Source organism: Carassius carassius, chromosome 28, assembly GCF_963082965.1.
Source record: "Carassius carassius chromosome 28, fCarCar2.1, whole genome shotgun sequence".
In the NCBI taxonomy this organism is placed as follows: Eukaryota; Metazoa; Chordata; class Actinopteri; order Cypriniformes; family Cyprinidae; genus Carassius; species Carassius carassius.
Window position 1 is genome coordinate 6,735,059 of NC_081782.1, and position 59,305 is coordinate 6,794,363.

Here is a 59,305-nt window from a genome sequence, read left to right on the forward strand (position 1 = left end):
GTGCCTCCCATCCGCTGATCAAAGCTGGTGTACAGTATCACGGCCACCCAGACCGTACTGAATGGATGGGCTACGGTGGTCTGTTTGACTAGACTCAGGTGTGTGTGTGGATGGATGGCCTCTAGAGCCCTGTTTGACTGGAAACAGTTGTGTGTCATCCATTGCTGGAGGCTCGGGCTGATAAACATTATTGGAGAACATCTGTAGGCTGTCACAACACGGTGCAGCCAGCAAAGCCCCCTCCCATCCATCAGACCCAAGGGCTCTGTCCACCGACAGCCCCCAAGCTTCATCACTCATGGTGGGCAGCGTGTGTCAGGGCGCAGGGGTCCCAGCCTGGCTCTCCCACCTGCAGTGACGGTCCACTGCACTTGAGAAATGCTACAGCGATAGTGACAGAGACAAACACTTACACACACATAGAGGGCCTGTTCCACTCAGGTGCGCTGACAGGTGTAGGCAGGTGACCTCTGGTATGTTTGACCCTTCCATCTGAGAGGTGCAGAGGAACGTGCTATCCACAATGTCCCACTACCCTCTACCTACATATCCGTGTCCTACAAACAACACATTTCACTCGGGTGATCAAAAATAATATCATGTGTGTGCTGTACACTGTTTAGATCTTTAAATAAAAAATCTGCCAAAAATGATTTTTAATAAATAACTTTTATATTTGTCTTGTCTACCAGTACAAATATCTATACAAGATAATTACTTGAAAAGCAAAAAAAAAAAAATTGCTTAAGATATTTAATTTTTTGAAAAAACTAAATTTTCTGTCAATGAGTAAGACAATTATTTTCCCTTTCAATTAAATTTATAACTTCAAATTATTGTTTTACATTTTTTCAAAAGTGAAAGATAATTTTTCTCACCCCACTGGCAGATATTTTTTCTTAAAAAAAAAAAAATCATAAAAACAGTAAATAAAAACATAAAAAAACATTCATTATAATTAATTCAAAGGGAAAATAAGATTACTTGTTTTAAGCAAAATCTTTTGAATTATTTTACATAAAAAAAAACATTAATTTGAATGAATAAAAAATGCAAAGGGAAACAGCCCCCCCCCCCCATTGGCAGTTTTTTTAAGCTAAAACTTTCCTAATTTTTAAACATTTTCAGAAACATTACAAAACGTTTTTTTTTTTTTTTTTCACCGAACAAGACAAATACAAGAATACAATATATCTTAGTCATTTTACTTCTCAAGTATGTCTTCATTTAAGAATGTTTAGATATTTTTAGAAATAAACACACTAAAAATAATCAGCTGTGTAAAGATTTACAGTACAGTTAAAACAAACAAAAAAACTAAATGTTTTCCGTACAAACATATTTAATTAAAAGTTTACGCACCAATACATATTTTCACTGTACAGTGAAATTCAACTTTACTTTGACAACATCCTGAGAGAAACAAGAGAAGAACAGAGGAACATACACTTTTTACAGCATTTTTTTTACAGTAAAAGACCGTTGAGTGAGTGCTAAGCACTGTCATTTATAAAGATTAGGATTGTTTGGCACGTAAGACGTCTTTTGGAGGAACTGTCTGTTCAGTTTACAATCATCAGATTGTTTCTAAATCCTGTCAGACAGCTCCACTTTAACAATTTACCTCAGATGGCACGATGATGGGTAACAATACTGTGAATATTTACAGTCAGACTGTCACAGGAATCGCATGGCAGAACATACATCACACTCACACGAGCCAACCAGATGGATTTAAATAGGATATATATAGCACAAACGCTCCAGATTCAAGCTACATATTACTTAAAAAAAACATAAAAGTACCATAAAAGAGGACTTTATAGACAATGTCATAAAAAAAAATTTAAATTTAGTGTTGGTGTACGTTTACAAGGTAAATTTTAGACTGTGTATGGCATGTATGGAAGGCAGAAACTCCACTGAGTGTTGCTGTATTCTGGTGTGCCTCTTTCGTGGTGTGTATTATAGAAATGAGCGGTTGAGGCTTCACTCTGATCCTGTAATAGAGTAGGCTTTGTGGCTCGGTGGGCGGTTGCCCGATCGGATGGTTTGGTTTGTCTGTCTGATGTGGGACTTATAAGAAACAGCGAGTTTATGCACAAACATGCACACAAAACAAGCATTTTTAAGTCATATTGAACTGCTCCACCATGTTGTGTGTTATATTCACATGAATCACTCGGTGATAGCCACAATGTGTCCCTCCACCAAAGATGCACATGTACTCACACTCTCAATGACAGCCTATCAGTGGTCTTGTGTGCATCCAGAGGGGATGTTTGTGTGTGTCTGTGTTTTTCGGCATTGCTTCCTCGTACTAATTCTCCTGTGGCTTGCTCGTCTGGGGGAAAAACCCATAATAACAAGTCAGAAACATCCTCACACACACAGTAACCCTTGCCACTCGTCTTCTGCTGGTATGTCAGGAGTGTGTGTGTGTGTGTGTGTGTATTTGGGGTCTCTGTATCAGGACTAGGAGTGAGAAATACGCCGTCGCCTCTTCTGTAATTTGGAAGACACATGATTTACAGAAACACCTAAGAAAAAGACAGAGATAGAGAGATTATTGTAACGTATTGACTGGCTTTGATTTATTTCTCATCAAAATCTTTCTTTATAAGTAATAAGTTACAAGAGCATATACTATATTGTGATTATTGTCACGGCTAAAGGCACTGAATGCAGTAAAGTCTCTGCAACCCTTTCAGCCATAATTATTTTTGCACAATACAATTATTGTTGATAATAGAAAATAATAATAAATTAATATATACGGCACAAATATTTAAAAACATTTAGGGCCATAAAAATTTTAATTGAATAAAAGTCTTGTTAAACTTTAAATAAATTGTATAATATTAATGATTTAAAATAATTCTATATGTTATTTGATTAATACAGTTTAATTTGACAATTGAAACAGCGTGCAGAAAAATTTCAAATGGACAGAAACAGAATAAAAATAAATAAAACATTTTTGGAGAACATAAAATGGATTTCATAATGCCCAAAACATTCTTCTGTCTGTACTCCTTTTTAAAATGTATACACTTTAAAACCCTCATTCTTACATCAGTTGAAATGAGAAATGTGAATGATTAATTAGTATTAGAAATTAATTAGTATTAGAAATTAATAAGTCTCTCTTTGCTCTCAAGGGAACCAGGGAGAGAGAGCTGGGACTGGAGCTTGACGAGGTGCTGTGGAATAAGGCTCTAGCTAAAATTAACTCTGAATAAGATTCAAGCTAGCACAAATGCAGACAGTTTAAAGTTGTTCACAGAATTCACTTCACCAAAGCTAAATTGAAGAAACTTTCTTTAATAGAAGATGATAGGTGCAATAGATGTTCGCTCTCCCCAGCAGATCACACTCATACATTTTATACCTGTCCTAAATTGTATTCATTCTGGTCCTCTTTTTTTGATACACTGTCAAAGGCTCTCAATGTCTCTGTGAAACCCTGCCCAATAATTGCAATTTTTGGAATAACACCTGTTGATGGCTTGTACAACAAACGTCATGCTGATATTATTGCTTTTGCCTCATTGGTAGCCAGAAGACGAATACTGTTGCATTGGAAATCCTCATGCCCCCCTTCTAATTTTTCTTGGCTGAAAGACTTAATGTCCTTTCTACACCTGGAAAAAATTAAACACTCCATCAGGGACTCTGTTAACTCATTTTATAAAGTGTGGAATCCTATTATCTCCTTTGTTGAGACAATACCTTCACTGGAGATTTGAAAAAAAAAATTTCTTTCTTTTTTTTTTGTGTGTATGGGATGTTTTGGGTTGGGTAGTGTTAAGAGTGTTCTGTATATTTGTATAATTTTTCTTTATTCATTTCTATTGAAGTTAAAAAAGCAGGTTGTGGTGTTTTTCATATATGTCATGCACATTGTCATTTAAAAATCTGCTTAATAAAAAATCTATAAAAAAAAGAAAGAAAAAAAGAAATAAGTATATTTCACAAAATAAATAAAAGTGAATAATAATTATGTTATGGATATGTTAATGATAAATAAATATGTTTGTTGTACATGAATGAATGAATATATGAATAAATAAATGACAATAAATAAGTGATTCAATAAAGAACTATTTTAAATTCCACAGAATTCAATCATAAATGTATTCATTAATTAAATTAGTAATATGAATAATACATGTAATATATTTATATTTATTTATTTCAGTAGTCATACATATATTAATGTACCTTTTTCATTCCATATTTATTTATTTCTGTATTTTTCACTGATATTTCATCCTTCAATAAGTGAGTATGGCTGACTGATCACATATTGTGCAGTTCAACTTAAGTCCTACAGAAAATATGTTTTATAGTATAAAATAAGTGCAATAAAAAAAGAAAAGTAATAAGAGGAAGTTAAGATGAGCTATTTGTATTTTTAGGGGATGTACAGGTTTAGAGATTGCGTGAATGAATGAATGAATTAATGAATGATGCATTTATATAGCACTTTGTGTATTGTTGTACACCCAAAGCACTTTACAATCATGTGGGGGGGGGGGGGGGCTCTCTCCTCATCCATCACCAGTGTGCAGCATCCACTTGTGTGGATGGGCCTTGTACAGTAAGTCCACTGTGACACACTCACACACACTGTCATACACTCATTCACAAAGCTCACACACACACATTGTGAAGCGTCCTGCTGTGGTTCACTTAGAATAACTGTCAGAGAGAGGCGCCGTTATACAGACGGACAGGAGGCCCTTGACAGCTCGGGCACACTGAGGCTGTCACACACACACTCACTAACGCTTTGAGCTCAAACGCTGACTGGCTCGAATAAAGAGAGAAGTAGTATTTGGGAAGAGAAAGATTTTGAGATGGTGAGAGATTAAAGAAAGCGAAAGAAACCATACAGCTGACTCACACACACTTTTACTTAGCTTAATAAAGACATACCATACACTTGTTCTGTCTTTATTTACAGTTTATTAGTATACATTAGCTCTACAGATTAATCCAAACCATAACACTAAGTTTTAAGCATTTTAGTAAAAAAAATTAATAAATATTATGTACTTTATTTAAATATTTTAAATGCATGATGAGAAATTATTAAATTTATTTAAATATGGGCATGATTATCTGCATTAATTAATTATATACTAATGAATAATAATATGTATGTATTACTATTATTATTGTTTGTATGTTTAATCTGTTTATTGAATTAACATGTTAAATGAACAGCACTCATTTTTATTTTGGAGGATGTTTTATCAGATTAAACTAACTTCTGGAGACATTTTTGAGAAAAGAAATATTTAATTTTCATTTTAATTTGTGTGATTATTATAATTATACTACTACTAATAATAATAATCATTAATGTTATTATTAAAATCTTAATATTATTTATATACACACCTTATTTATTTTATTTATTTATATTAATTAATTACATATTAAATTAAAAGCCCTATCAGATTAAACTTTTAGAATACAAATATTTTTGTTTTATATCAATATTTCTATTAATAGCATGATGAGAAATTATGAATTTATATGTGGACTAAGGGACATGATTAATTGCGTTAATTAAATGATATAATAATACAGCATGTATGTATGTAATTCATTGTAATGTAATTCATTCATATAATAATATGTATGAATTATTATTATTATTTTTATGCTACTTTAATTTAATATGTCAATTCAACAACTGTAATTTTTAGAGTAAATTATATTTCATCACATTTAGCTAACTTCAGGGGACAATTTTCGTAAGCCCACACACATCCACACCCTCACCTTCCTCACAGGTGGGTCCCATCCAGGTGAGGGGACATGAGCAGTGACCTGTGCGCTGGTCACACTGGCCTCCGTGTGCACACTGACACTGGAAAGAACAGTCTGGACCATAAAACCTGCTGTCACAAACTGAGAGAGAGGATCAAGGTTTGAAAGTTTGAATGAAAGTTTATGAGATTTTGCGCAAGATGTGTAAGGTGTGTTTGTGTGCACCTTTCTCGCAGCGTTCTCCCGTCTTTCCAGATGGACAGAGACACTGTCCAGTGGTGGGATCACAGGGTGCATCATCACACTCACAGAGTTCTGCACAATCACGTCCGAAACGTCCATCATCGCAACCTGTTACACACACACACACACACACACACACAGTCAAAGATGCCATCAAACTGACATATTCATACTCTCACTGCAGTCCAGTGAACTTTCAAGCTTTTAAGCTTTTCACTTTTGTTTTGACACAAATGTAAAGAAGTCCATCATATATTATCTTAAGTTACAGTAGCTCTGCATGATAAACAGAGCTTATATAACTCATGACATATCAAAGTAATATGGAATATCAATTCAATGAAATATCAGTGACTTAAGTGAACCAGTAAGTCAATTTGTGAATGAATCATTCAGGCTGGTTTTGTGAACTTGTGATCAACTGATTCATTGAAAAGATTTGATTCAAAAGAATGATTTGTTCACAAAAGAGACCCATGAACATGCAAGAATAAGAATAAGAAAGAATGTTAAGATTTTCACTGAATAATGACAACTGCAGTCTGTCATCTACAGCATGTTGTATAACTTCAGACAACTTGGAATATAGTTGTACTGTATGATACTTTCATTGTGGTTTTCAGTTCCATTATATTGAGAAAAGTAATCAGAACAAAAATTCACCTTTGTGTTCCGCTTATGTCAGCACTGTTTTAATTCTCAGTTAAAATATACATTATCATTTCATGCTGATGACGTTTAAGATTACTTACGTTTTTCACACTTGTCACCTTGATAACCTGGAGGACACAGGCACTGTCCGGTCACATGATCACACAGGTGCCCGTGTTTACAGTCACATGATTGGGCACAGAGCTCACCAAAAAAGCCAGCAGGGCATCCTGAGAAATGAACCCATTTCATATCATATCTTATAATAACAGATTTCAGCAAGTGCAGTAAAAATGATTCATTCTAACAGTGAAGATAAGTCTGTCACTCACGGTGTTGGCAGGCGGGACCGTAGTATCCAGACGGACAAGAGCAGCATCCCGTAAAGTGATCGCATGTACCGTTATTCTGACACACACACTGCTGTTCACAGTTCACACCATACCGACCTGGAACACAAACTATTGCATGCACACACACACACAAAAAAAGCAATCATGTGAATTTATCATCATTTTACTTATATTTAATGCATAGACAATTCAAAGTACTCATAAACAGTTTAAAGTATTCATTTTATTCTTGGTTATTTATTTACCCTTTTCACAGTGCTGCCCGGTCCAGCCCAGGCCACATCTACATGTCCCATTCACAGGGTCACACACGCCTCCGTTCGCGCACGTACAGAAACTCCGACACTGCGCTCCATAGCGCCCTCTAGGACATACTGCACAGAGGACAAGTTTACATTTAACAGCAAATAATTTGTCATAACACAAATGCTAAATATCTGTGCCAAAATATGAGAAGTGTTGTTTTGTTTCATCATGTAGCAATACGCGCAAGTTGTGAAACAACTGGATGTCTTGGCTGTATCTGTACGCTCTGTGTTTCAGCGAGGCACATGGATCTGTCTTCAATTTGGACCACATGAGGATGGTTTACCAAGCACTGATTAATCCTCATCCAGCACTAAATTATACTGTCAACACTTAATTTCCACTGGATATCTCATTTTAGCCTGAAACCATACTTATTTCAGACAGAAAAAAAGAAATTGTGGCCTGGTGAGCTTAGTGAATTTATTTAATTTTATCCTGAGCTACAGTGGATGACCGAAAAAATGCACAGTCGACAACAGTTCATGTCCGTAAGTAAAGAAAAGCCCTTAGTCTGTTGTGCTCACCAAGGCTGCATTTATTTGTTCAAAAAAGTAAAAACAGTATTATTGCGAAATATTATTAAAATTGAAAACAACTGTTGTAATGTGTGTGTGTGTGTGTGTGTGTACAGTATGTATTTAAATATTAATATGACTGTTTTAATGTATTTTCTACTTTATATATTTTCTTTTTTAATATATTGTAAAAAATGAATTTTAAAAAGCATTATCATGTTGAAAACAGTTCTACTATTACTTCATATTTAATATGTAATACACTACTACAGTACAACTTACATTTTTGTGTAAACTATGATATTTTTTTTTTCAGAATTCTTGAATAATAATTGAGGTTCAAAAGATATATCTTTTTTTTTTTTAATACAAAATACATTTTTTGTGGCGGGGGATGTTTTTTTCTTTTTTTTTTTTCTTATTCATTTTGACGTGTCAAATATTATAACTAAAGTTAAATTCATCACTGCTTGGTGCAGCTTTGTTATGGATTTTACCTTTTGCCAACATTCTGTGTCAAATACAGTAAAGCAGCCTCAGATATGATGCTTACTTAATTATTTTATTCCATCCAAATTTCATCCAAATCAGTGCATGAAATCACATGTTAATTCTATGCTAATAAATGCCACTCCATCAAAACAGTCATTGAGATGGTACCGTCTTTTCTTTTTTATATCAGGATGTGTGTTCATTGTTACACTGTACCAGGACAAACATTCAGCAGACTTTCCCTCAAGCAAAACACCTCATTGTTTTATCTATTAACTATGTCCTGCTCCAGACGGAAACTTCCAGTAACAACAAGAGCACAGATGGCATTATTTCCAAATAAACTCTGAATTCCTCAATTACTACAATTAGCACAGGCCCTCTCATCCCTCAAAATGCATTTAAAGAGCTAGCCCCACATGCAAACTCGATCACAAACAGCCACACACACGTGCACAAACACACACACAAGTTTACTTAAGCTCTAGATCATTAGTGCAATGGCAAAGTGGGTCAGGTTTGGCAGCGCTGCAAAAGAGCAATCATGTTTCTTTGGGTAATTTAGATTGGAAAAAACAATAAGCCAATCGCTTTGATTCGCTTGCTTATTTATTTGTTTCCTCGCCAGCAGATCCGCCGACACGGAACACAGAGAACCAGCTACTTATAGTCGTCTGTAAACATTAAACACAGGGAACATAATTCAGCGGCACGTCTGTGAGACGGTCCGAGCTGGCGTTTTCGAGGAGGCTAAGAAAATCCCTCCTGGAAAGTCCCGTTCCATTCCCGCTGATGAGTGATGAAACAAGAAGATTAGGAATCTGATCTCTCGCTTCTGTTCTCCAGGAAAAGGGGCGCTGCGATCACGCAGGAAACTGGAGAAATTTGTTAACTAAATATTGTAAATAAGCCCTGGGAGAGAATCAGGAGGAGGGCAAATAGTCCCTTCAAGTGCGGGACTGTGAGACGTGATGTATTTCGATGTTTTGCTTATGAAGTCATCATAACACTTACGGGTTCCACATCCAAACAAGATGAAGATGTTTATGTTGTATATTTGGGAGGGAGGGACCATGGATGAGTGAAGGCACAAAAAAATAAGAAATGAATGGCCGAGGTTGGAAAAGTTGGCAAAATAAGTGGGAAAAAAGTGGAGCGTTGTTATTGTTAACTAAAACATTTTTTCCTTTATTGAAATTAAAGTGGCATAAAATAAAATAATAATATTAGATGAAAAAAAATTATTACTTAGAATGAAAGTTTTAAATTAGAAATTTTGACTTGACACATAACAATTAAAATACATTGAAATAAATTTAACAGAAATAAAAATAAAGCTTAGTAAAAAAAATTACAAACTGAAAAAGGCAAAAAACAAAAACAAAGTGTGATTCAAATAAAAATATATACAATAATAATATATAAATAATACAGTGCATGACCAAAAAATGCACAATCGACAACAGTTCATGCTCGTGAGTAAAGAAAAGCCCTATTTTAAAATGTTTAAGGGTCGGTAAGATTTATTAATGTTTTTGAAAGAAGTCTGTTGTGCTCACCAAGGCTGCATTTAAATAAAAAATACAAAAATAACACTGCTATCCACAGAGGTATATACCTTGTTCGCAGGAAGGTCCCGTTCTACCCTGTGCACAGTTACACCTCCCAGTCTCTGGGTGGCACTGTCCTTCCTCTCCACACAAACACACCTGAGCACAATCTTTCCCATAGCGACCTGTAGGACAACCTGAGAGAAAAAGACAGAAAAAAAACAAATGTTACTAGCTAGAAAATGTGCAACAACAGTCTCAATATAAAAAAAAATAAAATAAAAAAAGCTAAGCCACGTTTAACTTAATTTCTGAAAAGCAACAAGATCATAACTATGGACAAAGATGTCTGTCTGATGCATGTTTACATAGGCCTAAAATGAACATGTCCACACCCACTCAGGTGATTGATTTTTAGGATCTTACTGGTGCTGCAGTTGGGTCCCAAGTATCCCGGCTGACAGATACAAGAACCAGTCCTGAAGTCACACTGGCCTCCATTGGCACATCTACACCTCTTCTTACAGTATGGGCCATAGGTGCCCTCTCGACATACTGTGATATATACATATATATATATATATACATTTTAATTTGAGCACATTTATAAAGCAATGCATAAATATATAAATTATAATCATATAGAACTACATAACATACATATACACTACTGTTCAAAAGTTTGAAGTTTGTCAAATTTGTAAAGTTTTTAAAATGTCAAATTTGTAAAGTTTTTAAAATGCACTTGTATCAAAAATACAGTAAAAAGAGTAATATCGCCAAATATTATTACAATTTAAATTAGCTGTTTTCTATCTGAATATATTTTAAGATGTAATTTATCCCTGCAAATCAAAGCTGAATTTTGAGCATCATTTCTCCAGTCTTCAGAAATCATTCTAATATGAATCTTTTTTTTCAGGATTCTTTGAATAGAACCTTCAACAGAACAGCATTTATTTGAAAACTTTTTATTTGAAATGATTTTAAATGTCTTTACTCTCACTTTTGACTCACTCACTGTGTCCTTCATAAATAAAAGTATTTATTTCTTTAAAAAAAAAAATCTTTCTGACCTAAAACTTTTGAATGGTAGTGTGTATGATTTTATAACCATTGTCTGTTAGCTCAATTGTAGATGATCTTTTGGTCTGATAGAACAACTATGAAAACAAGTTTATTAGGTTGGGTTCATAGTATTAAACTGATATCTGCAGAATACTGTATGTCTTACTCAGATGACAGCGGTTGCCATAGTATCCAGGTAGACATGTGCATTTCCCAGTGACGTGGTGACAGCTGTACTGATCTCCAGAACATGTGCACATCTGTGAACAGTTCAGGCCGAACCTGCCCTGAGGACACACTGAGAGAGAGAGAAAAAACAGAAAATGACACAATACATGCAGAGATGACTTTAAAAACGTGTGTGGGTTTACCATAAAATGTCAAGTTGTCTAGACACATTCCCAAAAAGACATCAGGCCTCAGACAGGAAGGAGATATGATATGATACGATATAAAGGGGAGGCTAGACATTTCATTTAACGTCATTCACACATGCTTACTTTCATACATTTTCACATATGTCTGGAGTGTCTGACAAAAGCCAGGCTGTATGAGTCCATTACATAGCACAAATCCATAGCACACACATTGAAACACGATTATATCGAAATACATGAGATGTGAGTGTATTTAGGGCTCAACAATAACGATTTTTGTACTGGCCTAGTTGGATCAGAGGTTATATATGAGGTATGTAAGGGATAATCAATGGCTTGCCATGCATTAAATGATTTTAAATGCATGATGTGGAGGCCAAGAACCACCCGACGTGAAGAGTCAATTAAAGCAGTGTATTATTATCTATATATATATTATCTAGATATAGCGTATTAGATATAGATATATATATACACTATATTATACACAATTTACAATAAATATATATTGTGACATCATATTTTATAAGTGAAAAAATAAATTAAATTTTGAATAATGAATAATTATACTATTGTTTTACACACAAAAATAAGCTTATATATATATATATATATATATATATATATATATATATATATATATATACATGCATACAACAGTGTAACTTTCAACATTATCACAAAACAAATATCAAGTTCTTTCATGAAACTCTAAATGGCGCATGCTGATGGGTCATTAACGCAAACTGATGATATTCACAGTGTTAAACTACTTAGCACAAGCTGATTGGTTTTTGTTGCTTATGCAGCCAATGAGCTTACTGCTTTAAATGTAAATGGCTTTTCGCAACATGCTTTCAGAATTCCTCTGAAACCCTCCGCCTCCCCAGCTCCACCTGTATAGATCTGCTACAGGTTATTATATATGCTAATTGTGCAGCAGTATGTAGGCTACTCACAGCACTGTATCACATATTGGCGAAACAAGTTCCTGTACTTGCTTTGGAGCAGCAGCAGGAGCAATAATCTAGAACAACAGCAATAACCAACAGCAGCAGCTATTCTGCAGCGTAGCAGATCTATTCTGCCAGGAGCAAATACATTTACATTGTCATATCCATTACCATGCTAGAATCTTCCTAAAGTTTTCATGATAGAAATGTGTAAGTCTCCAAGACATTAAAACACATGTACAACAAACTAACATGTAGTGAAAAAACAGTACTAGCACCTCTAGACAAGAGATAGGAGCTGTCAACTGGGCTCAGTGGCATCCGTACTGTTGAGACTAACACAGATCAGTGTATGTTCATGTATACATGTGTGCGTGTTTGTGTATTCACCCCACCGGCATGTGTAAGAGATAAGTTCAGACTCCAGACTAAAGAGAATAATTAGACTGTTGTCATTAGCCATGTCTGCTGCAGTGTGTGTGTGTGTGTGTGTGTGTGTTCCAGACTTCTTATCCTTACACAGACAAAAACAAAGCCTGCTGTTTGAGTTGGCCACTCAGCGCTAACCTTTATCAGATGTCTCACATCCACAGAGAGAGAGAAAGAGAGAGTGAGAGGGGTGGGCGGGTGTTGAAAGAGAGTCGCAGAGAAAAACCCCAGCATGTGTAATGTAAAAATGATAGAGAGACACAGGGAGATGTGAATTACAAGTGATAGAAGTGTGCATACTGTATGGCTGTTTGTACATCTTTTTGGCATGGATATATAAATGAACAGATGATTGGTTCTTGAGTACACTTACTGTACAAAATGGGCAACATTATAGGATTAGGAGCAGTGTTGGGAGTAGCGCATTACAAGTAATGCAAGTTATGTAATTAGATTACTTTAAGTAACTAGTAAGGTAACGCATTACTTTTCTTAATTTACAAGCAATTATATGAGTTACTTTTTCAAATAAGTAATACCAGTTACTTTTTTCCCATTTATTGATTGAAAGCTCTCCTGTCCCCTTGTTGAGAGAAATTGGGAGTAAGATGTTACTTAGAATAAATGTGAACAATCATTTATTCATCACACTCACTTGCTCACTCACATGTTTCCTCAAAATGAATAAAAACAGTTAAAAGCAACTCAAATATGACTATTTAATCCCATTTTATTAACCAATTAGCTGACATTCGATGATCCAATTTAACCACACTAATAAGCAAAAATTACACAAGAAAAACTAACATTTCTTCTTTTTTTTGTGGAAGAGTGCTGAACTGTCTTCTTCTGTGTTCTACTGTACAGACATGAATTTATATTTCCTTCAGCCTGAGGCTTTTGGTGTGAAAGGGCTTTTATATTTGCCAAAAAATAGAACGTTTTATATTAAAAGCAAACAAATTTTGTTGGTGATTTGAAATATGTAACTGAATAAACACTGTTCTTTTGAACTTTCTATTCATGTATTCTATTTTGAAATATATTACAGTTTCCACAAAAATATGAAGCAGATAGTAATAAGACTCTTTCTAGAGCACTAAATGAGACTACTTGCAAGATTTCTGAAGGATCATGTAACTGACTGAGTACTGGCTGCAGAAAATTCAGCTTTGCCATCACAGGAATAAATTACATTCTAAAACATATTAAAACTGAAAGAAATATTTTAAATTGTAATAATATTTGACAGAATGACTGTTTTTACTGTATTTTGATCAAATAAATGCAGCCTTGGTGAGCATAAGAGACTTCTTTCAAAAACATTTTTTACAAATCCTACCGACCACAAACTTTTGAGTGGCAGTGTATAGAAAAATATTTATATTGTATCTGTTTAATATATATTAGTCTATAAGAAGTACAGAGTTATAGTCCTACAGGTGGTTTTAGAGGTAGTTCTTGCTATTTTAAATATTGTCTTATGAATCAGTAGGATGAATGAAATGAGAGATATCTTACTGGTCTCACAGCTGTTCCCAGTGTACCCTGCAGGACAGCCACATCTGCCCGTCACATGATCACAGGCCACACCCCCTGGACAGATGCATCTTTGCTCACAGCTCCTACCGAACCATCCAGATGCACAGGCTATACACAAACCATACAGACAGTGAGACAGAAAGCAGATGGATCGTGGAGTGAGTGGCCTGCGTTCACCCATGTGAACATTCCAGTGTGTAATGGAGACAGAATACAGTAATTTGTGTGATGACATGTGAATCGCTGCTATCAGTGCTTACAAACTCCTCACTATAAATCACCATAATCACTTACATCTTACTAACTAAAGCCAAATAAAGCACTCTGAGTGAGTCTGTGAGAGAGAGACAGATGTGTTTATGAGTATATAGGGTCTTTGGATGGTGACGCACATGTTTGTGTGTGTTTTGTATGAGAAAGGCTCTTTATGTATAGATATTCAATATAATTACATTACATATGAGTATTTTACATTGAGTATGTGTGTGTTTTAGCTCACTCTGTTGGCAGCTGGTTCCTGTCCACCCAGGTGTGCACCTGCACTGGCCACTCACTGGGTCACATGACCCTCCGTTGTGGCAGTCACATGATTGACTGCAGTTGGGACCAAATGTACCTGCTGGACAAGCTAGAAAACAAACACATATTTGAATAAAAACAAACTTTTAAAAATCTAAATATGTAGCACTTTGTGCAATGCAAAAGGATGTGATGTAACAGACGTTATATTCTAGATGTTCCGAATGCCCATCTTATGTTTAACAGTCTATTAGTAAGTTCATAAATATAGTATATAGTTCATAAATAAAATGTCATGAAACTGTCATTTATTTTCACCTTTCATTGTAAATCATCTACTGATCTGTTGCAACACTGTCATTTAAAAGGCTTTAGTAACACACGATCCTTCAAAAATCATTTTAACATGCTGATTTAGTGGCCAAAATTATTTTTATTATCAATGTTGAAAAATGTGCTGCTTAATAATTTTTCTGGAGACTGTAATACATTTTCTGTGGGATTCTTTGACAAATATAAAGAAAAAAAAAACTGCATTTTAATCAATTTGATGCTTCCTTGCTTCATAAAAAATATATATATTACTGACTTTAAACTATTTTGGACAGCAGTGTTACTAAATATAAAAATATATATAAAATAAAGGTCTCCAGGCACCCAGTGTGACATAAAATAACCCAGTATATGAACATTTGAAGAGTAAAAATCTTTACGTGTCCAGATAACATAATATATCTACACCAAATACAAAAATAATTATTTAGGCAAAAATGTTTTAACACATTTTACGTGATGCCTGTAAGAGATTTGGGCTTAGCCTGACTGCATTAGTTTTAGTAGACACACGCTACTGCAAAACTATAAAATAATAAACAATAAAAAGCAGATGCAAATCAAAATAACGATTTATGATTTGCACCCTTGCACAAAAAAGGGCCACAAAACTAACTAATAACATCACTCGACTCCAGAGAGATTTCATCACAGTCGAGATTACTGTGCAAAACATGTCATGGGAAAGCCAGAAGTAAAAATAAAACTTCTGAGAGAGGGATATTTAACACAAACCTCACTTCATTAAAAAGAGAGGGAGAGTGAAACAGAAAGAGAGATAAATCTTTATTGGGCCCCTGATCTATTAAACTACTGACGGGAGATTGCATGAGAAGACAGATGGTACTAAACCAATGTGCCGCAGAGCTCTCTTTAAAAAGCATCTTAGCCTAATAAAATACTGACAGACGCACAAACGGAACGCTCCTAAAAAGCATCCTTCCACAGTAAACACAAACATACACAAATGAGATGTGCCGATTAAAAACAAGGGTGCATTTAACCTTTCTGCAGCCCGCCGGGTGGCTTTATCTCCTCTTTACACATGCTTTAAGAAGTGCATCGGCCATGTCTGTGAGGTGATAAACTGTCAAGGAGGCCTGTGTTTGGGTGAGCTGGTTTGAGAGATCGTTGGGTTATTTCTGTGCGAGGATGCGGCGTTCAGCCGGAGATGAGCCTCCAATCACACCCCGTTTTAATGATGTGGGTGGCTTACCCAGAATGCATTGCGGTGGTGCCCAGCCGGGGGTGCAGCAGCAGGCGCCTGTGATGTGGTGACACTGGGCCTCGTTCCCGCACTGGCACATCTGCACACAGTCCTGCCCGTAAAACCCAACAGGACATCCTATGAAGGAGAGGAGATTTGAGTCAGCAGTGTCTGCGTCTGCGTGTGCGTTGTAATGAGCAGTACATCACTGGAAAGTCATGCTCACAAGAGCCAACAGGATGTCAGCATTCTGATTCGAATATAATTATGTTAGTGTTTTACTAGTATCCGTGTGGATGTATCCATCTTTCACCCCTTCGTCCTGCTCATCTTTCTTTTTCATGTCTCATTACCTACCGAATGCTCAGTGTGTGAATTGCTCTCATCAGCATTAATTGCGTGATCTCATTCGCCACATGTGCGGCACATCCTCACCACAACAAAGTCAACGTTTGTGTGTGAGGAAGACAGACAGACAGACATTTCTAGGAAACAAGAACACCTGCTGAGTCCACAGGTTCACTGTCTGGATACAGAAATATGCCTCCTGTGCAAAAATTCCCTGAACTCACATTTTTTCACTGGGCTCTCAACTCATTTATGTAAAATGTAGTGCACCTGGCCAAAATGGTGTTTTCTTATTGCTTAGAAAAATATAATAAAATAAAATAAAAAATATAAAAATAAAATAAATATGCTTATTTAGCTAACATAATTTTTTTTATGAATATCAGATAATATTTTCATCTAAAGCCGGCTTTTCAAATCATATTTCATTGAAAGAAAAAAAAATGCACAAAATCTAGTGGCTATAATGAATTTTTCTTGCATTAAATGTTTGCTTATTAAAATATATATTTGAATATAATATATTTTATATATATATATATTTTTTTGTAATAAAATAAAATAAAATAAAATATGCCCATTTAGCTAAAATTATTGTCTTTGGAAAGCATGCATGATAATCCATGCACAATAGGACCACAATACATACACTAACATTAATTTCTTATTAATGTTCAGTTTTCCGAGAAAAAAAAAAAAATGTAAGAAAAGTTTGAACACTTCTTGTCTGGTTGTTTGACAATGATCAGATTATCCAAATAAAAACTTTAGAAGTTTGCTTCTTTGAAACACACACGTGGTTTTGTTTGCTTTTGTTTAGAAACATTACCTTTGTTAGCATAGCGTGTCCAACATGAAACTACAGTACACTTTGTACAAACTCCACTCATTCACACACATACACACACACGCAAATGAAATCGGAGTCTCTCTGTATGAGCTCAAGTGTAGACAGACATCCATACAAACACGCATATGGCACGCAGATGCACGCGATCACAGGAGATCGGTCTTGTATTCCATCAATCTGATAAGATCTTGTAAAGCGCGTGTGCGTGAGCGTGTAACGGCAGCGGATGGTTGTGATCGGCTGCAGCCGGTAAAATGTGTTTCACTGCTGAGGCCTTTAGAGATGGAGCCCGATGATAGCACTCAAGAGCTCGCTAAAGACCTGCCACGTGTGTGTGTGTGTGTGTGTGTGTGTGTGTGCTGTTATTCAGTCGGTTTGTATGATTAAGAAGCATGGAAGACATCTGAGCCTACGGAACATGAGTGGAACTGCTTGGCTACATCCAGATGAACTACCGAGTTGAAAACGTCCCAAAACGGACAGGGTGGAACTGTGGGCCTGTGGAGACCTGATCTCTGTAGTCACAGCCTGATTTATTAAAGATGAAATCTGTGAATGTAGTCCACTATAAAACAAAACAATCTGCTTTTATGCATCTTAATCGATGGCAGTGGAGTTGATACAGATGGAGATGGAATGATAATGGTCCCCTAAGACCTGATTTTGCACCGTCCAAATTCTCGTTGTAGGATTTCAGTTGATTATGGACAGTTCTACTACTCTTTTCCCCTGCCGTGCAGAATCTAGTTCCATTCTGCCGGCCCTGGTTATCATTTACTCCCTCAACCACATCACATGGGTACAGGAAGTTATTTTGGCTTACTTCCTTTCTCTGAAGAACGATCCTTTTGTGCAAGATTTGTCGTGATTGGGACTACACAGGTTATGCTGTATGTTTCTGATTCACTGAAAAGGATCAGCTCAGCAGAGGTGGGTAGAGTACCCAAAAACTGTACTCAAGTAAAAGTAAAAGTACTTCTAGAAATATTTACTCAAGTAAAAGTAAAAGTACTAGTCTTGAATAGTTACTTGAGTAAGAGTAAAAGAGTATCGGATAAAAAATCTACTCAAGTAGCTAGTTACTAGTTACTTTGGGTCATATATACTGAGCCTATTTTTATTTAGATATATAGATAAAATGTATGTAATGTATGTGTGCGTGTATAAATGTATATATTTCATCAGCCTTTACTCCGATTTATGTAATTTATTATAAAACCCAGTCTGTTTACTTAAGTAACAGATATAGGTGTCATGCCATAACATATTTTTAATACGACTGACTTTATATTAAATGTGAATTTAACATTGAAAGTTAATGTGATATAAATATTGCTACTAATCTTTCATTGTTCAGAAAGAGAGCAAATAACATTTACATTATTAAAGATCATTTTCACTTACAGTCTAGATTTCAATCACTCTCAGAAACTCCCATTAAAATCACTGAAACTGTTAACACTGTGAAATCAATATCTTAATTAAAGATTCGTACACACATCTGCACTTTGTTGTTCCTGCGAGAGAATTCGCCAGAAAGAGGTATTCAGTCAGTGAGCGAGTGAAGGAAGCACCGGCATTTTAGCGATGACTCATCGGAACGCCTCTGATTGGCCAATGCTTTAATAAGCTCAAAAAGATCATGTGTGATTTGTTATAATGCGCAGCGCTGTATAAACGCATCTATCTCTGGCTAAGCGCCAGCAAGCAATCACAGATCTGAATTTAGCAGCTGATAATATGACTCGCTGAACGTACTTGCACCAGTGTGATTGTATTAAAATTAATAAAATCTTAATCGGCTGTTTTTTTGTCTTTTGGAAGCTGCATTCAACTTGACTCCCCTCTGTTATAAGCCACACACGTACAACAAACTAATGTCACAGTGGTATCGTGTACTGTAATCGAATGTAGCCCAAGTTATTACCTGTTAAACAGTAGACAGCACACGCGGTGTTCATCTAATAAGGATCTCCATCGCTAGCAAATAATAACCTTTGCAGATTTCAATTCAGTGCAGTTCCAGTCACGTTTTCAACGCTCTTTCTGTTCTTAAACGTTACAACTCCGAGTGAACCACTTCAGACGCTCAGCGCGTGCGGCAGGGAACTGAACGACTCATTCAAACTGATTCATGAACCAATTCGCTCGTTTGCCAATTGGTTTGATCAAGACTTTGAACAGAATTGACTCAAAAGAATGAATCATTCGCGAATGGGCATCGCTCATTGCCCAGAGAAAAGTAGACGTCGCGTTTGGAATATTTATTGCATTAAGATAAAGTAACGAGAGGAGCGTCGCCCACAGTAACGAAGTAAAAGTACAGATTTTTCCCCAAAAATTTACTCAAGTAAGAGTATAAAGTACCCATCTTTAAATATACTCAGAAAAGTATTCGTTACCCCAAAAAATTACTCAAGTAAAGGTAACGAAGTAAATGTAACTCGTTACTACCCACCTCTGCAGCTCAGTAGGTTCATTATTTTTTCATGCTGTAAATTTCTGATTTACTACAGAGAACTAATTTAAAAGGGTCATTTGTTCATGATTTGGAGGACACTGATCATGCTGTATGTTTTCGTTTCACTATAAAAGAACTGGTTATTAAAAGAATAATTTTTTCATGGGTCAGACTATATTTATCACACTCTGATTTTGCTTCACTATAAAATAACTGGTTATTAAAAGAATCATTTGTTCATGAATCGGACTACACGGATCACTCTGCAGATTTTCTTATCACGTAAAAGGAAATGTTTTTTAAAAGAATCATTTGTTCATAAATCAGACTACACTGATCACGCTGTATCTTTTTGATCTACTTCAAAATAACTGGTTTTAAAAAGTAAAATCAGACTACAGACTATGTTTTTAATGCTCTAATTTAGGATCAGTTCAAAAGAGTCAATCATTCATGAAAATACACTGGTTGCGGCTTGTATGTTTGAAAAATGTTTTAATTTTTTGGTTCCTCTTCGCCCATTGGAAATGTGTCTTAATGACATCAATGCAGGAAACTTAAATTAAATGTTTAAAAACATCTAGCAATTAGGTAAAATGGTTTAAGGGTCAGTCTGTGAATCAGACTACACTGGTTCAGTTGTACATTTCTAAATCAGTACAAAAGGATCAGCTCTTAAGAATCTTTTGTTTGTGAATTAGACAACACTGCATGTGCAGTATGTTTTTGATTCACTAAAAAGGATTTATTATAATAAGATATATAAGATATTATAATAAGATGTATAAGATATATAAGATTTATTAGTTCATAAGATTTATTTGTTGGTGAATCATATAACACTGGGTTCACTGTATGTTTGTGACTTACTGAGAAGAATTGGTTTAAAAGAGCCATCTGTTTGTAGAATAGGCTACACTGGTTGTACTGTAAGTCATTTCTTTTAGCCCTTAAGGACAACTCAATAGTTGCTTTCTTGCTATTATTTTGTGGTCAGCTAATAATCACTTATCTCATCATATTAGATTCAGCCTGCAAACTGGTCAAATGCAGCTGTAGATTGAGTGTTAGTGTGTGTGGTGCTAAAAATGTTGCAAAAAACACATGCATAGATTCTCTTAAGGTATGAGCAAGTTTGCCCGTCCGTGCATCTTGTGTGTGTGTGTGTTTACATGTTGTTGTTTTTTTCTAGCTAAGATAGGACTCGGCTTCTATGTTTGGCACTGTGTGGATGTCTGTGCATTGTGGCTTTCCAATAAAGTGCAGCAGCTGGATGTGGCTGTCTCATTAAGCAGAGGATGCTGTCATGCATCCAACAGGGTGTGTCTGTGTGCGTGCGTGCGTGTGTGTGTGTGTGTGTGTGTGTGTGTGTGTGTGTGTGTGTGTGTGAGATGTTTAGTCAGAGGCTCAGATTAAGCACTAGAAGGCAGATATGACTCTGTACCTTTGGGTCACTGAGGGCAAAACCTTCATACCTGCTTCTAGTTCTTATTAACTTCATGTTTTTTAAACATATGATCTTAGTTTCCTGCACTGATGTCATTATGACACACTAAACAAACACTTTTTGTGTGTTTTCAAGATGCTTGACTGTGTGTGATGAGTGAGTGTTTCAATGAGCAAATGGGAGTCAAAAACATTCCATTTTAAACACAGACACACACTTAGATTGCATGATGGGTGGGTTGCCCTCTCAGACTGATTGAAACTTCCTGTTTCCCTGGTGAAGAAGAGGCCCCAGTGCATTAGAGGTATGAAAACATACTTATGAGGAAAAAGAGAGATGTTCGGGAAAATAAGATATAATATACATTTAAATAAATGTTTTTCTTCACATATATCACTGACCATTCTTGAATTTGGCTGTATTTGTTTGTAACTCACTCTTTTCACAGTGTGATCCCACCCAGCCGGCAGCACAGGTACAAGCTCCGCTGACGTGGTCACATTCGGCTCCGTTCTCACACTCACACGCTAGTTTACACTCTGCTCCATAATGGCCCTCAGGACACTCTGACACAAATGCATCAGATATTTCGATTTAGTATGCATGTAGGGAAATTATTGGAAATGAAGTATGCATGATTGCTGTGTTCAGAATAAAATACTAACTCGATACTATAGTCTTGTTATTGTTAACTAAAACTTAAAAGAGCAAAACTTGATTTTGGTAATTGAAATAAGGTTGAAATAATAATAATAATATAAAAATCTAAAAAAACTTAACATAAAAATTAGAAATAAGTTTAAAGTTTAAGTACTAAAATTAAATTTGAAATAAAACTAAAATAGAAATATAAAAAATAAAATAAAAAATTGACAAAAGCACATATTAACATGACTACAACAAACTAAAACGATAACTGTGAATATATATTAGTGCTGTCAAACGATTAATCACATCCAAAATAATATTATATAATAAATGAATGTGTACTGTGTATATTTATTATTTATATATAAATACAAACAAATGCATGTATATATATTTAAGAAAATAAGGTATATTTATATATTAAATATATTTATATATAATATAATAATATAAATATATTAATGTTTATAAATGTAAATATTTTCAAAATATATACTGTATGTGAGTGTACTTATATATACATAATAAATAAACATAGTACACATACATATTGTTTGTAAACAAAAACTTATTTTGAATGCAATTGATAACGATTAATCATTTGACAGCATTGATAAAAATAAAAGCTAATTAACATATTAATGAATATTAAAATAGCAAAATAAATAAAACTTAAATGATACTGAAATACTTAATACTTTTTGTAAAATATATATTTTGATAAGAATTACTGATAGTACTTTTCTACACTCCGTTCACATGACCTCATTATGTTAAATGTGGGTGATCCAGTCATTAATTTGGTAATAATGATCATTTTCAAATATTCAAATGCATATTCAATAATTCAAACTTCAAATATTTTTTCAAATTTTAAGTAGAAATCTCAATGTTAGATCAAATGAGTAAAAAACAAAACATATTCAAAAATGTTGAAAATGATATCTGTAATCACTTTCACAGAGATAATGGAAGGTCAAATATACTGCACTGCATTGTGGGATACAGTATCTCACACATTGCATCCTCTTATTTACTTTAGTCTAATATTGTAGGTATGTATGTAATATGTATTTTTTTCCCCTAATTTAGCATACCATGCACACTATGCATACTATATAGTTTAGAACCAGTAAGAGTAGTATATTAGCATGGTTTTAGTATAATGCTCAGTTAGTTCTGCCTGTAGTTGTATTATGTTGACACAAGGGGGCAGCATTTGCATCTTAATTAGCATCAGATTGAACTTTTGAACTTGAACTTTTACATGTTGTACCAATTAAATAGTGCATAACTGAAAAGAATAAAACATTTAAAAAGAAGAATGAATTAGAAAGAAACAGAACAGACTCACTCTTATCACATTGTTCTCCAGTGTATCCAGCCTCACAAACACAGCGCCCACTGCTGGCCTCACAGGTCACTGCATTACTGCCACACCGGCACACACTGGCACAGCCTACCCCCCAAAAACCTGCCTCACACACTACACAGGGGATGTTTATTATTCATTTGAATTCATTTAACGAATCATATCATACAGATTTAAGATATGAGATTGCAAACACACTTCAAAGACTACTATTTGTATGTTTTTTAATGTCCTGTTGGATGTCCATTTTTATTGTATTTGTTTTAATTATTTTTTTGTTATTTTTCTGTTACCACGTTTTAAAATAATTTGTTTTTATCATTAAAATCTTTATGTATTACTATTACAGTACGAGCCAGCTTCACATAAAAAGAGAAAAAAACACAATGTTGTTTGTTCAGTGAAAACAAGGTGACGGGTAACAGACGAGTTAACAGAAGCAATGTGGTTCTGTCTATCCTGTCTGAATACACTCGCTCCTTCTTTTTCTTGAAGAGCTCACTTCAGTTACCCAGAATCCCCCCCTGAGAATGGGATAAAAGAGCCTGTTTTAGCAAGACCAAACCATGATCTGTTTAAGCCATTAAGACTAAAAAATGTATGTACTGTAAGTGATCAAGAACGAAATAACTAAAACAGACACTTCAAATATTATTAGAACATGATGTTCTTTTCAAATTCATTCATTTCTCTCTTCAGCGAGCAGAAGGAAAACCCATTTATAAACGCACTCACACATAGTGTGTGATAATATATCATTTTCATAACATAACAGAGAAGGCCAACATAAATCTAACTACATAAAACATTCCACGACTCTCTCTTGAACACAATAAACTGATTGACACTATGAAATGACTACAACTTCCATCTGTCAGTATGTTGTCATATGTGAATGTTTAGTGCATCTGCTCCTTTGAATTATAAAAAGAACATATTGCCTGATGATTGACAGGTCACAGTTGATTTCTGATGCAGATATTATTGTGCTATTAAAATAACTGAGCCATTATAGCAGCTCTATGTACTGACATCTGATAGTCACTAGAGGGCAGTGAAAAGCCATTATTGTCCCATTTGAAAAGTGAGCAGCCCTTGAAAGCTTTACCAAACACTGCACAGTACACACTGCATATTGCCTACTATTTTCTAAAATATAGTATTTGAAATATGAATCCATTTTAACATAAATGTCTTTACTGTCACTTTTTGATCAATTTAACGCATCCTTGCTCAATAATATATATATATATATATATATATATATATATATATATATATTTTTTTTTTTTTTTTTTTTTTTATATATATCTTACTGACCACCAGTATTGGAGAGTTAACTAGTTAAATGTAACAGAATTGCATTATTTAATTACAAAATCTGTTACAGTTAGAGAAAAAAGAGGTACTGTAACTAAATTACAGTTACTTTATGAAAATGTTAATGATTACAGATTTGATTGATTTCTTTCCCAAATTGCATTGACTGCTCTAAAATATGAGATAGCAATGTTTCAGAAGTTTAGGACAAAGAGTAGGAAAAATGCTTGTTTAAAAACTGTTTTATTTTTTAAGATTAGCTGTTTTTTCCAAAGCATTGTTAGATGCCAGTGTTTCCTATCATAGCTATGCAAAGATTTAATTTCAAAAGCAGTATCATAGCTATTAACCTATGTGTTTTATGATGTTAGATCTGTATTTAACCTCAGAAAAATCTCAAATTAAAAAGAGCTGCTAAAGTCTGATTATGCGGTGGTTGCACTTTAAAATGTAATTATTATCATCTTAATTCAAGTGATGACGGATTTGGAAAGTCTGCCAGTAATCAGTGTTGAGTAATATTGTAAGGCTAACCCAACCTGCGTTAAATGTTTCAGAATGATTAACAGTTGAAAACATTCATTAGAAATTTTGAAAAGTAATAATAAATAATTGAAATAGGGTAAATTGTCATCTGTAACTTACACTTCCAAAGTAACCTTCCCAAGACTGCTGAGCACAAACTATACTGCAGTAAGTACAGTAGTAGAGTAGTATTCCCTTCTCAGACTTTGTGTATGATTGTGAGTCTTACCCAGCTGGCATTTCTCTCCATGGTATCCAGCTGGGCACGTCGTCTGGCACTTTCCAGTTTTAGGGTCACACGGCTCACCATCAGAGCAGTTACATCGCTCGTGGCAGCCAAGGCCGTAGTGTCCGTCATCACATTCTACACAGGAACACAACATATATATCTCCATGTACCTGTCAGAAACAACAGTTTCAAATGGAGGTAGAAACATCACCTACCTTCCTGACAGCGGTCACCATTGTAACCAGGTTTACAAATGCAGGTGCCTTTTTGTGGTTCACAAGAAAGTGAGTTTTCCTGCACACACTGGCATTCCTCTGAGCAACCCGAACCGTGGGTCCATCTGGGACATGCTGATGTGGAGAAACACTATTTTACTATACCTCAAATTAATGAAAGTAACCATTTTGACTCTAACGTGCTATCTAAGTGTACTTACGCAGGTGGCAGAATTTGCCGTAGAGGCCAGGTGTGCAAAGACACCCTCCGTACAGACGATGGCAGCGTCCATTACTGGGACAGCTACACCTCCTGTGACAGAACCTCCCATAGAAACCCTGTGGACAACCTGATGACATCACAGGGAACAGGAGAGAAATTCCACAGTGTTCATCTGGAGTTCCATAAGGTCCATTACATCACATGCTCTTGTCAAGACAGAATGATCAGGTCTAATCTGAGAGGAATTTCAGAGACAGCTGGGAGAGATGAGGTTGATGGATGATGTGATGAAGACAAGGAAAAGCCAAGGGCAGACAGAGAGGAAGTGGACAGGAAGGAGAAACTTTAACCCAAGAGCTCCAGTTAGTCTGCTGATGGATGCTTTGCATCTATTTCTAAATTTAATCATTTAGCAGACTCCTTTGTTATTTTTATTTTTTTTTGACCATACACATCATACATTTAAAAGTACATTAAAATTCTAAAATTACAAAAAAACTACAGAATAAAAATCTGAAAAAAAACACCAATATCGCAAAATATTATTACAATATATAAGATGACATTTTTTAAATAATATATTTTAGCTCATTTAATGGAATTTATTCCCCTGGTGTCAAAGCTGAATCTTCAGCATCATTCCTCCAGACGTCAGTGTCACATCACCTTCAGAAATCATTCTAATATGATGATCCGGCGCTCAAAACACATCACTTATTATTATAAATGTTGACAACAGTTGTGCTGCTTAATATTTTTGTGGAAACTGATTCTTTTTTGAATAGAAGGTTAATTTATTTCATAAAGTTATGAATATTGAAATATGTCATACATTAAGGAGAGATGAAAGAGGAAATGTCACAATCAATGAAAAATGGAAGATGTTAAAAGAGAAGTTAAAGATACATAAAGCATGTGTACTGTACCATTTTCACAGTGCAGACCGTGGACCCCTGGAGGACACAAGCACTTCCCCCTCACTGGGTCACAGCGGCCCCCGTTCTTACAAACACACAAACTGTTACACTGAACGCCATATGTGCCCTCGGCACAAGCTAAAGGAGAGAGAGAATGCAAAAGTAAATACATGTTTAGGGTTCTCCGAGGAACCAGGGAGAAAGAGAAATACAGCAGCCATTTTTCTTTCTGTTGATTTTAGGGTGCATTTAAAATGGGCCGGTATGGAAAACTCAAACTGTGCTCATGTGAATTCACAATGATGGGTGTGGAGGTGCTCTTAGGGCTGCAGCTCTCCAACATTCTGTCCATTTTTGTTATAAACTACCCTACAGGAAGTACTTTCCTTAGAGGGCTTGATGGGATTTCTGTATAAGTAAAGGTTATTAGAGGAGGACTACAGCTAGAGCTAGATGAGGAGAAAAAGAAAAACAGGAAAAACAGAACACACTTTTCTTGACACCCTCAATTTAGGTTTTATTTTGACTACAATATTCAGTCATCAAAACTTTTTTTTTTTATTTCAATGTATGTATATACTGTAAGTATAAATGTGTTTTCTTGATGCTGATTTGTCTCTGAAGCAGTGTTATTTAAGTATCGCTGAGATCGCTTTTATCAATATTTTGATTAGTTTTTATGTTTATTTTTTCACATTTCATTTTCATTTCATTTAAAGTTTTCATATTTTTGTTTGAATTTTTAGTCTTTTTTTTCAAACACGTCTATATGATTTTTATTCATTTTTATTTCTGTTTTAGTTTTAGTTCATTTAGTCCATCAAGTTAAACTAATTAAAATGACAAAAGTTGCCTCGGGCAACTACCTGAAATAAGTTTTTATTTTATATATTAATGGTTAATTTTAAGTAATGAAAATATTTTTATGGTTTTAGGTTTTAGTTAACTATAATAACCCTGCTCTGAATAATTTTGTTGTTTGCCATCTAAAAAATATAATAAGAAATAAGTTTTCTCAGCCTCTAATAGATAATCTTTTGCATTATGATATCTCAAGAGTCTGTGGGAGTTCAATGTAAAATCATACTTCTCATGTTTGGTGTAAAAATGTCTTGCTTTGTGTAAATAAACCTCAACAATGTAAATGTGTGTCCTTAAGGCCGTAAAAGGGGAGACTAAAGACACTCACTGTCATTACAGGTGACCCCAGTCCAGCCAGGTCCACATACACAGCGATCCCTCTCTGATGCACACACTCCTCCATTAGCACAGTCCTCACAGCTCACACCACAGTCGTCACCGAATGAACCCTCCTCACACACTGATACAGAGAGAGTAACATATTCATACGTCCTTATCTCTGTATGTTTATGTCACAGTTTATGTTAACATTCTGGGTTTCTCGTACTAATCTTGCTGATGACGGTCAGCTCCTCTCTCTCTTCAAGGTTTTGTGAGTTCTCTGGGTCGTAGGTGTATGTGTCGTCATCATACGGTCTACTTAAAGCAGCGGTGTAATGCAGCAGTTGAGGGGGGCGACGGAAAAACAGGTCCGGCAAACGTAGAACTTTCGCCTCATCTTCACTGCCGACAACCTCTTCCTCTTCCTCTTCTTCGTCCTCCAATTCCCTCTCATAGAGAGCTAAACACACAAAATAGGAAAGAACAAAAAGAGACGGACAAATATAGAGACAACTAATTGAAATCAATTATATATTTTACTTTATAATGAAAAAATGAAAATATAAAATATATAACATTTTACATAAAACAAACTAATGCATATAACAATAACATTTTGCTAAAAAAAATGTCTTTTGGGTGTTAATAATACTCTGGTTTATAACTGCATTATGAAGTCTGTGCATCACTTCCTGACTATGAAGTCAACACTTCATAAAGCCAATTAAACTTGTACTCACGTAAGCATGATTTCTGGTCGTGGTCCAGTCTGAAGCCCACCTGACAGAAACACTCATATGAGCCCAGCGTGTTCACACAGTACTGAGAACATCCGGACGTCTCGGATACACACTCGTCAATGTCTGAAGAGAGAGATTCATATTAAAACAGCTGTCATGATACACTAAATGTGCTTAAGTAAATCAAGTCAATTTATGAGGAAAACTAGGAAAAATATCTTAATTTGCGAGTATGTTAAAAAAGGATGGTTAAAAAAGGGATTGGTTAAGAGAGGATCAAACAGGAAGACATGAAACTAAACACACACCATCACACGTGCAGCCGTTGGGTGTGTATCCAGGTCTACAGCTGCACTCATAGCCTCCTGGGTAATTCTTACAGTAGTGACTACAGCACGCCTCCCCGTTTTCACACTCATCAACATCTGTGGACGACACACACAAATACAGAAGCGTTTTCTCAGAAGAAGAAAAACATTATGTAACATTAACACTAAAAAGCAGGTAAATATTTGAAGACTCTAGACAACACAAAGTAATAAGTAAAGTCATTTTTTTATCTCATCTGAATTTTGAAGTTAAATTATTAATTTTGTTGTTGTTGAATAATAGAAAAAGGTGGATATTTTGTTGTTATGAGTATGTCTAATGGTTAATTAGGGATTTGTGGACATTTAAAATTCTGTCATTTTACCATTATTTAATTGAATTGTCAAAATGCATACCTTTAAACTGAATTATGTAAATTAATATTTTACCATTAATTTCTGAATTCCATTTATTTTACCTTATAGTAGTAATATAGTAGATAAAGCACCATCATCCTGTACATTTTAAGTTAATTTACCAAAGATGCATTTATAAATACTATTCTTGACATCACAGGAATAAATTACGCTACTGTGAAAAAGCCTTAGGTCACTAGTATTTTCACCAACAAAAATGGTTTAAAGTCAGTCATTAATATCTTTTACTTTAATTTTTCAATAGGAAATATCTATTTATATTTCCAAACATTAATTTTGCCATTAATTGTAATAATCTAGTGAGACTTTTTATCGTAGCAAAGCTACAGTACTGTAAAGGTTTTTAGCACTTGTTTAAAAATGCAGTTTTATTATGGATGTGCATGCTTTATTTGATGTCTATTAAACTGTTGAAACAAACCCACCTGCTCCCATTCTAAAGCTTGGAAGAGCAAGGATACTTTTTAATATAACTAAAAAGAAGAAAGTCATATACACCTAGGATGCATTGAGGGGGAGTAAAACATGGGCTAATATTCATTTTTGAGTGAACTATCCCTTTGAAATCTCACCAACCCCAAACTTTATAATTGTAGCAAATATACATATAATTCTTAATCTACAAATAACTACATTTTACATGGTGAATTATTTTTTTAGACAACCATCAAGTGGGGCCCATACCTATACACGTCTTGAGGTCATCAGCGAGATGGTAACCTTGGTTACAGGAGCACAGGGGCCCACTGGTGGTGTGCTCACAGTGATGGGAGCAGCCCCCGTTGTTTTTCTCACAGCCATTCACGATCTCCATCTCGATACCTGAAGGATACATCATTCTACATTATTAACATTCACATTTATTCATTTAGCAGACGCTTTTATCCAAAGTGACTTATAACTGGGGAATACATAAAGCGATTCATCTTAAAGAGGCAAATACACACAGACATTTTTCATAGTATTAATAGTTTATATTAATAGTTTTCATAGTTTAAAGCATTGTTCATATAAGTACAAGCTAGATAGGGAAATATTAAAGAAAAGAGAATACAAGGTTTTTTTTTTTTTTTAAGGTTGAAGTCAAATAGCGATGAAAAAGTTGCTTGAAGGATTAAGACTTCACTGATTGGTGCACGTCAAAAAAACTGACCAATCACAGACTGTTTGGCTCCAGTAAACCACATACACATGTCAGTGGACTACTGGGATAATCTAATAACTGTTTTCTAACGTATTTTAAGTTCTCCACCTAATATTACACTAAAAGAATCACAGAACACATGTTAGTGTGTGTATTTGTACTCACGGTAGCACTGTTTCCCATCAGCACCCAGTTCGAATCCTGGGTTACACACACAACGGAAGGATCCCGGCATGTTAACACAGCCATGAGCACATTTAGTCTGACCAGACACACATTCATCTATGTCTGGGAGAGGAAATGTTTGGGTAGTTAGAAGATATGTCAGTGAAAAATTTAAAATGTACAATAAATAAATAAACACAATGTATTCAGTTAGGATACCAGCAATATGAGTGTGTGTGAGTGTGTGTGTGTGTGTGTGTGTGTATGTGCGTAAGCATGGCAATGCATGTGTGTGTACAGCAGGGGTCAGAGACTCTTCATGGGGTCAGCTGAGGTTGTCTCATAAAGTCTGGGTCCAGACAAACATGTTTATCTATGACTTTTACACTAGCCTGCACACATAGTAACTAACAGCAGATCGTTATACCAGTAATATTCTGTGTGTGTGTGTGTGTGTGTGTGTGTGTGTGTGTGTGTGTGTGTGTGTGTGTGTGTGTGTGTGTGTGTGTGTGTGTGTGTGTGTGTTTTTGAGCAGGACCTAGATGGGTAGTGGAGGTCGGTTTTATGGCACAGCTGAAGAGAGATTTTCTACATATGCATGGGTACATGTCATGCACTCGAACCTTCACATCTTTTGAAGTCAGCTCCCATTTTGAATCCTGATCTACAGCTGCACTGCGCCTGTCCATTCACATTACTGCAGATATGAGCACATCCGCCGTTATGCTCCTGACAGGGGTCCTTCACTGAGAGAATAACACAGCATACACACACAATAATCATCACAATATTACTACAGTAAGTCAAAGACAACATATGTACTGTATGTGAACTCACATTCACAGTGTTTGCCATCTCTTTTGAGCTGGTAGTTGCTGCGACATTCACACTTGTACTGCTCGTTCCCCAAATCCACACACCTGTGCTCACAGCCGCCATTCTTCACAGAGCAAGAGTTCACCGCTGGAAAATGTCATGTACACACACACACACACACACACACACACACACACACACACACACACAATGCATGTAATGATCGAAAATCCCTCTGTAGTAACCGTAGCTTTGCTAACGCTCCAGCCAGTGCTGTTTTAGTATCAGTGATATACTAGTGTAGTTTTGGTTAATATTTTGAATTAGATTTTATATTTATATTTTCACTTTACTTTTAGTTAAGGTTTCAGTATTTTAGTTGTGTTTTTGTCATCTGTATTAGTTTTTTTATTCATTTTATTAATTACTTTAAATTTATTTTAGTACTGCAACTTAAGAAATAAAATAAGAAATATTGCCTTTTTATTTTAAAGTTTGCTATTTTATTTTATTACAGTTAAGGTTGATTTTATTTTAAGTAACGTGCATGTTTTTTATGCTTTTAGTTTTAGCTAACCATAATAATCCCAGTTAGAGCACATAAAAATCTTTGAAATCTGGTAATGACAAACTCAGATTTTCTGTTCGGACAGGAAGTAAGGAAAACTTTTATCATAAAGGGGAAAACATCTCTGAATCAAATCCAGTTTGGAGTTTGTATATATATTGAGAGTTTTGGAAGGTTCTCATTCCTTCTCTCCCGCTCTCTGTCTGATGATGTTTCCATGTCGTGTCAGAGTTGGCAGATTTACGGAGTCTTAGGGGACAGGTCAGAGCTGTTGTCTCACTGTGATGGCATCGCCAGGCCTGTCACAGGGTGATGACACATCCAGACTCCAGTAAAACAGGATAAAGGCTGTTTTAGGGTGATGAGATCGGCAGAACTAGAGCTCTCTTGCTGTGTTAACACTGTTTGTTGAGTTTTAGGCAGCCTGCCGTTGAATGCATCGCTACAGCTGATAAACAGATGTCACTCAAGACTGAGACAGATTCCCCACCACGAACCGTATGTGTGTTTGTGAGCATGTATGCATGTTATACAGATCTTACCTATGCATGTGTGAGCATCAGCATGAATGCGGAAACCCTGGCTGCACTCACAGTGGTACGAACCGAGTGTATTCACACATATCTCCTGGCAACCACCATTCAGCTCTTCACACTCATCTTTATCTGTTGGGATTGCATGCAACAAATGAGACAAGGTCTGCCTTGACCTAAAAATGGACTAAATTAGGCTGACACATTTGGTCGGCACATATTCTTTCTTTAAATACATTTATTTATATTTGTCTTATTTATTTGTTTGCTTGCCTTTACATGTGTTTATGTATTTAAAGCCATTTAATTATTAATGTCCTTAATTTTATTCATGAATTTATTCATTCATGTCTTTAAATATAAAAATCTAAAAAATAATACAAAATAATTTTAAAAGCAGCACAAACGCAAAATGCAGTTCTGAATATTTTACTTACTGTTTCTATGCTAGTAAGTGAATTCCTTTATCTTTTGTCAACACCCTTCCAAAAAGTTCCAGAGTTCAGTGAAGGTCTCATATTGTAAAATAAGAGGACTTTTATATATAACATGGTACTTAATGACTACCATATCTATAGACAAATGTTAATCCTAGAGACTTATGACAGTACCAAAGTACTTTTTGGTCATTTTTGTTATGGCTGGCACATTGAAACATTGTGTTCAATACATATGAGTTGCCATAAATAGTAAATGTCAAGCTGTCACTGTGAGGAATGTGCTTAAATACAGGAGATTAATGGTGACAAACCATGTTTCACTCCATCCAGTTCTTGACTGTTTTAACAGATGTTTGCTTTTAAAAGCTTGTTTATGCACACAAAATAAGGGGAAAAAATTAAGGATTATATGGACATTTGAGTTAAAGATGAGTCTGTAGTGGACAAACGTAAATAAATCCTACACATGAGCTTATGACATCACAAGAAATGTTATCTGTTAAAACAAAGACATGATGTCATTGTAGATTTATTGTCATTAAGTCTGGTGTCAGAATAGAACTGACCTGTCAGAAGTCAGTTTGTTTTTTAAGAGAAATATAACTTTGATTCTAAAATATTAAATGTCCCTGAACCAAAGAGCTAATGAATGATGTCTAATCCAAATGCAGTCATCTATGTGGGTCAAGTGCTTTAACATACAGCCTGCCCCATGACTGGATTACTGAATGTAGTTCATTAGCACCAATTAACCCTTTTGACCCAAAAGAAATCAATTACAGCCGTCTGACAATTTCCACAAATCTAGAGCAGCCCCATCTGAGAGATTTAGTCACTTCATGTTACAAGAAACACAACTCAGTGACTATGTAACTTCATTACCCAGTAAAATGTCATTGTGAATTTATAATAACTTACTGGATACTAGTGGAAATCATCCAAAAAAAAATTTATTTGAATTATTCACACAAGTACCTAACCTGTAGTGATTTTAGCATCAGCATTACTGTTAAATCTATTATACAGGATCCTCTCTTGAATTTCTCTCATTAAATTAAATTTATTTTTTTACAACAATAAGTTGATCTACATATAACAAAACATCTGCATTTCTGTGTTCAATCCCCCAGCTGCCACGTCCCTCTCATACACCTGTTTCTTCACCTGTAGCCTTTCAGTCCAGCGGGACTGAGACAGAAGGCCAGATCATCATTCTCACACCTAAACACTAACAGCTGAGATGGACACAGATGTAAAACCGTCTCTCTCAGCGCATTCAGAAACTACAGCCCACCATACACACTTGCTAAACAAGCTCCCAATTCATTAACATTCACAGGATGGATTAAAAAGTGAACAGAGAGCTTTAAAAACTATACTCTTACGTATGATCATGACAGTTTAATGCATTACTGATCTGATCATAAATGAGTCTGAATGTTTTATGGTGAATGCACAATATTATACAGCATATGATTTGATTTACTGCTGCTCATAGATATTCATATTTAGAGCTCTTTTCTCAGATGGTGGCTTTAAATGGAACACTCTGATTATACAAAGGTTAAATGACTTTAGAAAAATGAAATAAACTCAAAGGATGTGAGTGTTCACTCACCTTGGCAGGATTTCCCATCAGCTCCGAGTTTCATGCCATCAGGACACCTGCAGTAAAAACTGCCAATAGTGTTACAGCATGTGCCTTCACATCCTCCGTTACCGTCCGCACACTCATTTATATCTGAAAAGACAAGAAAGAAAGAAAAAAAGAAGAAATAGTTGTTGGAATAAAGAAAAAGAAAACATGTAGATGCTTCAAATGTACCCAAGCTATTGTAATTTTTTTTATAATTCAGTATATATGTTGTTATTTAAAGCACGTTAGGTTATAACATTTTACTTCACCATCCACCTGGAAAATCTTTCTTTATTTTGAATAGATTCTTCTTTCCAGCATGATGTTTAGAGAGGTGAAAGGCTTTTTGTAATAAAGTTTCCAGTCTGATGTCTTCAAATAGGAAATTTTGTGGTCACTTCAACATGCTTGCAAAAAAATGTCATCACACAGACATAAACGAATGTACCACACACAAACAAACACACACCAGCGCTCAGACTAAGACTAATAAGTCCAAGCTGCTCCAAACAACTGCCTTATGCACAACCGCTTCTCATCAAGGAGACACAAGATGGGTTTTGAAACAGTGAAAGCAAAAATGTCTAAAAATAAATAAAAAATGTATGTGTTTTTCTGTAAAGCCTCAGAAACCAAGGATGGGTCGCCATAACAAAGATCCAGGCCACACCCACACTTGGTTTCTAAGGCAACACAGCATCACCAGATGAACTCCACATCTAACTCTTTAATATTAGAAACATTATATATATTATTTATGATTCCTTTTTCCACATGAGGACATTCTCAGATTCCCAAATTTAGGAGACATTTGACAGCTTTCTGATCTTGTGGAGTCGTGTCTCCCTAACAACCTTTGACTCTATGGCACAGCACTGACCTTCAGCAAACATCCAATAATAATACAGAGTGCTGACAACATCTTTCCTGTGGAAAGACAAGAACAGATTTACAGATGTACTGAGGAGTTACGCGCTCTATCTGTGGTTATTCCATTAGAGAGCTCAAACAGGAAGTCAAAGCAAGATAATTTATTATTAGTAGTTTTTTAACAGACATTTTTCCTGGGTTACTCCGAACAGCACGTTTCTTTTAATCTGACTTAAGAGGCAGAGGAAATACTTTAAATGTCTTTTAGTATCTAAGTGTGTCTAAGTGTTTGAAACAGACTGAAGAGTGAGAAATAGACAAAAGCAGAGTGCAAAACCATTTGTGGTGTCTAATGTCTTTGAGTTTAACATCTGTAGTCTGGAGTAAACAGATGCTCTACACATAGGGTTTGCAGCATCATGAGGGTAAGTAAAGGATGACAGAATTTATTTATTTTTTGGGGTGAACTTTCTCTTTATGTGATTTCACAAATTAGAATGTGCCTGGAATGGCTGAAATGCATCTTGATAAGGACTGACTCTGAAATACAGACACAAATACACCTGAGAATAAACATCCATGCTGACTTCTGTTTAGTTTGTTTAGGCCCCTGTTGTCCATGTTTCATACCTGGTGATCATTCTCTTTGTCATTTTAAATCTTTCTACATCTAGACTTGTTCTGTATCCAGACCTCTGTCATTAATCTTGGTCTGGCAACAAGGAACAGGAACAGGATAGAATGATGAAATACATCTAGAACAACATCAATAACAAAAAAACAGGAAATGTACAGCAAATGGAAAGACTGTTTAAAATGTTATTGAACTGATTTTGTGTTGTGTAATATTTAAACATCCGGCCATCATTTGTGTCATTTGAAGAACTTTCTGAACTTCTGTATATTGAATTCCATAAAGAATATATTTCAAGTGGAATGCGTTTTAGTGTTTTCCATTGTTTTTCTATATGTTCTATGTATGTTTTTTACTGGTGGGCTTGCATCTCGAGTCTTTTGTAGCACCTCGTGTATAAACGGTTCTAAAAATGCTGAATTTAAGTTTAAAAAAAGAAGTTCCATAAAAATAAAAATAAAACATCTCTAGACTGGCATTCCACTGTCTCAGTGTCTCATATTTTGAAACACAAAAACATGTTCTGTATGGATGGCCCAAGAAAGTTTGTTAAAATTGACTGTATTCTTTGTTGAATAGATAAACTGTATTCTTTGTTGAATAGATAAAAAATATAGGATATCACATAAAGTGATATAAGACTATTTAAAAATGTCAAATAAAAATAAAAGTATAACAAACATAAAAATAAATTTCTATATAATGTAATATTTGCACAATAGTTTATGTACTTTAAAGGATTAAAAATTTTCTCACCCCCGTGTCATCCAAGATATTCATGTCTTTCTTTCTTCAGTCAAAAAGAAATTAAGGTTTTTGAGGAAAACATTGCAGGATTCAATGGTGATCACCAGGTTTGAGGTCCAAATTGCAGCTTCAAAAGGTGTCTACACGATCCCAGCCGAGGAATAAGGGTCTTATCTAGGGAAAAGATTTTTCTTAAAAAATTATAATAATTGTATACAGTTTAATCACAAATGCTCGTCTTGTACTAGCTCGACTTCATGCATAACGTAGTCACATTGGATAGGTCATATGTGACATACAGTGGGGGAAATATTTATTTGATCCCCTTCTGATTTTGTAAGTTTGTCAACTTACAAAGAAATTAAGGGTCTGTAATTTTTATGGCATGTTTATTTTAATGGATAGAGACCGTAAAATTCAGAAAAAAACATCACATAAAGGTTAGAGATTGATTTGCATTTCAGTGAGTGAAATAAGTATTTGATCCCCAAGCAAAACATGACATAGTACTAGGTGTAGAAACCCTTGTTGGCAAGCACAGAGGTAAGACATTTTTTGTAGTTGGTCACCAGGTTTGCACACATCTCAGGAGGAATTTTAATCCACTCCTCTTTACAGATCCTCTCTAAATCCTTAAGGTTTCTTGGCTGTCTTTCGGCAACTGGAAGTTTCAGCTCCCTTCACAGATTTTCTCTAGGATTGAGGTCTGGAGACTGGCTAGGCAACTAGAAAAAAAATAATTGTATTTTTTAAATGCATAGAATGCAATGCATACATCAAAAATAAACATTTAATTATTACCCATTGTTTCTCTGTCTGTACTTGTACTGTGAATAATGACAATAAAGTTGACAGATGAATTAAGTGCATTTAAGTGCCATTCAGTTGGGGTCTTAAATAAAGCATTTTCTGAGATGCACATTAAACATTAAACACATAAAACATTTAAAAATGTATCTTTTAATTATTGAAAATTAAGCAAACTTAACTTTTTGGTAAACAAAGGGGATTTACTATTAAAAACAAAACATGGAAAAAAATGTTGTGTGATTAAACCTTAAAAAAAAAATGTTATATTTTTTTTTTTGTAGAAGGCTATGTACATTCTGCTGAACAATAGTAATACATATATGGCAAATAATTGTCTTTAAATTAAACCGGACTTTTATTTTGACGGGTTGACTTGCCTTTACAGTTCAGTGTACTGTATGTGCTAGATTTACTCAAATCAAACGGTCAAATGCTCATGAAGAGACTGTCAGAGCAGTTCTGGAGATGTTGTTAATGTGTTCACGTTCTTATTTAGTGAGACAGCAGACGCTGAAATTACCGTGAGCGTCACGCGCACTTCAGTGTGTGTGATAAAGGAAGATGCGCTTCTGCTCCATTCATTAACAGAGACACGCAGAACATGTAGGATTCATATTTAAATAGACTTTTCCGGCTTAATATTTACAGATATTAGTCCACATCGTGATTTGATGTAAGTGCAATGACCTATTTTTGATTAATTCATTCAAAATTTGGCAAATTCCATGCCATTTTGACTGAAGAAAGACATGAACATTTTGGATGACATGGAGGTGAGTAAATAATCAGGAAATTTTTATTCTGAGAAGTTAACTAATCCACAAAAAAGACATAATAGAAAATGTTACTGGAGAGTCACATTTCAGTCACAAAACTCACCAGTGTGATTCTAAGTAGTTAGCATTGCTTCAAGTCAAAATGGTCCAACATTCAAGACTCTTCCCATGAGTCCCTCGATGTATTGGATTGTTCGACCATTCATTCATTCATTCAGTTATATAAAACACATCTTACACTTATTATTTCCATTTGAATATTAAGAAGTGTAACATATTAACTGATAGCCATAAACTCTGGGCCAGAGTGAAGCGTAAATCTAATGACCATAGCTATCTTTCCTGGGATCTCAGTTTGGCCGCAGTACAGCACACCTAATGCGTTCAACAGACGACAGATGACAAGACCTCACAAGGTCCCTACATAGTGTCTTTTTCCCTTCAAAATTGGAAAAGAGGATTATTGTCACAATTCAACCATATAATTTAAGGCAGAAACTCTTACTGCTTACTGTAGGTCCTAGATTTTAAATACCCTAATGAGTCTCAAAGGAAAGGTTATGAGGCATTTTCATACTCTTGCATTCCTTTTCTCTACTTTTTCTCAATGTATGGTTAAGTCGTTTGGTTATCTCTCAGGGTTATAAATGCTTTGAGGAAAAGCAGCAGTATCTCAGGAATATCCCCTGTCCTTTCATTGGGAGATCCTCTTTAATGGTTTAGACAGAGGAGTTACAAAACATTCGAAACTTTAAGCTGTGTGCTCTATCAGTGAAGAAAGTTTTGTGTATCCAGCCGCTTTGTCTCAGCATGTAGTGGCACGTGTCTTTTGTTGTATAGAGATTGCACAGATCACTGCACTTGGCCCTGTATTATATCCTATATAAACAAACAGATTCAATCCAGGCCTCACATTCAACCATGACTTCTTTTCAACCAGCAAGGGAGAATAAAACATCTGGCAAGCATTTGCACATTAATTACATATTTCCGCAATTAACGGACGATCAGTATACAGCTACCAACAGGATGTTTCCATATTCCATCAAATATTAAATTAAATGTGTCTGCTGTACAGACCCCATGAAAGAAACTGACTATGAAAATAAAACAGACACAAAACGCATTTTTGGGAATCATTATATTTGTTTCAAATTCCAATAAAAATACCACTATTTCAAATACCATTCAAAAGTTAGGTCAGTAAGTCTCTTATGCTCACCAAGCCTGCATTTACCTGATCAAAATACAGTACAAACAGTAATATTGTAAAATATGATTATAATTTTAAATAACTGCAGCCATTACTCCAGGCTTCAGACACACTATCCTTCAAAAATCATTTTAATATGCTGATTTGAAACACATCTAATTATTTTCAATGTTGAAAACAGTTGTGCTGCTTACAATTTTTTGTGGAAACTGTGATACACTTTTTTCAGGATTCTCTGATAATACAAAGTTCAAAAGATAGGAATTGATTTGAAATATCTGAAATATTCTAAATGCTTTTACTGTCACTTTTGATTAATTTATGTCTTCTGGTCAAATGAAAGTATTAATTTATTTGAAAAAATCTTGAGCGGTAGAATACAATATACATAAATAAATATGCATTAGCCAAGCAATAATCAATTACATGTTAACACAAACATTTCTCTACATATTCTGTACTGTGCTATCAAGGCTATATCACTTTTGTGTATATTAATGTGTCCTCTCAGGAAATATCTAATATAATGTTAATAATGAAAGCCCTATTTAGTCATAAACCATTAAAAAGCAATAGAACTTCCATTTAATAACTCATATTTCATAACACTGAATACTGACAGCTGACACTGTATGATCTTTAGAAGTCCAAAGGTTCTTGTGTTAAAAGCAAAAGAACATTCCAGCACACACACACAACTAGTTCCTGTTTCTCCACAGCAGGATTTGGTTTCTCTGTCTCTCAGCTGAGATCACCTGCCGAGTGGAGATGCTAGATTCATTTTCTTCTCAAGTTCTCACTGGAATAACGTTTTAAAAATGCCCGACTTGCTGCATCATCGAGCCCGTCTCAACAACAAGAAGATGTAACCTACTGTTGATCAGGAAACTCACTCCTCACTCACAAGGTCTCTGTTTTCAATGCCAGTGATTTCATTGCCAGTGTTTTGCTTTTCAATAATCCTTCAAACCGAATTTCCGTTTCAACAGCCCGTGTCTGCCAGAGCATCCTGCAGCAGTGAGGCTCTTGTTCAAATATGAGTTTCTCACTAAACCAGCATATGGAGCATGTCAATACGAGTTCACTTAACTAAAAGGGATAGCTGTCCTGGTGGGATAAGCATGCTTTTGAACAGCCAGTGATCTATTCAAAAACCTTAATCATAATTTACAAACCACTAAGTCAAAGTTTGCACGCATGCACATATTTGTGCTGGATCAGAACATTTCATGTCTTGATTCAGAGTAGATGACTGAACTGAAGCATAAAGACCAGAATGGAGCAGTGAGAAAGTGGAAAACTGGAAAAACAATCGACTCTTTCTTAATACTGTAAATACTGTAGGTTCTGTAAATGTTGATCTCATTGTGCATGATTGATCAGGACATGTTACTCTGAAGAAAAAAAAATTTAATTTAAGCTCTTTACAGCTCTAAAATGACTTTTCTTTTCTGCTGACATAATCAAAACCATGCATTTGGGGAAAAATAATATTGGCTAATAAGGTCCAAAAAGGGGGGTTCGTAATTATGAGGGCGTAGAAGAATCATTTTGGGTTTCCCAATGTTTCAGTTCTTAAAATAATTATTTGAATGACAATTCTGTTATTAATTACCATTCCAAATCCAAACTGCTATGATTTTATATCTTCTGTGGAAAACAAAAGAGTGAGGAATTTTTGCATGTCTTTGGTCCATAGAATTAAAGTCAATGGGGTCTAAAACAACCAAAGTCCTAAAGGTCTGGAACAAATTAAGGATGAGTAAATGATCACAGAATTTTCATTTTTAAATGTAGTGAAAATGTTGTTTTTCATTCAATAAATACAGGCTGGGTATGTACTGGAATGATAACAAAGATGTCAACTTACAAAAGAATAGATGTCTGTGTATCTTTAAACAAAGAATGTAAGAAATGTGACCCAGTTTAACGGGGTGCCTAAATAAGCTGTTAGTGGATCAGGACCTCTTGAACTCCTCAATAGGCTCCAGTATTCCAAGAAAATATGTAGAGTCATGATGCTCCATGGGGTTGTAACTCTTAACTCCACTACAGGGCAAACAGGATGGGGCGAAAGGAAACCCTCAGGCAAACCGTATCAAACAAACTCAAACAGACACATCTTTAAACACTGTCTGCTCAGCACATATTGTAAACCCGTAAACAGGGAAGTTGCAGTAATGGACAGTGAAGAGCTTGTTTCCCACGACTCTCTTCCACCCCATCAGGAAGACACTGTTGTTTAGTAGAACCACACAGTTCTACTAAACACTTGAATGACACTGTCGGCTCACATGTGTGTCCTTTAAAGTTTCAGATCTGAATCACACCTCAAACTTTGGTTTGCCATTCATTTCATGAACTATTGAAGTGCAAAAAACAGCATGAGTGAAAATAACTACCTATAAGGCACAGGTGTGTGTTTTTAAAGAACATCATACATATTAAGAACAAGGATGAAAAACATGTTCTTAACCCTCAAGTTGTGTTCTGGTCATTTTGACCCGGAGAGGATTATCTTTTTCCCTAATGTTTTTTCATTGGACTAATATTTACTGACTTTGCTCAATCAGGGTATAACAATAAATTTTTTATCTTTTTGGGGGATATTATTAGTAATTATTGTCTTTTGCATTTCTTTTTGGAATTGACTGATCAGAGGCTGCAATGATCTGAGCTTATGAACCTAAATTTTTGAGTGAACATTGCCAAAATAATCCACCTTTTTTCACTCAAACTGAGGTGCATAAGCTTAGATCAATGAGGTCCATAAGTTATTACATTATTGTATTTGACAATACACACTTTTATCTGAAATGTTTATGCTTTCCCAGTAAAATGTGTTGTGTCATTATATACTGCTTATGTGGAACACAAAAGGATTTATATTAAACAATGTTCACATTGCTCGTTCCTATACATGGAAAACATCAGTAGCTTTCAAGCTCCAAATATGATAAAAGAGCACATTAAAAGTACCATAAAAGTAATCTATGCATATCTTTTTTGTGATAATTTCTCCTTTTTGAGTTTAACAGCTCCTGTTTAGAATTCACTTTCAATGTATAAAAAAAGCAGTGTGAACATTCTGCCAAATTTTTTTCTTTTTATTCTCCACGTTTAGAGTAAAAGAACAAACCTACAGTCCAGTGGTAGCAATATGTCTACTGAAAGAGAGCACTGTAAAAACATTCTTCCACACGCACATATACACAGACTCTGAGTCAAATGAGCTTAATAGGTTTAACAGTCCAACATGGAAAAGACATTTTTCATCACAGTCATTTCACCACCGTACTGTTTAGCCATCAGCCTTCTGCTTTAAGGACTTAAAGTAAAAAAATTTAATTTTAGAAACTCTGAGACATTTTAGGAGTACAAACTACCATCTCAGCATAAAACCACAGGAGGAAAGCTGCTTTAGACAGAGCACACAAAAAAAATCTCTGACTAAACTTTAAGGTTTACTGTTAAGACAAGAACTTGAAATCTCATTTACATACTACTGTGTGTGAGGTGGCTTCAGTTTTCAAAGGCTCTTTGCTGTTATACAAGCAAAGTAACTTTTTTATATATATAAAAATACACAAACAATCAAAAATCTGGGTTCAGTAAGATTTTTTAATGTTTTTGAAATAATTATTTTATGCTTAGAAGGGTGAAATAGTCTTAGCATTGTGAAATATTATTATAATTTAAAACAACTGTTTACTGTTTTAATCAGAGCTGGGTAGATTACTTATGAATTGTAATCAGTTACTGATTACAGATTACATGACAAAATTTGTAGTCTGTAATATAATCTCTTAGATTACACATTTTTAGTAACGTAATCTGATTATTCAATTCCATTCAATTCAAGTTTATTTGTATAGCGCTTTTTACAATACAAATCGTTACAAAGCAACTTTACAGAAAATTATGTTTCTACAATATTTAGTAGTAGCTTATGGTGGTGGCTGTCAGTTTGTGCACGTGTGATTAATTTTGGATTACGTTTAGATTACATTTGTGCTATCCCTTATTTGATAGCACATATATTGAATTAGCCTAATCTTGTACTATTTTGACATATACAAAGAAAAAATATATTCCACAAAATATCACAATTGCTTCTTTTTCAAGTGCAATGTGTGGACAGTTAATACTTACAAAATACTGACACTAACGTGCCTTGCTTTTGCTAGTAACACTGAATAAAATGTATAATTAATTACTTATAATTAAGTACATTTGTAAAACAGCTACACTACAAAAAACAATATTGAAAAACATGAAATTCACAGCAATATCACTGCTAGGTTAAATATTTAATCTAATAAAACACTAGAAGTGCATATGAATGTATCAATGAAAAACAAAAAAATAGCTACATTGCAAACATGAATTTTGAAAAAGACTAAAAAAGGAAGAAAAATGGAAATTTAGGAGAATCAAATGTAATCATGTAATCCATACAAAAGTAACTTTAGTCTGATTACGAGTATTTTAAAAAGTAGTTTACTCTAATTACAAGTACTTGAGTTTTGGAATCTGATTACGTAATCCAGATTACATGTAATCCGTTACTACTCAGCTCTGGTTTTAATATATTTAAAAATCCAATCTATTCCTGTGATGGCACTTTTCAGCAATCATTACTCTTGACTGTCACATGATCCTTCGGAAATCATTCTAATATGCTGCTTTGCTGTTCAAGAAAATGTTCTTATTATTAACAAAGTTGAAAACAGTTATGCTGCTTCATATTTTCTGAGAAAACTGTAAGACATTTATTTAGGATTATTTGATGAATGGAAGGTTTGAAAGAGTAGCATTTATTTGTAACATTATACATGTATTTACTGTCAATTTAATGCAGCCTTACAGAAAAAAAAATTATAATTTCTTTAAAAAAAAAAACAACAGCACCAAAATACTGACACCAGACTTTTAAAAGGTACCAGACACATGTCTAGAGGAACACATACACCCGCATTCTGCCTCATTCGACACCTAACAGTGTGAACACCTCACATATACTGTCAAAACAAACTGAGACAGGGAGAAACAAGTGAGAATCTAACAAACCAAAGTGACGTTTGCATGCAAAAACTCCCTCTGCACTCACAGGTGGTGGACAGAGCGTGTCGTGCATATGCATTAATGCACATAGCCTGACCAAAGAAACAACAGATCTAAAACAAACCCCATTCATTCAAGATATCAGAGACTTCAACCCCTTTAAACATGCACTAAAGACTCACCGTACTGGCAGCGCATTCCCTCGAACCCCTCCGGACACTGACAAAGCTGATCACCCGTCTCAGAGCACTTCCCACCATTAAAGCAGGTGCCAGAGGAACACACTCCTGTGGATAACACACACTATTCAGACACCCTTGACCCACAACACACACGTACAGTGTTATGATACTCACTATGCAGACAGCCACTCTCTTCTCCTCTCTGCATCCACCCTGGGCAGCACCTATAGACAGTTTGCATCTCCATACTGTATGCCTGCCTATACACTGTATAATAGCCTGTCCTGAGACAGACAGGGGGAAAAAGAGAGACGGAACTATAATGAACAGTTTCATTACTAATACAGGCCTAATAACCAAAAGACGATGACAAATGAGAAATAGCTACATATCGCCGAAATTAGCTACACGAACACAATATTTAAACAAAATAAACCAAAATATTTGAAAGCAAAAGATACTGAGGATATTACTTATTTTATGCTCCGGAAATAACGTAATTATAGGAATAGTCGAGTTAATAAACCGCGTCCATACCTGACCAAAAAAAACACAGGAAATCGGCAAAATAGTCAGACTTCTTGTTTGGTTTGGATTGTTTGGAAAATATTAAGTTTCTATTGTGTTACCTTATGTTTTTTCTACTCCCTACTGTGCTGTACTTATTTATTAGCCTATTTATTTATTAATCAAATCGATTTTTATTATTTATTACTGTAATCACATTTATTTAGTCAGTTGGTTTAATTGTATTGTTTATTTATTCATTAACAATTTTATACTGTTACTCATTCACTCATTCATCTGTGAAACATCTGGTCGGTCTCTTTCGTGTGACAGATGTTACCTGTGCTCAGATTTTAAAAATGAAACTTTTAAGCTATTTTTCTTCAGTTCCAGTGTTGTTATAGTTACTATGTTTTGCCACATTTTCAGCTATAGGTCATTGATCAGCATGGTCAGTATAGCATGCCAGAGATGAAAGTAATGTTTAATAATTATGTGCTGGTTGATAATGTGAAAAGTGGTATGCTTTCAGAGGACCAATGGTTGGTTATTATAACTCCTATCAAATCAACAATGTATGACAGTCCCTTAACCCCAGACTTTCAGAAAAGAGTTCCTAGAAATCTGTGTCAATGGAAAGTCAATGGAAAGCATCTGCTGTGGTAGTTGGCAAATTTGACTTTACTAAATGGAATGAGAGCAAATCTCCTAAAACCTACTGAATCTGATCTAAAAGATAATTGCTTAGGGGGAAAGAATCATAAGAGGCAATAGTTTAAGGGCCAATAGTTTAAACAGGGAAACAAAGTAAACAGTTGTTGTTTTAGTGTGTCTTACCTCCTTTCGTATCCCATGCACCAGCGCTGAGAAGAGCAGCCCTGCCTCAACACCTTCACCATTCGCGTAAACGCCTGAACACATGGTTGCCTCACCCCCAACATAGACATCTCCTGCTCCTCACACACATTCGGCCTGAGAAATAGTGGAAATTATATATTTTAAAAACCCATAGAACCTAAAACAATAGTTCACCCAAAAATGAAAATTTGTTGAAAATGTACTTAACATAAGGCCATCCCAGATGTAGATGAGTTTGTTTCTTCATTGGAACAGATTTGGTACCCATTCACTGCACAGGATTATGTTCCAATGAAGAAACACACTCATCTTGGATGGACTGAAGACGGATGGACTTGGATGGTACATTTTCAACCAATTTTCAATGTTGGTTGAATTTTCTTTAGGACCGTCTCAAATTCTGTCTCAAATTGATGGCCTGATCCAATTTTGGTCTTCCTCAGTTTGGTTATGTAATGTTGCATGGATTGTTGCATAGCAGTTCGCTGTGAAATCCAGACCAGTGAGGGCACATTAAGGGTAAATTAATTGCACATAGAGAGTGCTCGTGAGCACTATAAAACACATGCAATAACATGAAAAATAAAGTCTTATTTGGGACAGGGCCTTAGACTTTGAACATCAGAACTCCTTCTTTAGTGATGATGTCATAATTACCCATCTTGTTCATATGCTAAAAAAAAGCATTGTTAATTTTAACCTAAATGCTCACAGAAGAACACTTATGGATGTGGGTCAACATATGTGTACCCTATGGTCAGCTGAGAGTATGCAGACTTACGGATAGTAATATAAGTTAATTTGTGCAAGAATGTAACCAGATAAGGACTTGGGGACTAAATGTAATAATTACAAATCCTAAATAATGGACAAAGGGAAAGTTGGCTTTTTAGTGTAAAAAGAGCATTTATATCTGTGCTGGTTCTTGATGTTCTGCATTTGTTTATTATGTCACTTACAAGGATATGTAGAAAAACTTTAATGAGTTGGGCTCTTATCATTTTATGGCACTATGAGCCATTGATATAATAAATCAAAAATCTGCTTTTAGGTCTTGGGGTTGCAGAAACAGCACGTTTTAGGATCCAAATGATCATTTCAACCAACAAACATTTAACTAGTTATATTTAAAATATTAATATACAAATAATAAAATAACAGACTAAGCCAAATCCTACTGCCGAAATATATAATATAATATACCTGAATATTTACAATGTGAGGTTTTCTCACAATTAGACCATTTTAGGGATAATTTTGGTCCTAAAGTATAGCTAAGTACATACACACTCAACTTTTCTTCACTTCTCTTTACAGCCATATCTGTCAGGAGCTTTTCATTGATTTAAAACTTTCTTATGGTTGTCCAAAGTTTAGAGCAAACTATCCACAGCTCAGAGTATGGAATACTGCTGGGAATGCATTTCACATTCATAAATAAATCAGGATATTGCAGAATGATTTGTTATAATCCATCTGTGACAGTCTACTTCTTAAATTCTTGATTTTAGTTTCATAGATTGAGTGTGGTGAGTCTGGGCTCTGCCTCAGAGGGTACTGTTCTCTCTCAGGTTGCTTCCTATGACCATCTGGGCTTAATAAACACATCCTGAGTTCATTAGGGGGCTCGCAGATAAACTGCACAGTCACACACCGGATCAGCCCTGGAGTTAGTGTGTCAGAGACTCAGGGAGGCGTTGATTCACTGGCCTTAGTCACGCTTAACATATTTACACATTCTTACAGTGCAGTATTTGAGTCCATCTGGGAAAATACATTTTGTTTAGATAAACGTAGCATATATGTACAAATTCAAAATATTATAATCAAGTGTTTACAGAATAAATTTAATTATTTTAATTCATGATCATTTATGTTTGAATATCAAATGGACTCTGGCGCTTTTGGCGACACCTAGAGAGCAAATAAATCACTACAGAAATAACGCATTATTTACTTAATTGTTTATTTGATTAGTTATTTGATTATTTGATTAATTGTCAGTGAACCTTCCAAATTATTGTGCTATACCAAAACAAAGAGCTAACAATAAGAAACCAAATGAATTAATTATTGTTTGTTATTATTAATAATATGAAACTAATTAAACAATTCGTATGTATTGTTTTTTATTATTATTAACAGTAATTTAAAAACTCACAGATAAACATTTCATAAGCAAAATGGTTTCAGTTGTTACATTTTCTTAAAAACACTGCAGCATATTTACTATTTAACCTGTAATATATAATATAATAACTAAAATATATCATGCATGTTCTGTGTAAAAAAAAGGAACATTTCTATTAGGCTAATTAAAACATCACGACATTTCTTATTATTTGAATGTACATAAATGATCAGTATGATAGCCTATGTAACATGTACTGTAAATGCTTATTAATGTTATTAATTAAAGTTATTTTAAAGTGCGTTCTTTGATTATTTTAAAATAAAACAGTTTGTTTTGTTTTACACATGTTGAATTTATCTTTCAGATAAGAATTTCACTCATACGACTTTTGCGCCCAAACATGATAAAAAACAAATGTATGTTAGCTAATATAACTCACATGTCGGGCTGCAGGTCCAGTGATACTGCGCCGTGCAGAGACACGATCACAAAGCAGAGCACAACCGCCACGGAGCAGCACATCGTTTACAGCATCAACATGCAGTAAACACTCTTCAGGAATTGTGGTCAGCAGGTTTCAGGGGCCCACCGTCCACTTTAAAGTGTCTGATCACTTCATTATACACAAGTAAGGTGCTGCAGGTAATAACTATGAAAGCACTAAAGCTTTTTTCTTTGCATCGAGCATCCTAGAAGTCCTGGAGCGGGTATCCTCAACTGGGAGCAAACTGAGACAGACTGGACAATTTCTCAGCGCTCTTCTAACACACACACGCGCGCGCCCGCACGCACGCACCCGCTAGGGGCCACGATGGAAACATGACGCCCCATAAAATTGCTGTTGTTTCTAAAATTCAGTGTGTTTTATATATTTATATATTTTTTTCATTGTACTATTTACCATTTAACACAACTTAACGCGTCTAATCAGTTGGTGGACCGTGCTTTTTTAATGTATTCAAAAAGTAAATAAAACTTAAACTTATAGAAATAATTATATTTAAAAAATCCATCACAGTTGTAATTTGTGTATTTCCTGTTTTGTGACTGATGTAATTCAACCTACAATACACTTAAACTAAAAATTATGTACAGAATATGACAATTAAGAAACTTTCGCTATAAGAGAAAGTGAAAATGAGTGACTTTTAAATGACATGCAGAGAGACTTTTATTTTGAAAAAGCATTTCTTGCGCTCTTTTGGTTTAACAGCGTCCACCAGCTTCATGCATGTCTGGGTTGATTTGCCCTGTGCTGTACTGCTGGATGATTGTCTATTTCTAAAAAAAATAAAAATAAACACACACACAAAATAATCGCATTTTACGATAGCATTAATCGCTCGGCGGATCTGATCTCGGTGAAGGTATGTGTCTGAAAGATTTGTTATGTGGTTTTCGGTCACGCTTTGGCCCTTTATCAGCTGATCCACCCAAACATTCAAAACAAAATATTTCAAGCGTTTAAGTTTTACTGTAGTACTGCTGCTGATGTCAGTGCTGCCTTGTATCCAGCATAAATCAAACCAAAAACGCACATATTGATGTTGTTTTTTGTTGTCTGACTTTCTGAAACACAATCTACGAGATTAAACTTTAGGGCAGCCGGTGTATTCAGTGGCATATAAATAGTTGATCTCATGATCCAGCCACAAGATAAAGGTCATTGGTTATTTAACTATATTACATAAATGTGGTATTATTTAGTTAACACACAACCAAGCTTATAGTCTTATGAGCTCATTTTTGTATTGGGGTAAATGTCACAGGCCAGGTAGGACAACCTGTGATTCCGGATTTTGCTGTATGAGAGATTCTGATGCATGGTTTGCTGTTTGGAAGTATTTAGTTTTTATAATTGGGATGGAAATATAAGAGATCAATTTAGGAATTCCTTTTTTTTTTTTTTGGACTAAGCATAACAAAACTAGATCGTTTAGAACTAGTGTTGTTATTGTGAACTGAAACTAAAACCATTGTTAATTGCTTTTGGTAATTTAAATAAAACTTAATTAAAAAAAAGAGGAATGCTGCCTTTATTAATAAGTGAAAAAAATAATAAATTGTATTATAATTATAAATTAAATGAAGTACTAAAATTTACTAAAACTGATACAAAATAGATTAAAACCTAATAGATATATATTTAAAAAAAATTACAAATTACAAAAGCACATTACAAAATTGTTAACACTTTAATTAAAATGAAAACAAAAATAAAAGCGAGTGTAAAATACTTATAAATGCTTTAATAGTAAAAAGATAATACTAAAACAATAAAAATAACATTGATAACCTTTGCAATAAAATGCAATACATATACAAAGTATGGGATTGTAATCTGGCTCCTAATCTGGGCTGCATTTCTCAAGAGCATCGTAAAATAAATTGATTGTAGAGAACATTGGGAAGGGATTAAAAGAAGAATCAAGTAAAGAAGGAATTAAAAGAAGAACACATTAAAACATTGTGTGCAACTGTGCATTAATTAAAACGGTTTTTGATTCTTAGAGCTTTCCTATTTGTTTGGTTTCAATGCCCTCCTCCTCTTTTCCCTGTAGATGAATGGAGCGGCTTTCCCCTCTCCCACAGCCGAGATGGCGGAGATGAACCGGATCCACTATGAGCTGGAGTACACAGAGGGCATCAGTCAGAGGATGCGTATTCCTGATCAGCTCAAAGTGGCTCCGTATGAGTCTGAAGAGCAGGATCTTCCAGAGAATGAGACACTCCACACAGCAATGATGCACGTTCCTGAGAGAATCATGGTGGCAGGTACGAGATGGAAAGATCTTTGCACATTAAAGTGAGATATAGTGCAGTGATGACGTATTTTTGTAGGCCAGCCAAGAAGTTCACATCACCCTGGGCTGCGTTTCCCAAAAGCATCATAACCATAAACTGATCATAGCTCCATTGGTGACAGTTGGTTCTGTGATCATCTTAAGTTTGCAATGCTTTTGGGAAACGCAGCCCTGGTTCCAAATAGGATTTTTTAATTTTTTTTGGATTATTGCAGAAAATAGGCCCTGTGACCAACAAAAGTTCATGATACTCACATATGTTTCATCATGACAAACGAGCACAATTTATATGACTTCTAAATACAAACACCAGAAATAAAAGCTAAATATATAAATGGCTATAAATCAACTACACCACAGTGTCACAACTAAGCTTCTGACAGCTTTTATTTATATAAAAATAAAAAATAAAATGTTTAATGTAAAAACAAAAATGATACATGTTTGACCAATTGTCAAAGGGCTATCTGATCTAGGGCTGCACGATTATGACAAAAATCATAATTGTCGATTATTCCCTTGAAATTGTAATTGTGATTATTTATTACGATTACCACAATTTCCATTGAATGATGTTTATACCATGTCTTGATGCAGCTGCATGCTGTATTTTTATATGAAAATAAACAAGCTGAAAACACTCTAACTGAAAAACCTTTAGTGCTTTTCTATAGTTAATTAAGCCTCAAATGTCAACTATACATCGGATTGGCTTCTTCTTTAAATTATAAAAAAGTACAAATATGAATGGTATTCTAATGTTATACTAAAATTAAAATAATGGTAAAAATTATTAAGATAACATGTAGAAAGAAAAGAACGCATCATAAGCAAGCAGAATAACATGAGTGGACTTTAAACGATTACTTGCAACTTTGAACCATTAGGAAATTGTGGCATCCATAATTGTAATCGCGATTAGAAATTCGATTAATTGTGCAGCCCTAATCTGATCATTTGCTCAATCTTTTTTTTTTTTTAGGAGACAGTGATGACATGCAGTTTCCCAGAGATCTAGACCTCATCCAGTCCACCCAGCTGGAGTCAACACTGTCCCTCAAGACACCACCTCGGGTCCTGACGCTCAACGAAAGGCCCTTCGACTTCCTCGAAATGGAGCAGCCGAGCTCCGCCAGTCAGCCCAGCAAAGAAGTAAGTGGGACAGACCAAATTTGGCAAGACGGAAACTTTGTAAATGTGACCGGTAACTAGCATCGCTGAAAAAAAGAACAACAGTGTGTCAGCTTGGGTTTAGTAAAATGAGGAACACCTTTCCACTTTCGTTTTCTCTGATTCACACAGGCGCGCACGCAATCCAGGACACGTAGAGAGCACTCGGTCAGCGACAACACAGGTGTGCAACACAATGGCCAGCTCGCCAGAAACGATTCCACGTGAGTGCAAAGCCACGAATACATCGTACTTCAGTTTCACCTCTGACCCTTTCACTCCATTATGTGTTTTTTCCTCCTCCCCGGTGTCTCTCTTTCTCCCTTCATGGTGCTGACTCAAAGTGGGTGAGTTAGAACCATGCATGTATATTGTGAAGTTTCGAGCCCTTTGAGTTTGGCTTTTGTGCTGTTTTAACCTTTAGTGCATGTTGTTGCATGTACAGGAGTGGCATGATCACACATGTCAGTCGTTGGTCGAGACCAATTTTATCACATCTTGTGATATTGGTCAGTGTAGTTTAGAGTTGCTTTGTCAGTCGTGACTGCTTGACAGTTCTTTTCTACTCTATTGTTCTCTATTCTATTCTAATGAATGGCCACTCCTGGCATTGAGAAGCTGTTCACACGGTTGGTTTGTACTTAAAAAAACAGATCAGTCATTCTCCTTCAACCAGTTGTTTGGTTGTTTTGACATGGTGTTTTCTGATTGGCTGGTCTGTCTGTAAAAGTACGTAAACCCACCATTGACCAGCAACTCTTTTTATTTTTTTACTGCCTTTAACTATCATCTTTGCATTATTGACACTGTTTTCCTAATGAATGTTGTTCAGTTGCTTTGACGCAATGTATTTTGTTTAAAGCGCTATATAAATAAAGGTGACATTGACATTGACATTTTAGACCACAATAAAATGAAGACTAGTACAGCTTGTGCTACCAATCTAAATGCATCACTTCCATCAGCCAAACTCTGTTTTCTTAAATTTTAATCTTAATTTAGTTTTATTAAAAATTTTTACAAAATCATAACATACTAATATATTATAACATATGCACACTACCATTTTAAAAGTTTAGGGTCAGTACATAAGAGATTATTTTTTTTACTTAATTTTTTATTTTAATTAATTTTACTTAGAAAGAATGCATTAAATTTATCAAAAGTGACTGTTAAAATATTTATATTGATTTCTATTTTTAAAAAGTTATGTTCTATTTATCAAAGAATCCTCAAACAAATGTATCACAGTTTCTATGAAAAACAACACTGATAATAATCAGCATATTAGAATGATTTCTGAAGGATCATGTGACGCTGATCATTGGAGTGATGGCTGCTGGAAATTCAGCTTTGCATCACAGGAATAAAGGACATTTTAAAATAGAAAAATAGGAAATAGCTCTAACTGTATTTTAATTAAATAAATGCATGCTTGGTGAGCATAAGAGACTCAAATATAAAAATCCTACCGACCCTGAACTTTTGAATTGTAGTGTATTTCATTATTTAACAATATTAACTAATAAATGAATTAACAGTACACAAAATCATCAATACACTTGTTCACCGTTACTAGAGTAATTAATTACACACGACCTGTCAAGAACCTGTCCAAGTCTTATTTTTCCTTAAAAAATTAAAAGAAAGAACAAATTAATATTTGCTTAAAGATAACAAAGCTTATTTTTTAAACAGTTTTTTAAATAATTCAAAGGATACTATACAATAACAATAAAAATAAAAAAAGATTATATATATATATATATATATATATATATTCCATACAGATTATAAAATAACAAAAAAAATGGAAGTATGATGCATGAATATATGTGCTTAATTAATAATAAATATATAAATAAAATAAAATCCCTCCTTTTTTTTTTTTTTTTTTTTTTAGAAAACTGAGGCTGGTGAAATGTGACCTGGACATGAGATTCACCTAACAAATGCCTGAGCTGTTTTTGATGAGCACTATTTTTAAAGCAGACCACTTCATGGATCTCCGAGATGAAGTTGTGTCTGTTTGGATTAGTGTAGATGGATTCTGTGGTTCAGTAAACAGCCTCATCGTTAGTCTGATGTCGGATCAGCCGTTTCAAATCTGCTTTTGAGGATGTGATACTCAGAGACTGCTTTGTGTGTTTGTGTCGTTAAAATGATGAGAGTTTTCTTGTTCGGGCTTGTGACCTTTTGTTTATATGGTGAGGCTGTTGCCCATCTCTTGCAAGTCTTTATTTTCTTCCTCCGACTTCTATTTCATTCTTTCTCCTTTTCTTTCTTTCTTTCTTTCTTAAACCTCAAATTTGTTTGACTTTCTGTCTCACTTGTATCTTCTACTTTTCCTCTCTTGTTCTTTCGTTACCTCTTTCTCTGTGGTTTGGTCAGTATGACTTCCTCTCCCTCTGCTGCATTGCGCACTATGGCTCCTCTCGGCCGTGCAGAGGATGGATATAACCTCTTCAGCGCCCGCAGCGTCCTTTCCTTTATCCAGTCAACCACACGTCGGGCCTACCAGCAGGTCCTTGAGGTCCTGGACGAGAACCAGCGCAGGTGACCTTTGAATCTGCCCTGAGTGACTGACTTTTGGCTAAATTAGCTGTTGCTTCACTGAGTAACTAATCAGATTAATCCAGGAACAAAGTCCTCTACAACTGATAGAGGTTCATGTGTCATTCTGATAACAAACTCATTTGGAGAGAAAATGCACTGACAGACAACCAATTCTCCTTTCAACTGCAAAGCACAAAACCCTACATAATAAAAGTTTAGGAGGTAGTTTGCTAAAGGACAGCTTTATCCCAGTGTTGTTTGCTGTTGGATGTGGACACGCTGCTTTCTTAATCTCCATTTCTTTCTCAGCTTCTCGGTTTGGTTTTTTTTAAAGTTTAGCATGAGTAAAATTGTGCACAAGATTTAGTTTTTTTCCTCTTTTGATGGAAGCCTTTGTTTTCCCCCTGAGCTTTTAGATTTCAGTTAAATTTATACACAAGCAGTTTGTTGCATTGGTTTATAGTTTATAAAGAAATGTTTGTGTTCTTTACAAGTTTAATCTATACTGACAGCATTTGTGGCTTAATTTCTTTCTTTTTTTATCATTTGATTTAAATTACACATCTGTATTTCTGGTTACACAAGCAATTATTCCTTCAAATATACACAGACACACATTTATTTGATCAAAAATACAGCAAAAAGTAAAATTGTGAAATAATATTACAATTTGAAGTAATGTTGTATTAACATTTTAAAATTTAATCTATTGCTGTGATGTAATTAATTGATCAAATGTAATTTAAGATGAATTTCTTGCAGCCATTAGTTACTCCAGTCTTCAGTGTAATGTGATCCTTCAGATATCATTTTAATATGCTGATTTCCTGCCAAAGACACATCTCTTATTATCATTGTTTAAAACAGTTGTTGTTGTTTTTTCTTTGGTAAACAATATTATGCCACAGATGCTGTGAAACAGCCTTAAATTGAATACAGGACAAACCTTTAAATGTGGTTTCTGAACACCTGCACAGACGGTATTCATGAGCTCATTTCCTGTGCCCTGTGCCCTGCTTTGCTCTCATTAGTAGAATGGCATTAACTTCAGTTCCACTGATAGGCACTAAACTCAACTGTAGGTTTGTGCAAAACCATTGTCTGAAAATGAGACTACATTTTTTCTATTTACGTCTGTGCAGTTGGCTGGTTTACCATGCTGGTTTAAATGTTGACATGGTTTGTGAGAGAAAGACCACCTGCAGTAGCTATATACATATTATATACCAACCAGTTGAAGTGTGTGTTATTAAAGTTGTCTGTCTTTCTGTCTGTCTGTCTTCTTTTGTCCTTTCCCTCTCTCACTTTCTCCATATCCGCTTCTCAGCAAGCCATCTCTTAGAGGGGGTTCAATCCTCTCTAACCCCCAGCATGACAACAGGTAACTTCCTCTCGTCTCTTCCCTCTCATCTGTTTTTTCCTCTCTATTTGTTTTTTTCTCTGTCCTCTCAATACAATCTCAGTGTCTTATGAAATGGAATAATGTTTTTGACAGGCATGCCCTGGCCACACTGGACTCGACTCTGGAGGGAGGAGTAGACGACATGGCTGTTGTGGACGCCACGTCTCTCCGCAGACAGGTATCATTCTGCTCTTTAATATTGTAGAGGGTTTTTTAAAAATCCATGTAAAAGACAAATTTTCAAAAATTAAAGACACTGCCATTCAAATGTTTTTAAATGGCTTACCAAGGCTGCATTTGTTTGATCAAAAATACAAAATAATACAAAAAAGATTTGTTATATATTTTAACATTATAAATGACTTTACTCACACTCTTGATCAATGTACTGCATCCTTGCTTAATAAAAGTATTAATTTCTTTCAGTAAAATCTTACTGACCCCAAATCTTTAAACAGCAGTCTGTGTGATTATGGATTTCTTGACCTGAGAGATTGAGATTGATTTATTAATTTCTTCGATTTTTTTTGTCATTACAAAAAAATGAGATGGTGGATGAGGAGATTCCCCCATTCATGTAAAAGGAAGCGCTTTGAGTGCTTAGAAAAGTGCTATATAAATGAAAGGAATTATTATTATTATTATTGTTACAGATTGTCAAGCTGAACCGGCGTTTGCAGCTCTTGGAGGAGGAGAACAAAGAGAGAGTCAAGCGAGAAATGATCATGTATTCCATCACTGTAGCTTTCTGGCTTATCAACAGCTGGGTCTGGTTACGTCGCTGAAGGTACATGGACTCTGCAATGTGGGAGGGGCCAAATAAAAACTCCGCCCCTCTGTTCTATGTGTTAAACCTTAGCCGTATTTTTTTAATGTCTAAAAAATTTTATTTTCTTCACAGTAAGAGCAGTAAAGTCAGAGATAGCTTTTGTGTTGTGTGTTTGGGTTTGTCTGTCTGGTTTCATTTTATTGTTATAAATATGTATTTATACTGTACAAATGGTCTTTTTCTTGGTTTTGTACATTTTTAATTACTTTAGTTTTTTTTTTTTTGTTTTTTTTTTGAATACGTCAAGCATGAACCAGATGTATATATCACTTCACTTGTCTTTGAGCTTTGGGTGTAATCATTTATTTTTCCATGGGATTACAAATAAGTACAATATTATGTCAACTTTTACAAAGACCAATGGAATGGAATGCACTGATATGGCATAGTCAAAAGAAGTGCATATAATATTAAATAATAAGAATATTTACGGACTGTTGTGATTTTAGGTACATTATGTACATCTGTATGTTACTTGCATCGACATAGAAACCATACTTGTTAAGTGCGAGTTTAGTCCTGGTCATAATTTATGTACATTATTGTAATATGCTGATGTTGTTATTTCTGCTTGTTTTCAGCAGGATATTGCTAAAATGATTCACATTCAGTTGTCCTCTCACAGAGCCATGAACATTGTATTAAAAACGCTTTTATTTGAATAAATGACAACAGTAGTGAACTGCACTCTTATCTTGTCTGCTCTTAATCTTCTGGATTTGTTTGTTTAATTTCTGAAGATGGAGTATCATTTTTGGTCTTAAGCATGACAGATTAAAAGTAAAAAAAAAATTATATATATATATATGTGTGTGTGTGTGTGTGTGTGTGTACTTAGTGTTATTTTAGTATTTATTTTTATACTATTATAGTATTTATTAATATTGTTTTAAAACTTTAATTTATTCATTTTTTAGGTTTGGAGGTGATTCTGACTCTTTTTTTTTTTCATATAGATTTAATTATATTAATTTCAGTTAATTTTTCGTAACTGTAGTATCTTAAGCTTATTTCATTTAGTTGCCAAAGCAGTGTTTTTAATTACTTTTAAAGTTTTTTATCTAATATTTATATATTTTTGCCTTTTTTATTTTTTGTTTTTCATATAATAATTATGTATTAATTTATTTCAGCTTTATTACATTTGCCAAATATTTTTATATAGTTTTAATAAACAACAACACTAGAACTTATATTCAGTGTTGGGGAGTAACTAGTTACATGTAACGGCGTTACGTAATTTAATTACAAAATTATTGTAACTGTAATTAGTTACAGTTACTAAGAAAAAATGAGTAATTAAATTACAGTTACTTATGAAATTTTTTACGATTACAAAGGGGATTACATTTGAATATTTACACACATCCACATACAGATTTAACTGATTTCTTTCCCAAATTGCACTGACTATTCTGAGACATACCGCCCTAATAATTTCCGGGATGCGGAAATACAGTCTGGTTCGTAGAATCCAGTCATAAAAACGGAATGCCTAACGCGGACGGAATATGCCACATTTTGGATGACTAAATCAAAAGTAGGTCAATACACTTGAATCAAAACATGACATGGACTAGTGTCTGTGAATATTAAGCCCCAAAAATGCAATATATGACTTGCACATTCTGCGTGTCTGTGGAAATCAGGCGCGGACTGGACACCGGGAGAACCGGGACTATACCCAGTGGCCTGGCAGACGATTTTGCCCCACTATTTAAAATCATTATTGTATAATTGCCTGCCGAATGTACTAAAGCGATCATTTGTGAATCTGCCATTTGATAATTAAATCTCTAATAAGTCATGAAGTGTTAGTCAAATGGTTTGGATCAGACTCAGAGTAATCAATGCGAGAGAGAGAGAGAGAATAGAGTGGACTGCTGGAGCAGAGAAGCA

At 34.9% G+C, this 59,305-nt stretch overlaps 2 protein-coding genes across 4 annotated transcripts; one reads left to right on the forward strand and one right to left on the reverse strand.

Moving 5' to 3' along the window:
• Positions 1-1,329: 1,329 nt before the first annotated feature.
• On the reverse strand, positions 1,330-49,404 carry megf6 (multiple EGF like domains 6). The gene is made up of 32 exons (XM_059514027.1): positions 49,085-49,404; positions 46,491-46,625; positions 45,321-45,430; positions 45,147-45,251; positions 34,833-34,955; positions 32,784-32,906; positions 31,695-31,820; positions 31,481-31,603; positions 30,858-30,980; positions 30,233-30,370; positions 29,111-29,227; positions 28,803-28,925; positions 28,289-28,522; positions 28,070-28,201; positions 26,890-27,018; positions 25,962-26,090; positions 25,741-25,875; positions 25,526-25,660; positions 23,434-23,565; positions 21,869-21,997; positions 16,335-16,463; positions 14,766-14,894; positions 14,246-14,374; positions 11,132-11,263; positions 10,324-10,452; positions 9,966-10,094; positions 7,277-7,405; positions 7,011-7,139; positions 6,780-6,908; positions 6,010-6,135; positions 5,797-5,925; positions 1,330-2,540 (listed from the first exon to the last, which is right to left on the reverse strand). Exons 1-32 carry the CDS (start codon positions 49,165-49,167, stop codon positions 2,476-2,478), a joined length of 4,068 nt encoding a protein of 1,355 aa, XP_059370010.1. The 5' UTR covers positions 49,168-49,404; the 3' UTR covers positions 1,330-2,475.
• A 442-nt stretch (positions 49,405-49,846) lies between these two features.
• On the forward strand, positions 49,847-58,093 carry mffa (mitochondrial fission factor a). 3 transcript variants are annotated; one of them, XM_059514028.1, is made up of 8 exons: positions 49,847-50,012; positions 51,207-51,420; positions 52,432-52,601; positions 52,752-52,843; positions 55,011-55,175; positions 56,503-56,556; positions 56,671-56,755; positions 57,231-58,093. In XM_059514028.1, exons 2-8 carry the CDS (start codon positions 51,207-51,209, stop codon positions 57,360-57,362), a joined length of 912 nt encoding a protein of 303 aa, XP_059370011.1. In that variant the 5' UTR covers positions 49,847-50,012; the 3' UTR covers positions 57,363-58,093. The 3 variants fall into 3 exon arrangements, with proteins under 3 accessions (XP_059370011.1, XP_059370012.1, XP_059370014.1); XM_059514029.1 differs by lacking the exon at positions 55,011-55,175 and having other exon boundaries at positions 49,850-50,012; XM_059514031.1 differs by lacking the exons at positions 55,011-55,175; positions 56,503-56,556 and having other exon boundaries at positions 49,852-50,012.
• The last annotated feature ends 1,212 nt before the right edge of the window (positions 58,094-59,305 follow it).

Excerpts from the sequence above, each read along its gene's own strand:
- megf6 (XM_059514027.1), bottom strand. The coding sequence starts at position 49,167 with ATGTGCTGCTCCGTGGCGGTTGTGCTCTGCTTTGTGATCGTGTCTCTG. Across the intron at positions 31,604-31,694 it reads AGATGGCAAACACTGTGAAT|TGAAGGACCCCTGTCAGGAG; the intron begins GTGAGTTCACAT and ends TTATTCTCTCAG. Across the intron at positions 14,375-14,765 it reads AGGAACCAGCTGCCAACAGA|CCTGTGCATCTGGATGGTTC; the intron begins GTGAGCTAAAAC and ends GTTTGTGTATAG.
- mffa (XM_059514028.1), top strand. The coding sequence starts at position 51,207 with ATGAATGGAGCGGCTTTCCCCTCTCCCACAGCCGAGATGGCGGAGATG. Across the intron at positions 52,844-55,010 it reads CTCGCCAGAAACGATTCCAC|TATGACTTCCTCTCCCTCTG; the intron begins GTGAGTGCAAAG and ends TGGTTTGGTCAG. Across the intron at positions 55,176-56,502 it reads CTGGACGAGAACCAGCGCAG|CAAGCCATCTCTTAGAGGGG; the intron begins GTGACCTTTGAA and ends TCCGCTTCTCAG.